We start from the raw sequence: 72,089 nt of genomic DNA, 5'->3' as shown, positions 1-72,089 counted from the left end.
AGCCATTGTTAAACAACAGACAAAGAAGATGGATTGAATTGCTGGCTGAGTATGACTTTGATTTGAAGTATTTGTGTGAAAAAGAAAATAAAGTTGCACATGCATTGAGTCGTAGGCCCATGTGTAATTTGTTGACTGTTGTGCGATCCAATTTGATTGATGAGATACATACTGAAGTTGAAAATGATTCCTTTTATATGCCTATTTTGAAATTCTTGTGTGAGATGTATGAAAATAGATATCACTTGTATAAGGGAAATCTGTATTGTTATGACCGCTTGTGTATTCCTACAAATTCTTCTTTTAAGAGTCAAATTCTACATGAGTGTCATAATTCACCTTTTTTCTGGTCATCCTGGATTAAATAAGACATATGAAAATATTAAAACCTTATTCTTTTGGCCGCGTATGAAATTGGATGTTAAGAATTATGTGTGTGAGTGCTTTCAATGTCAACAAGTTAAGATTGAGCATAAGAGGATGCCTGGTGACCTTCAACCCTTAGACATTCCTTTACAGAAGTGGGAGTGTATATCCATGGACTTTATCATTAGACTTCCTACTACTCGTGGAGGGTATGATTCGATCTTTCTGGTGGTAGATAGACTCACAACACAAGCTCACTTCTTTCCTGTAAAAATAACTTATACTGCATTGACCATTGCATACTTGTTTATGAAAGAGATATTTCCTTTGCATGGCATGCCCAAGAGCATAGTGTCTGACAGAGATTCTAAGTTCACTTCTCATTTCTGGAGAGCGACTTTTGACTCTATAGGTACCCAGTTACGCATGTCTACTGCTTTTCATCCTCAAACAGATGGGGAAACGGAGAGAGTGAATCGTATTCTAGAAGATATGTTACAAATGTATGTCAATGAAAACCAATCTAATTGGAATGAATATCTGCCTTTGGTGGTTGAATTTGCATATAACAGTTCATATCATTCATCTATTAGGATGACTCCGTTTGAGGCAATGTATGGCTATAACTATCCTACACCTATTCATTTTCTTAGCTCAAGGAATAAGGTAGAACTGTCACGTGAGATGCTTGAAAAGATGGATAACGAGTTGGCCAAAATCAGGGGGAATATTAGAGAAGCCCAAAAGAGACATAAATTGTATTATGACAAGAAACATCGGGTTGTGGAGTATGAAACTGGGGATATGGTTTTCTTAAAGGTCATTCCTGAGAAGTCTCATTTGATTCTTGGAAAGGATAGAAGATTGTCTCCATGATTTGCTGGGCCATTTAAAATTTTGAAGCGCATTGGTTCATTACCTTATAAATTAGAATTGCCTTCTCATGTTAAAGTGCATCCTGTATTTCATGTGAGTATGTTCCTAATGTGCATCATGTTTTACAAAACAACTCTAAGTTGAAAGATGACAGACCATTGACTGTAGAACCAGACTTAGTACTAGATAGGCGTTTTAAACATCTAAGAAATAGAGACATTGTGGAAGTTTTGGTTAAGTGGCAGAACTATCCAGTAGAGGATGCATCATGGGTTGATCTTAGTGTTTTGCAAAGAGAATTTTCCTCTCTTTAGACCAACTCTGAGGACAGAGTTAATTTTGATAAGGGGAGAATGTAATAGAACTAGTCTTTGAAGTTCTTAAAGTCAAAAAGAATGTAGTAGGACATATCTTTCGTTAGCACGATTTGAAAGATTGTTGAATAGTCTATTAAATAGAGCTCATACGAATGAGTTGAAATATTAAGAGAGAACATATATTCTTTTTTTTTAATAATACACTAAAGACGGATTTGATAAAGATTAATGAATAACAGATAGTCTGTCTATGAACAGTAAAATTGAGATTTTTATTAATATCAATGTTTTATATTTATGTGTTTTAGCTTAAAATGCATGGGTAGGCTTAAAATAAGTTATAAAAGTAGTGGAGACCCAGAAATAGAGGTTTTATGAGTCGCGACCTAAAAGATGCGTTTTTAGCCAAACAAAGACGTTTTTCGCAATTCTGTTCACGTTGTCTTGTAGACCAGACCTATTCCCGTCGTTTTGAGTACCTGGATCGCTCTGTTCTGAGTTCGTTTGTAAACGTTATGATGAAAACAAACAAAAAGCAGCAGCAGTGTAATGTACACAGGGACAGACAGACCTACAACATCATACAGTTCTCCCTGCTATCAACCAAGAAGTGGATTGTTTCTTCATGGTAGAGTATGGCAATTGAGATTATGAAGGTATATAATTATGTTTTTTTGACTTTGATTATCATGATTGAATTGGTTGCACGAGTATGTTCTTTTGGCTATTTTGTAGGTGATGCAGAAATCAATGTGTGAAACAGGATCTGTGCAAAGTGTCATGATAGAAATCTAACCTTTACGGATCGCTTAGCGATCACGTTCTTATATTATTCTCGCACGTATACTTTGTACGAAAATCGTACAGGCTTTTCGAGGAAAAGAAGGATAAAAGCACGACGGGTGGTGCGTTTAGGGATCATTCACCATTCTCTCTTCTGCGAGTGCGAGTGCGAGTGCGAGTGCGAGTGAGAGTGAGAGTGAGAGTGCGAGTGCGAGTGCGAGTGCGAGTGAGACGCTGCATGCAAGCGAATTGAAGCTCGGGGGTGGTCGGGAGGTTCGAGCTCCGTACAACGGAGTGCGCCCATATATATTCAATTGCTTCTCTGTTGTATCAAACACTATCAATACAAAGATTTCTTCCTCTGTTTTGCTGTCTATCTCTATTATTCGGTTCCTGTGACAGCAACATTGATAGTAGTTGGTTTATTTTGAAGATCCACCACGTGTCTAAGCTAACTCTATTGAAACATAGAGAGAAGCAAAGGTCCACCAACTATTCAAGCTAGGCTCCATTGAAACATGGACAGAAGCAAGCTCCACCATTTCTCCAAGATAGACTCCATTGAAACATGGAGAGAATCAAAGGTCCACCATTTCTCCAAGCCAAGATCTAGTTGTCCAACCTATAAGGTTATATCTTAAATGGTAATCTTTCTAATCACTTGGAATACCCATGATATGTTTTACATGGGGGTTTTGTTCCAAGATCACCACTTGTCCAAGCTAACTCTATTGAAACATAGAGAGAAGCAAAGGTCCACCACTTGTCCAAGCTAGTCTCCATTGAAACAAGGAGAGAAGCAAGCTCCATCATTTCTCCAAGATAGGCTAGCATGGATAAGTGCACCTTGAAACCAACCTTCCTATGAGGCAATAGAGCATATGCTACATATTTTATGTATGCCCCATGCCTCAAATTAAGAAGTTATAGATTAGAAGTGGACCTTGCTTAAATGTCACATGCAATAAATTAAGGGAAAATAGCCAAGTGGATTGTATTCCTCAATGGATCCTTGCTTTCACAAGTTGTGAACCTTGAGTCACTTTTACATTAACTTGGACAAGTGGTGGACCTAGAAACCAAGCTCTCCATGTTGAGATAAGTTGTAGGTAGGACAGTAGAACATAGACAACGATAATGGATGCAATATACTCCTCTCCTAATAATCCAATTGATTGAAACCATGATATTTTAGTTGTTTTCATTGTGTATTGTATGTGCATAAAGTGGAATGAGACCTTAAGAAAACTCAAATTTTTGACAAAATCTCTATATTTTATACATGATATATTGAAAGTTGTCCAACCTGGGAATTGGAATTTTCCCACTTTACCTAATATGGTTTTCTTTGATATGATTCCACGTAACAATTTGTGGAGAAGGATGGAAGAACTCCAAATGCCAAGTGAGTTTATGCTTGTGGTTTCTCGAATCTATGAGAAGGTGATTTGTCAATTGTGCATGGGAAGAGAAATTTCAAAAAAAAATGTAAGCACTATTGGGGTTAAACAAGGATGTTCGTTGTCAGCAACTCTCTTTGGTCTATGCATTGATCTATTGGAACAAATGGTACTTGACTTTATGCAAGAAGAAGGCATTGAAGAGGTCACTATTTGCAATGTGGTAATCATGCATTTGTTGTATGCGGATGATGTAGTGCTTCTAGCACACACTTTAGAAGATGCACAAAAGCTTATGGTTGTTCTTGATAACTTCTGCTTGCATAGTGGGCTGATTGTGAACGAATCCAAGACAAAGGTTATGCTTGTGAAAACCAACCATAAGGAGAACCCATGCATTGTGTACAACAATGAGACACTTAAGTGGTTGAGAGCTTTAAGTATCTTGGCCTTGAGGTTCCGTCCAATCACAAGTGGCATGAATGTGCTATGCATCATTTGGAAGCAATAAAGAGAGCATTTTATGCATTTGAGAACATGTATAATGCGGGAAACATCAAGTGTTGGGTTCTCAAGAAGTATCTTTTTGATGCATTGGTGACATCGGTTCTTCTTTATGGAGTTGAAGTGTGGGGCGGAGCATCTCAAAGTCTACTTGGAAAGAGTTTGAGAATGTCCAAAAGTGTTTTCTTAAAACTTTCTCCAAGTGAAGACACAAACACCATGTATGCTCCTACTTCTTGAGTCGGGATGTCTTCCAATTCAGGTTATGGGCATGGAAAGGGTTGTGGAGTACATGATAAAGATGCATCAAAACCCCTCACATCAACTTCCTACAATTGCATGGGAAGCAAGCAAAAAAGTTCAAAAAACGCATAAAAGCAAGATCTTGAGCACATGATGGATGCAAGACATAAAGAAGTGGTTTGGGAGATGGGGTGCATTACACTTGCTACATGATGCTTCAATTGACTCCCAAGTGAATGAAGCTTTTCTACAACGCCAATGTATTATGGCTTGGGAGAAATCCGGTGGGTCACGCTTTATACATTACACCACCCATATTGCCCCCACCTACAAAGCCATGTTCTTCGGTGAAAGAGGAAACCGTACTCACACTTACATGCTTGAGTCTATCCCCTTGTCGGCGATACGCACTATCGCAGCCATTTGGCTAATTAGCTCCCATTTCCTTCGATGCGAGATAGGGCATTGGGCCAATGGAGAAGAGTCAAATCAATTGTGCACATTATGCTCACTACAGGTTCAAGAGTCTGCGTACCACACACTGCTAGAGTGCTCAGATTTTGGTCACATTCAAACTTCTTTCTCTCACATTTTCAGCCATAACTTAGACCTACACATTTTCCTCTCCCAGCCAAAGTGTGGGCTCTCCATTGCGACTCTCATCACCACAATTTTGGAGCATCGAGAGTCACTCATCAGCCATACATATACTACATCACATGTAACTTTGGTCCCATAGGTAATTTTTGACCTCCAAGGAAATCGTCAATCCCCTTGTAGGCGATACGCACTATCGCAACCATTCGGCTTAGCTCCCATTTCCTTTGATGCAAGATAGGGTGTTGGGTCAATGGAGAAGAGTCATATTGATTGTACACATTGTGCTCACTGTAAGTTCGAGAGTGCTCAGCTTTTGGTCACATCCAAACTTGCTTCTCTCACCTTTTCAACCATAACTTAGACCTACACACTTTCCTCTCCCAGCCAAGGAGTGGGCTCTCCATTGCGTCTCTCATTACCACAATTTTGGAGCATCGAGAGTCACTCATCATCCATACACATACTATATCTTGTGTAACTTTGGTCCCATAGGTCATATTTTGACCTTTGAGGACGATAAAAAAATCTATCTATCTATTTATCTATCTCTCTCTCTCTTGTTCTGTGCCAGCAATCAGTGCAAAAATATATATCTCTCTCTCCCTTTCCATACACACACACACTACACAAACACTTACACAAACGCAAACACACTCACCCTCACACCTCTCTCTCCATCTCTTGCTCTCTCTCTCTCTCTCTCTCTCTCTCTCTCTCTCTCACCGCGGTCTCCATCTCGCTGAACTGAAGGATTTTGTAAATACCACCTTGAATATAGCTTGCCCTCACATTCCGAAGGGTTTTCATCTCCTCCGTCTATGCCTCTCTCTCTCTCTCTCTCATATGGTGTATGTTTTCATTACTAATGGTGCATGTAGATGATGATGTCGAAGATGTGGCTCATATGTGATCTCTCTTCTTGACCCTTTGTAGACATTCCATTTTCATTATTCTTTTGAAGCCTCACCACCTTTGAAGGATTTTGACTATTCTCGTTAGGAATCACAATGCTTTTGCAAGGTTTCTCATTTTTTCAAAATTGTGTGGACCTGCTAGATGCTTTCTTTAATGAAAATTTTGACAATGTTTTATAGAATGCAGAATGGGCTCTTTGAGAATGGTTTCACAATAAATGTTCATGATGAATGTAGAATAGAGTTTGTGGAGCATGTGTGATACTTTGAAAATGGTGCAACCATGCACATTACATCTTTTCATGATTTTTTACTTGTTTTGTGACAATTCGTAGAGGGACTAATGTCACATGTGCAAGCAAGTGATAGTTATTTCAGTGCTGCAAGTTGTCTATAAAAAGAGGCTCTCTTTAGCTATTGGTGATGGCTCTCTTTAGCTAGTTTGTTGCACTTTCCAATTCAATGTGATATGTCTTCATACTTGCTCTTTCAACTTGAGGAAACAATGACACATGCATGGAAAGGCTATAATTTAGGCAGCATGTAATGTCTTGAGTTTCTTAAGAATGGTTATGTGTGCTAGCTCTCCTCACTAATTATAGCGTGTCTAAAGTGATGTTTGTGGTCCAATGTGGGTATACATGATATTTTGGGAGCAATTTTTTTATATTTTGAAATGTAGTAATAATCTTTCAAGGTTTGTATGTGTGTATCTAGTGTTGAAGGAAAAGTCAAAAGTATTCATATGCTTTCAACAATTTTTGTTTATGGCGAAAAAAAGTATATGGTTGTGTTGTGAGCACGCTATATTCTGATTGAGGAGGGACCGAGTCTATGTTAATGGAGAAATTCATTTTGGTGAGGGATTTGAAAAAGAACCAATGAATAGCGCCACACACCCCTCAGAAAAATGACATTAATGAGGAGAAAAACATGTCATAGAGATCATAAAATGCATGGTCAAAAGCTAGACGTGTTTTGGCTTGAGGATATTAGATGTATATTGAATATGTATTAAACAGGTGTGCAATGAAGCAATATAGTATTCCATGAGGACATTCCATTTGGATCTTGGCATGCAAGCAAGAAGCCAACTATAGTGGTTGCTCGGACGCCTTTGGCTGTGTGGCTTATGGTTTAATGCATGAGAAATTCATAGCCAAAAAATTGGATGTTAAGCCAATGCAATATAGTTTTATTGATTATTGTTGAGAAAGAAAAGGATAGAGTTTGTATGATTTGGAAAGTAACAAAAAAGTGATTTGTCAATATTTGGTTGGAAGATGTAGTTCAAACTATATTAGCATAAACCATGGAAACAGATGTGAGCTCAAAGAATGTGTATAATACATCATTGTCTTTGTTTAATGGTGGGAGTAAAGATGTAAGTCTCAATGAGGCACACATACATGAGTGCCAATGCATGCTGAATGCATCACAACTTGAAATTAGTTACATGTGTGTGTGTGTGTGTGTGATGCAAGGAGACACTCAACAATTAAGTTGTAATAACCTAAGGTAGGGGTTCACGTGTAGCTCTCTCCAGGAAACTTTTTAACACTAGAATCATTCTTGCAATACAAAAGCCATATGACATGCCATTAGTACTATGGTGTCATAATAATCAATATCTAATTCTCCTAAATGACTCTATCATATTAAACTGATCATTTAATGTGGGGAAGGCCAGGGGAGAAAAAGCTAGAATATTGGTTAAGCTAGCAGACCGGCCACAGTAGGGATCCAAAGGGGGGGCCATCTGCAAAAGAGCCATGTGCAACAATGGGCTAAAAAGACCCTAAGGTTCAGCCCATTAAGACTTCCAAAATGCTAAGGTTCCAAAATTCAAAGGTTGTGCCCAAAGGTCAACCCTAGGGAAAATTGGATGCTTTGTGTGTGCCCTAAAAGTCTTTGCACATCCCTACATGGGAGGGGGCGAGCCCTAAAGGTAGGGGATGAGAGAGAAAGCCACACACACACACACACAGGCTCCCTTTACACAAAGGGAATGAGGGACACATGTCAGCTCCCTAGGCCAGATGCCCACAAGGTGTGCCCAATTTCTATTGGATGACCCTTGAAGTGGACCAATGAAAATTAAGCTAGAGTAAATCTAGTTTAATTAATTTAAAAACATTTAATAAAAGAAACCAATGAGAATTAAGTCTCCTAGAAGACTATTGGGCAGTCTCCCAAGGGATCCAATGAGCATTCTAGAGCCCCATGGCTTGCCTGATTCCTATTGGCCAGGAGGCAAAGGGGTCCAATGAGAGTTTAGTTTAATTATTTAATTACCTAAAGATCTCACAAAAGGGGAAAGGGGGACACATGTTAGAAGGCTATCACTTATGCTGCTTAATTGTAATTGGCTTGACTTGGGGAGGGCCAATGAGGCTTCAGGAAGAGCATTTAGCAAGAGGGCTCGCCCAAGAGAGAGAGGGGGCTGATGGAAATGGTGCCAGATTTAGGCTTTCAGACTCTGAAACAATAGATATACTGAGATTTTGAGTTTTTGAGATCCAAATTTGCTCAAACTTGATCAGTTGACTTGGGACATCATGTTCTTTGGTCCCATAAGATATGGGGTGATTTGGATCAAAAAATGTGACAGATAACACAAAATATGGATTGGAAAGACTTCTTTACGTTGTTTGACAATTTCCAAGTTTTTTCTTGATTATTTTGGCTCATACTTGAAATGTGGCATGTAAAAGATGTGTACAAGTGATAGGTGAAGTGAAGGGATCATTTTCAAGCCAAAAAAGTACAAAAGTAAATAATCACGATTATTTACAGCAGTCAATTTTTTGCAAGACTTGATAATTTTTTGACCTAGACATATTCAATACATCTAAAACAAGTCCTAAATTGAATTTGGTAAAGTTTTTTCATGTCAGCATCACTTCGTGCTCTTGTCGACTCTGAAATCACTTCGTGCTCTTGTTCACTCTGAAATCACTAATTTTTGTGATTAGATGGCTGTCGCTACATAGTCCTGATGCTATGCATCCAGTTTTGGTCCATTTGGAGTTAGTTTGACTTCATATGTCAAATTTGACGCTTTGTAGCCTTCAAGCTGTTTTCTACTTTTTGAGAGCTTGCCTTGACTTTTTTTCATGAAACCGTCCATGTACATTGTGTATAGACCCAGTCTATAAGATTTCTGTGGAGTCAAAATCCAATTCTTTCATCTGGCAAAAACCTAGTTCTTTTACTTGGGACCCCCGTCGACCCTGGCCAAATGGTCATTTGGTGATGTAGAAGTGTTCTATTATATGGGGGCATGCTATAGTTCAAGTCTTGTTGAATTTGGTTGAGCTGACAAGCCGCTATGGTCAATTTTTGTTCATAGGACTTCGTGCACTGCTAGGCTTCTAGGGTTTTTTCCTGAGCCTAGACTTGCTACCTGGGCATATAGAATTGATCATTGATAAGCTTAGAACTTACCCCTAATGTCTCGTGTGAGACGACGCTATAAAAGCGCGACTGTGGACCCCAGAAATCGCGCGCCAAGAAGGTCGAGAGCTCTCTTCTCCAAGCGTGACTAGTGGAAATGAGATGATTTCCTGAGCTGTCAGTATCAATAACAGTGGTTGTTGAGCTTTAACTCGCCATTGGTATCTTGGTTTACTTTGGTCAGAATGTTGTGGTTGAGTCTTTTGAGACTTAACTCTGCATTGCTTCATTGGTTTTACAGTTTGCGGAGAAGATAAGTGCTCCTTTTTCTTCCATATCCATTGTGTTTTAGGTTCCCTGATCGAAGATTCTCCTCTTTGTGTTTGGAACCTTGGAACCATCTTTGGTACAATAGATGATGTTTTGGGCACCCAAATTTGAATTGGCTTACCTTTAAGTTGTGCTTTTGGTACCCAAATTTACCTGATTCCTTGCATGCTACTTGTAGCATTTACTTGTCTATAGGATGTAGAAGATTGATTGCTTCGTGGTTTGCTCTGCTGGTAACCTCCTTTCCATTCCTCTTTGCTCGGTGCAATTGGAACAATGAGTTGTTTTCCTTTAGGTGATAGCTTAAGCTGATTGGTATCCCAATCTGGTACTGGCTTGTACTTCCGCATCCATGAGATTTCAAGAATCATTGTTTCATTCTTGTGTTCATCTGTTAAGCATACAAATTTATGAGGGCATGAACATCCATGTACTATCACATTTAAGTTGACTACTCCCAATGCTGGTGTTGGATTCTTGTTGCATCCTTTAATAGTCGATATTCCTGTTGTCGAAGACTGACTTGTTGCTTTCTTGTACATGGAATAACTGACTGCATTTACTCAAGATCCCGTATCAACCAATGCATTTGTGCTATGATTGTTCAACTGTACTTTGATGCAAAGGTCTATTCCATCTAACCATTCATCATCTGTGTGACACTACATCTTTCTGTAATTCCCATAGTCCTTCATCTACTTCCAGAGTGTTGATGGGAATAGGTAGTTGTTGATTTTTGAGAGCAGCTTTCCTTTTGAGTACCTGAAGTTGAGCTTCCTCTTGGGCTTCATCAATAACCTACTGCTTTGCTACATGCATCTTTTCTAGCAATTCATTGGTAAGCGGCAAATTGTACTTCTTTCAAATGACATTCACTAATCCAGTTAGTCATTGGTTCACCATCTAGGGTGGAAAACTTAACGGCTCTACTTGGACAAATGTCTTCAATGATAAATGGTTCATTCCCCCTTTTCTTAAACTTGGGAATGTGTTGCTTAACGGAATAGACTAAAATTAAGTCCCCTTTTTTGAAGATTTTTGTAACTAAATGGGAATCAAGAAACTTTTTTTGTTTTTGCTTTTGTGCATAAATGTTAGCTACAACTGTTAGCCTTTGCTCATCAAGTTTTTCTAAATCTTCAAGCCTCTCTGACAATTCAGGTCCAGTCCTTACAAGATTCTTAGCTACCCTTAGTGTCGGCAATAGAAATTCTATCGGAGTATGGCATCAAGACCATAAACAAGGTTAAAGGGTGTAGCATTTAAATATGTCTTGAATGAGACTCTATAAGCCCATAGAGCGGCATGGAGATTCATTTCCCAATCTGTCCATCCTGAACTAGCAAGTTTAGTTAATACTGAGCTAAGAATTTTATTCGTATGCTCAGCTGGTCCATTTTCTTGTGGGTGATAGGGATCCGATTTGTTATGGATGACCATAAATTCACTAAGCAGATAATTAATTACTTTATTGAGGAAATGAGTTCTCCTATCACTGACAATTTCTCCCAAGGGACTCACTCTATATACAAGATGGGATGCCACCTACGAGCGGACAACTTTGATAAAACCCCTATATATGACTCATACTAGGGAATATGACCCCCCTTTCTACTCTTATATGACAATCAATGCAAAAAACTATCATACCCTTATCTTAAATATAAAATTTAGGTCTCACATCAGTCTATGCTTTTGAACTCACTGGAGGTACAGTTTCATGGCGATCTCGTTTGCAAGATTGTGTTGCCTTGTCTACTACAGAGGCTGAGTATGTTGCAGCTACAGAAGCTTGCAAGGAGGCTATGTGGCTTGGTTGGCTAGTGGGAGACTTGGGAATCAATGTTGAGATGCCTGTGTTACATTGTGATAGCCAAAGTGCTATACAATTGGCAAAGAATTCAGTGTTTCATGCAAAGGCAAAGCATGTGGATGTGAAGTATCACTTCATTCACGAGGTGCTTGAGGACAAGAGATTGTAGCTTGCCAAGATTCACACCACTGAGAATCCTGTTGATTTGCTCACAAAGGTCTTACCTTCAGAGAGGTTTGCACATTGTTGCACACTCATGGGCATTGGGTAGGTGATCATGGTCATTGTCTACCTGTATTGTATGTATATATACATTGTCACCCCAACTTAACGGCACATTGTCCATTAAGTGGGAGGTTTTTGGTGTGGTAAAGCCCAACGTGCCGCGCCTGAGTGTTGGGTGACCGGAGACTACCGGGAAGTAACACTGACCATTCATTCTACATAAAAGAAGAAGGACTCATAACTCTTACACTATTGTGTTTGGAGTCCACCCAAGCCTGTGTCTCATCTCTTCTCCATTGATGCACACACACACACACGCTCTTGCATGCGCACTTCACTTTTCTGCTCTCTACGACTTGCAAATAGAATCAACTAGAAAGCAAACCAAGAGAGATTTTCCATGGGCCTCCCCAGAATGCATATCTACTAATCCACATCCGTGAAATAAATCCATGGACATCTTCTTAGTGTGTCATACTTTTAAATGACTTTTGAAGTACAACTTAGTGCCACAAGAGTGAAACTAAAGGGATTTTTAAAGCAATGTACATACTCACCTTGAGAGTGGCAAGCGAAACAATCCCTCAATCCAACCTAATTCTTTTGATCTTTCTCTCTATCTAAACGGTGCCCATAGAATGGGCTATGACATTCTAATGATTTCTAGTCTAAGACTAGCGGATGATTAAAGTGATGGTTTGATTATTGTCCTCTTTAGTTGCAAATGAAAATATATATTATTGATCAAGTTATCTTGTCTCTTTCCAACAACATGGTGATAGATATTCTGTCTCTTTCTTGTAGCATGATTAAGTTATCCTGTCTTTTTTTTTCAAGATTTAAAAGTGATGACTTGTTAACTTCATGATAAGTCTTTCTAATGATGACATATTTGCTTGATTGGAAGATATGGAAGAAGAACTTAACCACGTTGAAGCACATGCTGATGCATGGTTTTAAGGACCCCTTCTGAAGATGCAATAAAGGCACAGTCAGTTGTTGGGGAGATGAGGATACTCTAGTCCAAGGGATCTCGAAAGAGAAGAAAAATCTACTTCACAAGCACCAAAGAGTAAAAAGTGCCATGGACAGAAGATACGTGGGAACCAGCTCTTATGCATGCCTACAACCTATATCTTACAGAATAGCCCATTCTAGGTGTGAATTTCTAGTGAAATTTACACGAGGATGTTCGTGTGGACTCACAGCACAGCATACTCCATTTTCACTTTTTTACCGACAGTAAATATTTTTTACCACAGTAAATATTTTTTACCTACAGTAAATATTTTTCACCTACATGGTAAATACAAATCACTTTTTACCTACAGTAACTTTTTTTACCCATGGTAAATATTTTTTACTGCACCATAAGTATTTGGTAGGTAACAGTTCACTGTTACTAGAAGCAGTGATTGGGCATCAACAATGCAGTTACAGGAGGAGAAAAAGGGAAAATCTTATGGTAAAGGTGAGTCAACAGGGATAAAGACTTTTGAGTTGAAAAGAGACATGCTGATTTTTTCAAAGAACACATGTCAAAAGAAGCCATGGTTGAGGATTTTTTGAGAATTTGATATTCCGGAGGACCCAGCAGGTCCCCCCCTGACATGTGCAGAACCTCCAGTTTCAACAGCCACCTACCTGCTCTTAAATGCTGGTCAAGGCCTTATCCCCATTTGTCACAATCAGAAAAATCAGCATTTACCCTCCCCTCTCACATCACTCTAGAGAATATCTTGATGGTGACATATCAGGTGACCTCAATCTGTTGACCACCCTAAGAAAAAAGTAACCCCAATCAGCGGATTTAAGCATTTTTATCCCTAATCCTAAACCCTCTCAGAAACCTATATAAGGAGGCCTTCGCTCACTCAAAAAACAACGCTTCACCCACTTCACCAAGCAACGAAGCTATGACGACATTGCTCACAACGAGAAGCTATGGATGGAGCTCTACTCTCTCTCCCTCTCTCTCTCTCCCTCTAGTATGCTACATTACTAGCCCTAAAACCTAAATAAGGAGTCTTCTCTCATGCTCCATGGCCACCATCCTCGCCATCATTCTCTAAGGTATTGATGTGTTGCTAGTAGGATCATACCTACTTGCTGGGTTGATTGTTTTTTTGACAAGGGATTATGCCATCCTTGGCTTGCTTCTCTATATCCTTGTTATGTATGATCAGATGCCGTTGTATTGTTAAGCTGATGTCTTGTGTATATATATGCTACATAAGGTCCCTAAGCTTCGTTTCTATGTGTTTTGCCATATGTTTTGATGCCATCATAATGCCAGAAGTCTCACTTGCCTATGTGCATTATGTGTGAGGTCCCTAAACCTCTTAATTTAGGATGGTGTCCCCTTTGTTTTTGTTCTTTGCTTGTTTGCATGAGGCATGGTTTGTGGAGTGTGCACGAGTACAGAGGCCACCCGATTGCACTGCTCTTTTTTCCGCCATCATTTTGGTGCCCCCACTGAGGAGGGCTACACAGACCTTCAGTCCACAAGCAATGAAGATGTGCAATCTACAACATGGACGAATGGCGTGAGGAGTTTGCAAATTGGAGAACAGAAGAGGAGGAGTCTTTAGAGGCCTTAAAAGATTTCATCGAGGTCTTGTTACCAGGTTGCAGTGTCATTGAAATTCAAGAAGTAAGTTCTTCTACATGCCTTGTTCGTGATCGTCGCCAACGAAGAAGAATAAGAAGAAGAGCTTGATATACCTCTCCTCTCAACCTATGAGTGCTCCAGAAACCTCCAACGCACACGAGCTTGAAATATTCTACATCAACATACACGAAGGTACTGTGACACACATTAAGGGAAGAGAAAGCATCACCAGACCTCTCTTTCCTGAGGAGCCGACTAAGAGGAGGAAGATCACCTCTACACCTAAGTGGCCCAAGGCCGTAGCGCGTGCTCAAGCGTAAGGTAACATTTGGCTTAATCTCGTTAATAAGGGATTACATGACCACTACAGGCAAGAAAAAGGCTAGTGAGCAACTAACTTCAACCTCCAACTTTCAACCACGACTCTCACCCCTAAATCCTCCTGAAGCAAAGAGGCGAAGGCTTGCCTACAAGATTGCCGCCCGTCTGCGAGTGCTCCCAGTGCACTTTGTGAATCCAGACACCACCAATCCCAAGCCAACCTCCTGTCCGCGTGAAGATCACTTTGGATATTGTCTAAAGTGCTTTGGAGACCGGGTGAAAAGCCTCCCTGCCCTACCTTTGCTGCTAATTTTCAAGAAGTTATCTCAATCTAAGGAAATTATCTTAGTTGATGATATGCTGCACTTTAATGGTGTCACTTTCATTCGTCATGCTGATTATGGTAATAGCATCCAATTGTTGCTTGCTAAAAGGCTCAGCATTGTACAAAGTGTTGCCATCACGCCTTACGTCTTCACAGATGCATCAGGAAGAGTCGAAGTGATCCGAGGTGCTGACCTTCTGTGGCTAATCAGGCTCATTGGTCCCAAGGTGGTGCAACTAAGCTAGGCTCTTGTGTGTAAGTATGGATGCCAATAATGAGAATGATGATCCCCGCATATTTCCTTTCCATTTTGTGTGTCATATCCGTGTGAATATTTGTATTGATAGAAAAATCTTTTATCAGCAAAGAATAGCCCTGTTGTTTGGAGCCGAGAGACTTGGGGAAATCTTGCGCTCTCCTCATCCTGTCATTCTACCCTTACTAGACTATTACCATTCCTTTGATGTGTCTATCTTCATCCTATTTTGAGCTAAGTTGTGCTAAAGCTCCAAATTGTAATTACCATACTCTATTTTAAAATAAATTGGAGCTGTTTGTGTAATTGTTTACTCTCTCACTTATGGCATTCCCTAATTTTTATGGTAAGCCTGGGGAGGTTGCTCTAGACTTTTTGGATAATTTGGAAATGGCCTTTCTGGTATCGGGAAGGGATGACGAAGCTACTAAGTTAAGGGCCTTTCCTTTGGTCTTGAGGGAAGGTGCAAAATTATGGTATCAAACTTTGGCACCTGAAGAAAGAAGAGACTGGGAGTCCTAAAAAGATGGCCTTCATCGAAGAATTTCGCCGCCATGAGCCTCTAGAGGAGATATGGAGACAGCTCTTAGAGCTACTCCAAACATCACCCAATGACTATAGAAGCTATGAAGGAAAGTTTTCTAACCTGTGGGAGAAATGGTGTGCATCACTAGGTGAAGGAGAAAGGGCACCAAAATGCCTAAAGAAGGACTGTTTCCTGGCAGGGCTTTACCCCATCCTTCGAGAAAAGGTAAAAGGTAAATTCCCAGATACCTTTGATAAAGCTATGAATTATGCAAGGGAGAAGGATAGGAAGTTAAAATTCCAAGCTCAACTACAAGGGGGAATGGAGCCTCCACCGCTAGCTCAACCTACGGCAAGGGTAGTAGCAGGGACAGGAGCAACAGACCAAGAGTCCTCTCAGCAAGAATTACTTCAACAAATCACCAATCAACTAGAGAGCCTGTCCATCAATCTCGCTCAAGGTGTAAGGGCTCCCCAGCCAGGAAATGAACGAAATAGACAAGAAGGACAAAGGCAAGCACGTGAGTACATTTGCTACAACTGTGGAGAGGTAGGTCACGGCATGTATTATTGCCCCCATCCACGACGCTATCAAGGAAATGGTAATCAAAGACAGCCTCCTCGCCAGCAAGTCACTCCTCCTCGAGCTAGGCCACTAAATGGACAAAATGCACACGTGGCTCCACCAATCCAAATATTGAGACCCCCTCCTCCACCACCACAAGCACCAGCAGAGATCCCTCCACAACCATCGGGAAGGGAGGACAGGGCTGTCTCTGTCATAAGTCTTGACAATGGTAAGGATAAAGGGAAAGAAAAAATGGAGGAAGCTATTGCCATGCCAATAAAGAGAGTTAGGAGACAAAGAACTGATGAAATGGAAGCTTCAGAGCTGGACAGAGGGAATGAGGGTTCCTCCCAAGTGATAGGAGACAAGAAAAGGAAGAGTAGGTCAAGGAGGCACATAGGAGTAGAAGAATTTCCACTTGGGGTAGGATCCATACCTTACGACCTGGTAGCAGATGTGAGGAAGCAAGGACCAAAGATTTCATGGCAGCAACTCCTCCACCTTTCCCCAAAGATGCGTAGAACCTGGTCTAAGATGGTCAGAACCAGGAGGGCTAAGGCAAAGTCAGTTGGGTCTATTAGTGCAAGAGGCATGAAGGATATCGTGCCAGTCATTGATGCAGAGATTAAGAGTCAGCGAGTCTCCAATGTGTACGTAGATGGTGGAGCCGAGATTTGTGTTATGACAGAGAAATTAATGCACAGGTTGGGTTTGGAAGTAAACGAGCAAACTTCCTTACAAGCTAAGATGGCAAATAATGTAAGGGTGGATTGTGTGGGAAAGGTTAATGGAGTGAAGGTTTCAGCTTTTGGTGTGGCAATCTCAATTGATGCTTATGTGATCCCAACTAAGGGGGAGGGCTATCCGCTAATCCTTGGAAGACCTTGGCTTATGGCTATGAAAGCTAGGCAAGATTGGGAGACAGGTTCCCTTGAGTTGCGACCAAATCATAAGGTAGGTGGCAAGCAACAAAAAATTGTGTATGACATGAAGTAGGGTAGACAACAAGACCTAGAGATGGAGACTTCTATGGATGAATGGAGCACAAGTAGCTGCTCTTCATCTGAGGATGAGTCATCTGAGGAGGATGCTAGCTCTTTGGAAGTCATGGGTATAATACTGCGAAACCCAGAAGGAGAAGGTGGTCAAGAATCTCTAAACAAGGAAGAAGCCACAGGCTTAGAGGAGATGCTAGCTAAGGACCTACTAGAAGAAGAGAGAGAACCCTATTTGCAGGTACTAAAGAAGCATGCTGGCCTCTTTATAACTGATTACAAGCACATTAAAGGAGTGACGGTAACCCAACACCATATCCAATTAAAGGAAGGTGCCGTCAACCTTGTTGGTGATGAGGTATTTGCACAGGTTGAAGCTCTAGTAGGTCATGTTTCTGAGTATAAAGAGATGGTTGTGGAGACGTTTACAGAGGGTTTGGATACAGGTTTGAAAAGTGATCAGGTTTGCTTGGCTATGCAGCAAGTGGAGGCAAATGGCAGGGTCTTGCTATGTTATGTGATGCTATGGATACATGTGTTTTTGAAGGTTTCTTTACATATATTTTTGTATCAATGGCGAGGTTTTTTTGAAGTGGACTATACCATGGAGGGTTCTGTAGCAGATGGTAGGATAGCTGCTTATGATTCAGGTTTCTCAAGTGATGGCAAGTATGCTTATAGTGGACACGAAGGATTATGGATGCAGGGTGACGAAGCTCCGTGCTATAAAGAGCTGGAAGGGTGGCCTGTCTATTGGCCTACAAGTGCAAAGGAAGGCTTGGATATACATGTTTTACAGGTTGATGGAAATGAGCAATGCTTTACTTTTGATCCAGGTGGATTCTACACCATGCGTGGGGGAGCTTTGAGCTTTCCATTTGACCCTGGAGGGTGATGCAGTAGCAGATGCTTTTTTCTCTATCTCTATCCTATCTATATAGCCACTATACTATCATTTTTCTTATGCAATCTATAGCTCTATGTTATATAATTCTCTCTAGAAAAAGGAAAAAAAGAGAAGAAAAAAAAGAAAAAAAGAGAATGCTACCAGTGAAAGCGGATATTGACAATGGATGGGGTATGGCTTTCAAGGGTCTAGGAGACCAGTTGTTAGTCATGGATGGATACAATTATTCATCAGAAAGGACTAAACAGGGTGCATCAGCCAAGAAAGCAGTAACATGGCAAATTCAATTGGTACCAGGTGGATAAGTATTCAAGAGAACCCTATTGTAGCACAACCTACAGCTAGAGGCATCAAATACCTCTACCTTAAAGGGAAGGGCTATATGATGCATGGTTTTTAGGACCCCTTCTGAAGATGCAATAAAGGCACACTCAGTTGTTGGGGAGATGACGATACTCTAGTCCAAGGGATCTCGAAAGAGAAGAAAAATCTACTTCACAAGCACCAAAGAGTAAAAAGTGCCATGGACAGAAGATACGTGGGAACCAGCTCTTATGCATGCCTACAACCTATATCTTACAGAATAGCCCATTCTAGGTGTGAATTTCTAGTGAAATTTACACGAGGATGTTCGTGTGGACTCACAGCACAGCATACTCCATTTTCACTTTTTTACCGACAGTAAATATTTTTTACCACAGTAAATATTTTTTACCTACAGTAAATATTTTTCACCTACATGGTAAATACAAATCACTTTTTACCTACAGTAACTTTTTTTACCCATGGTAAATATTTTTTACTCCACCATAAGTATTTGGTAGGTAACAGTTCACTGTTACTAGAAGTAGTGATTGGGCATCAACAATGCAGTTACAGGAGGAGAAAAAGGGAAAATCTTATGGTAAAGGTGAGTCAACAGGGATAAAGACTTTTGAGTTGAAAAGAGACATGCTGATTTTTTCAAAGAACACATGTCAAAAGAAGCCATGGTTGAGGATTTTTTGAGAATTTGATATTCCGGAGGACCCAGTAGGTCCCCCCCTGACATGTGCAGAACCTCCAGTTTCAACAGCCACCTACCTGCTCTTAAATGCTAGTCAAGGCCTTATCCCCATGTGTCACAATCAGAAAAATCAGCATTTACCCTCCCCTCTCACATCACTCTAGAGAATATCTTGATGGTGACATATCAGGTGACCTCAATCTGTTGACCACCCTAAGAAAAAAGTAACCCCAATCAGCGGATTTAAGCATTTTTATCCCTAATCCTAAACCCTCTCAGAACCCTATATAAGGAGGACTTCGCTCACTCAAAAAACAACACTTCACCCACTTCACCAAGCAACGAAGCTATGACGACATTGCTCACAACGAGAAGCTATGGATGGAGCTCTACTCTCTCTCCCTCTCTCTCTCTCCCTCTAGTATGCTACATTACTAGCCCTAAAACCTAAATAAGGAGTCTTCTCTCATGCTCCATGGCCACCATCCTCGCCATCATTCTCTAAGGTATTGATGTGTTGCTAGTAGGATCATACCTACTTTCTGGGTTGATTGTTTTTTTGACAAGGGATTATGCCATCCTTGGCTTGCTTCTCTATATCCTTGTTATGTATGATCAGATGCCGTTGTATTGTTAAGCTGATGTCTTGTGTATATATATGCTACATAAGGTCCCTAAGCTTCGTTTCTATGTGTTTTGCCATATGTTTTGATGCCATCATAATGCCAGAAGTCTCACTTGCCTATGTGCATTATGTGTGAGGTCCATAAACCTCTTAATTTAGGGTGGTGCCCCCTTTGTTTTTGTTCTTTTCTTGTTTTCATGAGGCGTGGTTTGTGGAGTGTGCACGAGTACAGAGGCCACCCGATTGCACTGCTCTTTTTCCTGCCAACACATGGCATCTACAAAGGAGAGAGAGAGCGCTATGGCCAAAAGAAAGCTATTGCTAGAATCGAAGAGGACGAATCTGGGTTGTAAGGTGAGCCTCTCAGCCTTAAGGAGTGCAGGAAGCTATGTCCAAACCACTTTGTGCGCGAGCACTATTTCCAATCAGAGGCAATGCAAAGGAATCAGTCCTCGTAAAGCTATCATATTTGCAGCACAAAGGACTTGCACGAGTATTGCTACAAAGATTCATACGATGAGAGAGAGTTATGCCAAACAATAACCAAATGGAACTATACTTTACACACAGTGTTATGTTTACAAAATCCTTGGGAGGCGTGTAGATTGGTCAGACCGCCCCAAGAATTCTGACATTGGGCATGGTTGAATTGCAGAGAAAGTGGCAGCAAGTAACACCAATAATCCAATGCTTGCATGCAAACATCCCATAGTTGTGCTTCCCAAACATTCAGAGACGCTCATTGCATTATCAAGCAAAGGAAAAGATCTTGCAAGCGAAGGAGAGACACATGACATTTTACACGGCAGAATCCCTGAGCTTGAGATAGAGCTATCAGAGGCCCAAGACAAGATCCAACAATATGCATCACTATACGGACCATTTCCAAAAAAGAATGGGCCTTTGCAACAAGGATATAAAAACCCATCTCCCACGCCTGAAAGTACTGAGTTCAACATAGATGAACTACTCAACAAGCTGACTCAATCTTTTCTAGCCTTAAGCACGTGCTTTTCTGCTTCATTACGCACTCATTACGGGAGCTATATAAATGTAAAGAAATGGGGTTTATCTCCACAAGGCTGAACCACGTATATCGTGTGTACTCTCTCTCTCTCTCTCTCTCTCTCTCTCTCTCTCTCTCTACTCTATAATGTCTTGTGTGTGAAATCTATCTCTCTCCTTAAGTAATCTACTCAAATATCTATTCAGCTACGTCATATTTCCTAACAAATTAAAGCATTGTTGCAGTCGTTGCGGCCATCTTCTCTTCAGATTCTGTGCAAAACTACATGATGCAAGGCATCTTGTTAGGCTTTGTATTAGAATTTTGCACATAACTCCATGACCATGCGAAGCACGTCCTTATGCTTTGCCTTGAATTCCACTACTTGACCCTTATTGAGCTTCGGCATTTGCCTCTCAGAGTCCATATTTGTTAAAAGTTTCTCAATAAACTTATTATGCCATGTAGGGTCAGAAGCTGGAATATCAACAATCTCAATGGACTTGAAACATGAAGATCCCCCATCTTCATAATACTTCACGTAATTTTACGATCATTTTTTGATAATATACAAACGTGTGTGATGGTTTTCATGTGAGTAATCGATGTAGAGTTGACAAGATTTACCAAGTATTATCTACTGACTAATTATTGTCTTTGACGTTTTGTAGATTTTGAATTTCCTCACACATGGTACGTAAAGCCATGATGATATTACTATTTTAAGATTTTTATTTGATTTGAAGAAAGTGTCTCTGATGCCATGGTATTGCATTTCCTTACAAAAATAGTGTTTATGATGCCATGGTACGTAAAGCCATGATAGTTTCTATTTCAAAGTTTTTTCTAAGCATCTCTAATGCCATGGTACATAAAGCCATGATGGTTGCTATTTCAAAGTTTTTCTAAGCATCTCTGATGCCATGGTGAACATTCTGATGCCATGGTACGTAAAGCCATGATGATGACACAACTGCCAGTTGAGATCTTGGGGGCCCAATGTGTTTATTACATGCCAGCTTTATATATATGTGTGCACATGTGATTACGTTGATATTACGTTTGTTTCTTATATGTCATCTGCACATGTAATTGCATCGGCATTACGTTTGTTTCTATGTCGTCTCTAGAGCGGCGCAAGCCGTCTCTAAGAACAATGTGATTTGGTTATTTATAACCTTCACGTCTTGATATGTTTCTTGAGTTGATGTTGTTTACAGGATAAAAGTCACATCAAGCAGTTTGTATCAGGGCTCAAAGATATTGAATTTTTATCAATTCAATTGTATATATAGGGTTATTAAACTTCCAAAGATGCTTGAAAGCACAGATTGTATATTATGGAGTGATGTGGCTCTTCGAAAATGAATTTTGAAAACTTTGATAATTGTTAATATAACAGTGCATGTTTATGGTGCTGTGGGTTTTTCCCTTGTATCCCCAAGGGTTTTTTCATCCACAGGTAGGGACTCGTATTTAAGTGAGGTGTTGGAGCTATATATACCAACCCCTATGCTATATATAGATAAGAGTCCCCATTGCATATGTTTACTTAGTGTGTTCTCTCTACACACTTTGAGGTTTTCATATAATTGTGTAACGTGTTCTCTCTATCTCTCTCTCTTCTCCATATACCTGCACTCTCTTCCTCCGGTTCAACACCTATAAGGCTAGCAAGGTAGCAATAGGGCTTGCTCATACAATGGAAGATTTGGGTAATTACTATTGTCGGCTCAGGTTTTCATAATGATATTTTAAGTGGTATGCATTTGGGAAAAAATCTAGTGTTTCATGGAAAGGCCAAGCACACTAATGCAAGCTAATACTTCATTTGTAAAGTTCTCAAGGATAACTACATCCAAGTTTTGAGATTTATATGATGACAACCCAGGGATCATTTCACAAGGAGTACTTTCTCCTTTGAGTATTTTTCATCCTCCATGCCTCCCTCTACGGTCATGGCATATTTGCCTAATATTGTCACGTACAGGAACTTTGGCCTTTAGGTAAGAGATTAGTAGGTAAAGTCCACTGTCATTGTGCTAGGCCAAGGAGGATCCCAAATGTTGTTTGAGACTACTACTACCCACTTTGCCTTAGGCCACTGTAGGGTCAATGTTTGTTAATAAGCATCCAAGCGACAAGGCATTACTAACTGATGCAAGCTAACACTTCATTTGTAAAGTTTGTGAGGATAACTACATCCAGGTTTCAAGATTTATACGAGGGACAACCCATGCATCTTTTCACAAGGGGTACTCTCTCCTTTGAGTATTTTTCATCCTCCATGCCTCCCTCTATGATCATGGAATATTTGCGTAATATTGTCACGTACAAGAACTTTGGCCTTTAGGTAAGATATTAGTAGGTAAAGTCCAATGCCATTGTGCTAGGCCAATGAACATCTCAATTATCACAAAAGGAAATTAATCCTATCAACCACTATCCACCAGCCATAGTAATAAAGGCATGACATATCATAGGAAATACTCTAAGAATAGTCCCTCAAAATTTTCCTCGAGAGAGTTACCCCCGAACCCCTACCTTAGCACTAGGTTGGTAACCTAACAGGACATAAAAGTGTCCTTTCAGGGTTTTGAAAAAAACCTCCAAAACCATAGTAGATCCACTCATTTTGTAAAATCCTTTCATGAGGTTATAGTTCAAGGCCTACTACACATGGAAAAAATAAGAAACTTGTAAAATTTCTCATCTTTTGGTCACACCAAGCCTCCAAAGTTGATGGACCAGTACATTTTCATCAAAACAGTCATTTCTTACGTTTTGTTGCATAAAAATAAGATTAGGGATTTTTGTAGGACTTGAGATAAATTCCCTAGTTAACTTCAATGGGTTGGTGATCAGAACATATGATTGCTTCTCACTCACTATTTTTTGTTTTGCCAAAAGAAATAGGTACAAAAAAGTTGAAGTTTTACCATTCTGCAAACCTATCATCAAAGTTTCTATAGCCACGCTCAATAAAAATAATATATGCATGTTTTCTTAGTTCCCTATTGTCCTTTAGGTTCATAAGGATCCATGGAGCATGTCAAAAGAATAATACATCTCTTACCAAGGGGAATCTTGGGGACAAAGATGAAGTGCTAAATACATGAAAAAACTGGGTTCAACAGTATGAGTTGTAGAATCCCATAGAAACTATTCAATATCTAGCCAAATTTGATCCTTATGACTAGATATGGTTACTACCTACAAAATGCATGTAGTTGTCACAAGAAACTAACAATATTGAAAAAGCTATACTTGATATACTAGAATGTTTTGTTTTCTTCTATAATTGAAAAAATCAACCATCGTTGTCTACTATGAAAAATAGGGTTTAGGTGCCCCAAAAATCAAGGAATATTAGCTTTATGTTACAATATGCGACATAGAAAATCAAAACTGCATTTGGATATCATGAAAGCCACCAAAAAAATCATAGAAGAGCTAAAATTGGCTAAAAAACAAGATTTGGCAATTTTTGTAATTTGGTCATAACTTACAACTTTAACATTTATTTCTCCCTAGAAGCATCAGGACATGTTGAGGACTACTAAAGATAGTTCTCTAGCATTATACATCTCACAACCATGAATTCTAGAGTGGTATAGTTGCAAAAAGCCAAAAACAGGACCCGTTTTTTCACACAGTTTAGGTTGTGAAATGTTGTGCAAGGACAAGGTTAAAGATGGAATTGATATTCCAAAAAAATGTCGAGTTTTTTTTAGCTCATGAGACAACTTTCTAGACAGATAGCACCTCAAAATCCATTTTGAAACTCTTGACATAATTCAAGGAAAATGGTCACTTAACAGGACATAAAAGTGTCCCATTACCAACCTAGTGTTAGGGATTGTTGTTGTCAAGCCTAGGGTAAGAGTGAGCAGGCCAAGGGCTAGGGACCTGCAATAAAGGGGGTCCTGTAAATAGCATGGCCAAGGGTCTATATAGGGTACATTTGGGTGGTTATTTGCATGTCCTACACTACAAGAGGCTATTCATATTAGCGACGCTCACACAGCGACGCTCAAAAAAAAAAAAATCCCGGCGTCGCTATGAGCGTCACTATGAGCGTCGCAAATTTACAAGTAAATTTGTGACGCTCATAGCGACGCCAGCTGGGCTAAAAAAAATAACAGAGAGCGCCCAAAAACTCAGATCTCAGATCTGGGTTTTTCGACGCCCTCAAGCAAGGAGCAGGTAACGCTCTCCCTCTCTCTCTCTCTCTCTCTCTCTTTCTTCTCCACACACACACACTCACACACACACACACACACACACACACAAGGCGAGGAAGGAGATCCACGTATGCTCCTTCCCTCTCCTGACTCTCATGTTCCCTTCCCCTCTTTCTCTCTCCCTCTCTCTCTCTCTCTCACACACACACACACACAAACACACATAGTGTTTTTGAGAGAGAGAGAGAGAGAGAAAGAGTACAAACATAAACAAAAATGCACACACACATACATAAACAAAGAATGCACACACACATTGAGAGAGGAAAAGAGAGAGAGAGCATGCATAAACAAAAAACGCACACATTGAGAGAGGAAAAGAGAGAGAGAACATGCATAAACAAAAAACGCACACATTGAGAGAGGAAAAGAGAGAGAAAACATGCATAAACAAAAAAACGCACACACATTGAGAGAGAAAGAGAGAGAAACTAATTTGACGTCGTAGGAAACTAATTAAAATTAAAAGACCTAAAGATCTAGCCGACGAGGAGTTGAACTCAAGACCTATTATTCAAGAGGGAAATGGCATAACCAATCTATCATACTTGGCATGGGTGATAGAAAGGTTATACCATTTATCTCTTTTTATTGGCACACACATCCACACACGCGCACACACACAAGAAGAAGAGAGTTATAACGTCGTAGGAAACTATCATAAAAGACATTAAAGATTAGGTTAGATGTAGATTTACGTTAAATTAGATTTAGGTTTATTTAAGTTAAATTAGATTAGATTTAGGTTTATTTTTAGTTAGATTTACGTTTATTTACGCTAGATTTAGATTTACGTTATATTAGATTAGATTTAGGTCTCCATAGACTGCGATGCCTGCATGAAGCGGGTGAAGAAAGCCCTGAATGGAATATAGGGTATTGTTGCCTTCACTCATGGTGGGCTCCGTCGATCCAAAAGTACTGGTGAAATGTCTTCAGAAGATAGGGAAGAAGGTGGATCTTCAGGGCGGCAAGAGTCACTACATCCCCGACAATGACCATCTAGACAACCTCTAGTCATTCAACAGCAACTTCAAAGTTAGTAACAAGAGCAAGAACGGTCCAAAGGGCCAATTGCTATCGTCAGATGTGGATGGAGATGAGGCAACGTCACCGCCGAAAGTTAACTCTCACATCTTTAGTGATGAGAATGCCAACTCTTGCCGAGTTATGTGAAAAATTATGTGTTAAATCAGTTTTAAGGTTCTTATAATCCCTGTTATTTTAGTTCTTTGTTTTTAATATAACATAATTTACGTTAGATTTAGATTTATGTTATATTAGATTAGACTTAGATTTATTTAGGTGTGCGCTCCTTGCCGCACTGTCGAAGCAAGGGACTTGCCGATACACCGTGTGCGAGCCACAAATGGCTCCAAGCACACAACAAGCCTAAACTAGCAAGCTCAAGAGAACAAAGGGTGTGTCACTCACCGCTCTACGCTCGCCTTCGTGGTGGATTCCTCGCTGCGATGAAGAAGAAGCTGCAGTCGTGCCACGCTCAACCGCTTTGCCGCCGTCGTGCCTTCGTAATGCTCGATCGCACACACACTCTCCCTCTCTCTCTCTCTCTCACACACACACACACGAGGAGGTGAAGAAGAAGAAGATGGAGATGGAGCAAGAGCACTCTTCTATTGCACAAATGAGAGAATGAGTAAAAATTAGGTTTAGTTGGCTTTTATAGGAGCTCACCCCATTCAGACTTGGGCGCCCATGCTTAGCCAACTAATCCCTTGAATGTCCAAGTTAAAGTGCGCCTCTCATCGGCGATCACTCTACCTTTCCCTATTGGTCCGACAAGCCCGGTACCTGACTCTAAATAATACATAATATGGTTACAGTGTCCGTCGTAGGCGATAGGGTGTCCGTGAGCCGCGAGGGTTAACATGCCCCCCTTCCTGATGTAGATTCCGTCCTTGGAAGCTATTGAGCTGAAGCTTGGTATGTCCATGTTGTAGAGCATCTAGATTTGAATCTGCAAGGCAAAGTCACTGTTTTAGCAAGCGGAATTATATTGCCATAAATCATGAGGGGAATGTAAAGTACATGTGGAAATGAGTAATTGCAAGACTTATGAAATGTTAGACTGCCATTAAGGACAAATAAATTGCACTTTGAGTAGATTAATTAATCAAGAGTTTTGAGCTTATGGGTGAGTCTATCAATTAGTTAGCTATGACTAAGGTTAAAACAACTACTCTAGTACTAGCTAAGCTAAGAAGATTATCTAAATGCAAGATTCCCTAATTATGCTTTTCAGCTTTGATTAGCCAACTCGCTCTCACAACTGCAAACAAAAGCTTGAAATGTTAACTGTAAGCTCAATGGAAGTCTTTTAATTTTTCTTTATCTTTTTTTAATACTTTTTCACTTTGGGTCACAATCATGTGACGTGTGTGCTTCTTTTGTATGTCCGGGGTTTTTTGCTTCTCAAGGAAAAGTGCCCACACTGGGAACCTCTAGGGCTCTAGTACCATAGACAATACATGTGAGTGAAGTACCAATTCAAGCCAGGATTTCTCTTCCAGCATAAGATTTTTCATTTGTGGCACTTATGTTTTTTTTTTTTTTTTTTTTGCTTCCATTTCCTTGGTATTCACACTAGTGTTTTTTGTTGTTTGAGTGAGCAAGCCTTTCTCTACCTAAAACATTCCTAAGGTCTCAAATACGCGGATAATTTTATTAGCTAGGCCTAGTGGTCAAGTAAATGAGTTAACCTAAAGTCACGGTCTCCTAATCTCCAGGCTCATCCATAAGATTAATCTGGAGTTCAATCAACTTAAGCAAAGACAAATTTATACATCTATAATGGCAGATAACAATCATAACTATTGCACTCAAACAAAGAATGAAAAATCATTATTAGCAATTACACATATCCACCAGCATGAATCATGGAAAGTAGTACACCTGGAGGTATGGAGTGGCTCATTTCGTTGAAGCAGATTTCCTCAGCCATGTGGATGGAGATCCATATAAGTCCTACCTAACACATCCAAAAACAGGCACTATACCTCTAGGAGGCATGTCAGTGTGAAAAATTAAAACTCCTAAAAAACAAACTCAAAACACAATCTAGACCCCTAACCTACCTATCTGTCACCCCTTTTAGAATCAAGGAAAGAGGATATTATATAAACCGGGTGGCCACCCTAAGGCTAGGCCTCTATCCTCATCATCTAGATAAATAAAATCGTTGTCCGTGAGGCCATAGTCTTCCTCGGTCTCTATTAGTTCCTCTTCATCATCCTCTTGTGCAAGCATGCTAATCAAGAACCTCGTGATGCGTGGATACTCATCTTGTGCAAAAGAATAAGCATGTGCCATTGGAGACACATTCGCTACTGGGTAGGGATCACTAGTTAGCCATAGACGTATCAGCCATTCTAACTCCTCAAAATTTCTCTCACATGCAAGGCTCTCTATCAAATCCCATTCGCAAGAAAGTATAGGGTAGCATACGTAGAACACTTGAGGAAAAGACAAAGGGTACCTTTCATCAAAAATAGAAGTGCATGCCTCTGGTGAAGTAGCCATTTCTGACAAGACAGATAGATTTGGTTAGGCCTTTAAAACATAAGAGTTGTTTTTGTGTGTTGCTTGAATTGACACGGTGAATTTGGACTTATATGTAAGATCTGATAGGGTGCTCTCTCATTGCTAGGCGCTCTTGCTCTTTACTATTTTTGTTTTTTTGTGAGTATAAGGCTATATATATACATTCCCTAAGATCAGAGATTGAGAGGTCAGGGAAAAAGGTTGAGAGGGAAACAAATGAATGATGACTGTCAGCAAACACTCCCCCCTTCCTTGGGTAGATCATACCGTTTGAAATGAGCTTGTCACCCTTTGAAACCAATTGTTCCAGTTGGTAATAGGTGACGATTTTAACCAATAGTTTTCGACTGCCCTATGCGTTTCATCTAGTTGCAAGGGTGGTAAGGTACTCTCCCATGATTTTATTTGCAACGTTGTTGTAGGTGGTGAACTTACCCCGGAAGGTGCAAACTCTTTCGTGCTTGTATGGATATGTACAGTGGTAGGTGGAGGTTGTGTCGAAGATTCTATTTGCGTATAGGAACTACATGAAGAGCAAGAAGCTTCATTTGATTTCCCTGTTCCTGAGCTAGGTGGAACAAATCGTTCTTTCTTTGGCACCCAAACTAGCTCTAGAACGGGTGTGTAACATTCCATGATTTTTTCCTTTCCGTGATTTTCAATTTGTTTTGGAGCCACAGGATTGGGTTTACATGGGCCAGGTGACAGGTAAGAGTACACTTTACGTTTGGGCACCCAGATTTGATCATTTCCTTCATAGTATCCTTGGGCTTCCAATAGTTGTTTAGGAATCCAAGGCAACGTTTCTTTACATTTCTTGGAGTGAGTGGTATGGTTCTTACTAGGTTTCCGTTTTTTTGCATCAACCATGCTCACTACAGAGGTTTTAGGGACCCACTTGTATGTTTTCTCTATTATATTAGGATGGTTCTTGTGTGTCTCAAGCTTTCTTTCAACTACATCAGTTGAAGCTCTAGAGAGTTGGGCTATGGGGACGTATGGTTCAACCTCCTGGACATGCAATGTCTTGGGTTTTATTTCCTTGGGCAATATCTCAGGGACTATGGCTTGAGTGGTAGGGTTAAGAGTTGGTTTTTGCGTTGTAACACCCCCAGTCCCCCAATCAATAGTGCATTTGGTGGCTATCATCCACGTGTGGCCTAGGTTTATATTACCCTCCATAGTTCCAGTAGGCATGACCAAAAAGTCTTGAGCTACAACCCCATTGTCATAACTGACAGAAGTGTGCCAGATTCCAAAAACCGTAGTTTTTTTCTTGTTGACACCCTTGACTTGGATAATACTCTCAGATAGAGGTGGCTTCCCTAACTGACACCACACCCCATAGGATAGCAGATTGTATTTAGCACCCGTGTCCAATAAGGCGTTATATAGCACATTTCCATAGGCACTATTTAACTCAATGGGGTATCGTTGAGGTGTGTCAGAGTCCAACCCATCCTCTTCGATTTCCACGTGGAATGCATTTGTGACCCCAAGGTTAGCCTCTCGTTTTTGTCTTATACGTTGTTGTCGCTCCTTAGCCTCAGCTTGAGCTTGTATCTTGTTTAACTCGGTTTGTGCTTTGGCGGCCTTCTTTTGATGAATGGCCCGTAGTTCTTCTTGGCTTAAAGGATCATAATATCTTTTGAATTTACTCCCATTGAGGAATCCAATGGTTTCAACTCCATCAAGAGTTTCCACACGAAGGGTACCTTGTGGGGTAATTTCACATACTCTATATGGTCCTTTACCAGCATATTTCAACTTTTTCTTCTCTTTACGTACTCCATACATAAGGACTTTATCACCAACTTTGATGTCCTTGTCCTTCACATGGCGATCAAACCACTTCTTTCTCCTATCCTTTTCCACAAGATCATTTTGCACAGCCAACTGTCTCTCTGCGTCTAGTTTTTCTAAGATAAACAAACGCTCGATTAAGGGGTTACCATTCCATCCTTCTTGCGAAGCTACCCTAAGACTAGGAATGACAAACTCCCAAGGCATAACCGCTTCTTGGCCGTATACCATTTTGAATGGCATACAATTAATAGCCACTTTATAAGCAGTACGATAAGCCCATAGAGCAGATGTCAACTTCAAATCCCAATCAGTGCGATGAGCTTCTACAGTCTTGGTTAAAATAGAGATTAGAGTCTTGTTGGTGCTCTCGGCTTGTCCATTAGCTTGCGGGTAATAAGGTGTAGACTTATGGTGGGATATCATAAAGGTCGTGGTAAGCTCTCTTATTACCTCATTTATAAAATGGGTACCATTATCACTAACAATTTCAAAAGGGCAACCAAATCTTGTGATAATGTTCTCAAAAAGAAACTTAGCTGTTGTCCTCGCGTCAGCTTTTTGTGAAGCCTTAGCTTCAGCCCACTTTGTTACATAGTCCGTAGCAACTAGAATATATCAAGATTGAGTGTTGCGAGCTGCGGGACTAATTGGACCTACAAAGTCTAAGCCCCATTTTTCAAATGGTTGGGTTACTTTAATAGGATGTAAGGGCATTCTGTCCTTGCGCTGTGTGGTCTTGTAACGTTGGCACTCATCACACCCTTTTGTAAAAAGTGATGCATCCTTAAATAAAGTTGGCCACCAATAGCCTGATTGCAGCACCTTTCTAGCAGTCAGGTCCCCTGAAAAATGTCCTCCTGCTATGCCCATATGTGCTTCTTGCAAGATATACAAATATTCATCCTCGCGGGCACAACGCCTAAGAATATCGTCCTTGCCTAATCTATACAGGGTTCCGGCAATCAAACAATAGGGTTCACATTCTGTTACTAGCCTTCGAGCGATATCCTTACGAAGTTCCTTGGGTGGAAAACCATTAACTAAAAAGTTAACAATGTTCTCACTCCATTCAGGCATAGTCTCAACTATGAATAGGGAAGTATCGGGTAATTCATCATCAACTCCTGTAGGGGCTTCACCATTGGGTATGCGAGACAAATGATCAGCCATGACGTGCCTTTTACCGGGTCTCACTACAATCGTGAAATCAAACTCCAGAAGAATTAACAACCATCGTGTGATTCTTCCTGTGGAGCATGGCTTGTTACCAGATACAGCAACGCTTGATGATCCACATAAAATACAAACTTGTTTGCCAGAAGGTAGTAGCAAAATTTCTTTACTGCATAAACCATTGCCAAACCTTCTCGCTCTGTAGTGGTGTAGTTCCTTTCAGCATCGTTCAATTGACGGCTTGCAAAGATAATGGGATAGTCCAATTTATGTTCTCCTGGTTGAGTGAGAACACACCCAATAGCAAAGTTTGATGCATCAATATGCACATGGAAAATGACATCCCAGTTAGGTGTCCTTAAAATCGGAGCACTTGCTAGTGTTTTCTTCAATTGTTCATAGGCCTGGTCACACTCTTCAGTCCATTTAAATTCAATGAGAAGCTTGTACAAAGGATGTGCTATCTCAGCGAAAAATAAAATAAACCGTCGATAATAACCCACGTGTCCCATGAACCTTTGAACTCCCTTGTAATTGGTTGGTGGTGGTAACTCTAGAATCACTTTAATTTTGCTCTCATCGGTTGAGATACCATTCTTGGATACTATATGCCCTAAAATAACTCCATGCTTGACCCAAAATTGGCATTTGAACGGGTTCAATGAGATACGATATAACCTACATTTTTCAAACACCTTCCGCAAACATGATAGATGTTCTTTCCAAGAAGAGTAAACACAAAGGTCGTCTAAGAAATCTTCACAAAACTCTCTCAAATATTCTTTAAAAGCAGTGTTTATTAATCGTTGGAATGTAGCAGGGGCATTTGTTAAGCCAAAGGCCATCACACGAAATGCAAACACGCCAAATTCTGTGATGAAGGCAGTTTTAGCTTGGTCCTCTAGCGCTATCGTGATTTGGTTGTAGCCTGAGTACCCATCTAGAAAGCTATAAGCTTCCTTGCCTGCAACTCTTTCGAGTACATGTTCGGAATATGGTAGGGGGTAATGGTCTCTTCTAGTAGCTGCATTAACTTTTTTGAGGTCCACGCACACCCTGAGTTTCCCATTCTTTTTTGGCACGATAACTATTGGCGACACCCATTCAGAGTGTTCAATAGGATATATGAACCCACATTTGATAAGCTTTTCTAGTTCTTCTTGAATGATCTTTGCGTACTTAGGATTCATCGGGTAGGGTCTTTGTTGTACGGGCTTCGTAGTGCTAATCATAGGGATTGTATGTTGGACCACAGAAGGCGGAACACCTTTCATATCATGGTATGTCCAAGCGAATACGTCTTTGAATTCCTTGAGAAGCTCTTTGAGGACTGCCTCTTCAACTTCTGTGAGGTCTTGGGCAATAAAAACAGGTTTTGATTCTTCACCGGGGTCAGCTAATTCTATTTCTTTAACTATTTCCGGACCATCATAGATTCCATTATTCCCATCGATAGGTATTCTTTGGGCTTTTGTGTACACAACCTTTGCTTCCCCTGTGGTGTAAGATTTGAAATGTTCTGGTGCAGGATGCAAGTCTGTGGATTCTGGTTGTGCGTTGGTTTGTGCTTCCATTTCTGCTTTCTTGTGTTGTCGAGCTAACTCTTGGTTTTGACGCCTCCTTGCAGTGCGGCTCAACTTTGGCTTGTCTATGATCTCTAATTGGGCTATGTCATGGGGTCGTGGTCTACACCACATAACATTTTGGAGATATTCACCCCAATTGTCTACCAATTTTCGATGAGCATCACATGCTCCTATATAACTGAGCCATTCTGCTGAGGATCTCTTCTTGTTTATCCTAGCACGTACATTGGCTCGATATCGACGCCTCTTAAGGTTTTTCTTTTTCTTATTTGAGACCTGCTTTTGATTTGCATTTAGATCTGGCTCACTAAAGGGGTCCTCGTTGGTGTCCTCTTCACTCTCGGAGGAGCTATCATCGGTTGATGTGCTCGGTCCTTCCGAATGTTTTGACTCTGAACTTGCTCCACTCTCTAATTCATGAGATTCAGAATCCGTTTCACTCTGGGAGTCAGTGTCCAAGTCGTGTTGGTCAAAGTCTTCTATTGAGCTATCGGTGTCACTGTCAGATTGGTCCACAATTGCCTTGCCCTTAGAAGATGCATGTATGGCACTTATCATGTTCAGAGGTGCAATTTGTGGTACCTCTTCCCCCTCTGGTGTGACCCAAGTGGTTCCTCTATTTCCCCAGGTATCTATGGTTGTAGCTAGGTGTACCCAATCCACATTGTCCGACTCAGTCATCCCAGGTAGGATATCCATATAAGGAGAATCTTGGCCAATGTCTGTATCCTTCTTACAAGTGTAACAATATTGTAGTGGGGCCGAGTGAACTGTGGTGTCAGAGCGATGATCAATAATGGTTTTACTCCTTAAGGGGTGTACCTTACCAGTCACCAAATCCACTCTAAGGACAGAGTCTTGGAATTGCAAATAGACATGATTTTTAGACCAATCATGAACCATTTGTGCTTCCCTCATGAATGGTCGTCCTAAAATCATTTCATATGACATAAGGTGTTTAGAGAAATCCATTACAATGAACGTATGTCGTACCTTGTGTCCTAGAACTTTGATCTTAAGATCCTTGAGCATCCCCATAGGTTTGGCTATGGTACCATTTGCCATCTTTACCACAATGTTAGTAACACTGAGGCGGGGTTTTCCCATGGATTCCCAACAATCTTTTGTAACGATGCTAACTCCCGCACCACCATCAAGAATTCCCTTTATAGTTAAACCCCTGTTAGTGATGGGTAGGGTCTCATTAGACTCGTCGCCTTCAAAATACTGCCCTAATTCGTTAATGGGTACCTCGATCACAGACTCGTGTCCATCTAAGTCAAGTGATTGCACATGATTTTCCTCATCAATCATAATCGAGTCAGGCCTATTTGGTTGCGCAAACTGCGGTAATCCCGTTCGTAGCTCTCCCTTAAGGAATGCTCGAAGTGCAAGGAATAACTCAGGATCTCCATACAGCTTTGCTATGATCGTGGTTCGGACCTCAGAAGACATGAAGTCCACTAGTTTGGCAATATTCATTGGCTTCTTGCAGGGTGTAGGTCCTTGACTAGGAACTGGTGAGGATGGAATCTCATATTCCTCAATGGGATCAGGTATTCCTTCGTTAAACATCCTTTCCAACAAGAAAGGTGTATGCTCACTTTCTGATGTCCCGTCCTCACTCCCTTCTTGGATGATACTAGATATGGCTAACGGTCTATGGTTCATGTGGGGTGGATGAACTTGCGTGGGAAACACTGTGTCATGAATTTTGACATGCATGGGTTCTGGTTCTAGTTTCCTTTGAGTCTCCTCCACTAAACCTCTTAGATGTTTCACCTGCTCAATCTCGTCTACTGGGTTTGGGTACGTCCCAATCTTCTTTTTACGATTCTTCCCTTTTTGCCCCTGCGGTTTATCTTGGGGGTCTTGGATTGGATTTGGAAACACTTGTGGTGTTTTCAGAGGCTCTTTATGGTTTTCATTTGGTTCCATGTTACGGTTTTCTTTGTCGGTCTTTCTCTTTGTGGTATTGGTTCTAGTCTCCATTGTCTCGATTGAATCTGAATCATCCTCGAGGTCATTCATATACACGGGGTCATCTCCTGTTCCTATATTTGTTTTGGAACTTGGCTTTGAATTTTCCGTATTTTGCGACTTCTTCCTTCGTGTCTTCTTTTTCTTTGCTTGGATAACTGACGCGGTATCTCTCTCTTCGAGGATATGGCCTAGCCCTTGAAGCATGGACCGTGTAATCGCATAAGCGGGTGCGAAGGGTGGTATTGGCGATGTCACACTAGCAATTTCGACCAAATTCAGGGGTGTGATTTTAGGCGCATTTGGGTTATAGGGGCATTGGGCAATCAAGTGATCTATGCCACAACGATTACATGTGAGTATTGGCATTGCAGACGTGCTCCCTTGATTCATTTGCATCTGTGCAGCATTCTTTTGCAGCCTAATAGGACACTCCGCTGCTCGATGTGGTCCACCACACTCGTAGCATTGAAGAGGTGGCCTCCTAGCCTGGGTGTTGATATTTTGACCTCTGGATGCGAGAGCAGCAGTTTGATAAACCGGCTTGACTTGCCCCCAACAATCTTCCATGTAGTATATAGGACACTCTTCCAATGTATCAAGTCCGTAGGCAATACTAGTGTCTATTTCCTCCTCACAGCCATCTGGATAAGCATTTGATGGCTCGCAACCCACTTGGTTCATAGGGGCGACTCTTGGATGCGGGGGCTGCGGTCCTAGCACAGGAGGTGGTAGCGGTGTAGCTTGTACAACATTTTGAGATCTAGGGACCATGTGTTGCGGTAGTTGCTCAACAGGTGGAGTAGGCATCAATACAGGAGCTCGAGGCGCATCTGTCCAGGCTACAGGTGGTCTATTTGCCATCATACGTTTGATCATTAAAAAATCCTTAGCTTGGTGACCATACCTACCACATGCGTTGCAAGTTCCATTAAATTTTACTCTAAACGCACTCACTAGTGCTATGTGGACCTAAGCAAATGGAACACCATTGTTGCTCCCTTCTTGGATACATGTGACTATTTTGAGGGGGTCGATTATCCTTAAGAGACTCTTGGATTGCCTTGGTGAGGTCTGTCAAGAATGTCTCAAATACCTTTGGCTCATTGGCAATGGGCTTTGTAGTCATGGGTTCATACTCAATGGCTTGTGAGCTAGTGGATCTCGTGTCAGTAGACACCCTCATGCCTGCTATCATCAAGTTGTCCTCTAATTGGATTGCATTGGCAGTGACATCTTCCCAGGTTGTGATACCTCTAATCACTAGTCCATTATAGATTCCTTCATTCCTCAACCCTCGAATGAATCGATCAAGCAGTTGGTTATTGTTGAAGCGCTCATTTACAGGGCAGCGAGAGTTTAAGTGCTTTAGACGACTAATGAAGTCCCTTACTGACTCTCCTTCCTTACGTTCGGCCTTCTGTAGCTGAGATGCTACACCCCAAAGCACACCTTCTCGTATGTACTCCTTTAGAAACAACCTTCGAAGGGTAGGGTAGATTGTTTTCTCGTCCACCCTTAGGGTCCTATACCAATCTCCAGCCTTCCCACTTAATGTCAAGCTTAAGGCATTGCACTTATGTAGTTCGTTGCGTTCCCCTAAGGAATCACATACTTGTTCAAACACTTCAATGTGTTTCCTAGCATCTTCGTCCCCATTGAATTTTTGCGTGAGTTTGGCAATTTGTACTGCCTTACTTCTAGGCTCTCTATCAGATGCATGACGCATATTTTCCGCGATAGATCGACCTATGGTTTGAGCAAACGCTGCCAAGTCACCTAAGTGAGGAGGCAGGGCCGGTGGAGGTACTCTTGGAATCATATGTGGGAGAGGGACGGGTGCCGGTCTTGGCATATGTGTGGATGATGCAGGATATGGAACATAACCGGGGATAGGTCCACTCGGATAAGGGCTAGGGAGCGGCAGTCGAGGAGCATGAACAAGTGGTACAATTGGAGGTGTGGGGGCCATGTGTGCATAAGGGACTAGAGGCACATATGGTCGAGGCCCCATATTAGGTACTACGACACTAGGTAGTGGCACTGCGCTAACCGTAGATGTCATCGGTACATTCTCTGTCAGGCTTATCCCTAGAGTGAGCACTGGGTTTTCCTTAATAGAGGGTTGAGCCAAGTTAGGGAAGCTAAAGTTTTTGCTCGGAGGCTCAGATTGCATAGAGACCCCAGGTGAAATGACGTAAGATGGGTCCATGGGGCTCATTAGAGGATTCTCCATTTGTGATAGAGTAGGCTGTTGAGCCTTGCTCGTATCCAGAAATCTCATGGGGCCAGTTGAGAGTATATTTACCCCTCGGTTTTGCCTTTCTGATTGAATAATGCCATGGATAACATTACAGATCATTTTCTGTTGATCTTCGATGCTCGTGGCACTAGAGGTGGATTGTACAATCTCTATCCATCCTACATGGTAGGCGTGGCCAGAGTGGAGGTCGTATGTCCAATGATCATTAATGAACAATCCTTCTAGAGTCGACGTGTTAACGGTTTCTTGTGAGGTAGAAGCAATGTTGCTCCCCGTGGTTTTACTTGTCACCAACGGTACTCTAGAGGGAACTTCTGAAGGAGGCAGCTCAACAGGGCCTTCTTGGTAAGAAGTTGGTAGGATATCCACATGGACACTCTTTGGGGGTGTGGGGTCCACGTGCGATGTGAAAGGATAGTCCACTTCCCCACCCCCTTCGTGTGCTTCATTTGCATCAGGTTCCGAGCGAGTAGCTCTACCTAATGTTTCCATGAAACGGCTAAACACACTAGTACTAGGCTGTGGAGCTTCGGGAGGTGCATGGCCTTCTCTCTCAGTGTTTTGGGTAGGGTATGCTTCCATGATTTCTGAGTCGGAGGAGGAATCACTAGCGGCTATTTTAGGGTCTTGTGTGGTGCTACCTTGTGTCCCCGCTGAGGGTCTAGAGCTTATCGTGGATGGGTAATGGGTGTCCGTATGAACAGAGGCACCCTCAATATGCTCGTGTTCTAGCACCCGCCCAGAGCGTAAGTGCATGTGCTTTTGATACCCTAAGGTGTCAAAAAGCTGCTCTAGGAGGCCTTGTGACTAGTTTTTAGCGTGTTTTTTGTTTGTTTTTTTGCTAGATTTGTTAGAGCGTGTCGTGGAATGGACCGTGTGATAGCTCAAAACGAGCGTATCGGTCAGAGGGTCGTGCCGTGATTTACAGCCCTTCGTTTGGTCACTCTATGCCCTCGGAATCCCTAAAACTGTCAATTTCCAGTAGGGAACTAGGCCCAAACTAGAAAGTCTAAGGGTGCAAGTGGGAAGAGAAAGGAGGAGAGTGGAGGACTTGTCCCACATGCTCTCATTCTCTCTTGAGGGAGTAGGGTATATATATAAGAGTGAGTCTAGTATATATCAAAAGACTGAGCAGTGAGGCCTGGGCCTGCGCTTGGGCTTGGGCTTGGGCTTGGGCTTGGGCTTGGGCTTGGGGAAATGATCCCGATCCCGATCTATCTTTTATACAAACCAACCCGTCCGTTTTAAGAGTCACGTTTTTTATTTTTGAAAAATTTAACCGCTCGCTCGCGTTTTTATTTTCTGTTTTTTTTTTTTGGAAATTTTTTTTCCCGAAATTATTATTTTATTTTTTTTTATAAAATCACTTTTTTTTAATTGATTTTTTTTTTTTTTTTGATGCAGAAAATACAGAAATTGAAAACGCAGAAATTGAAAACGCAGAAATTGAAAACGCAGAAATTGAAAATGCAGAAATGCAGAAAATTGAAAAAACGCAGAAATGCAGAAAATTGCCGAAATTGAAAACGCCGAAATTGAAAATGCAGAAATTGCAGAAATTGAAAAAACGCAAGAAATGCAGAAAATTGAAAAAGCACAGACAATAGCAGAAATTGAAACTTGACAGAAAATGCAGAAAACGCAAAAAACAGAAATCTCCACACACTCTTTCCCTGCCTTTCCTATGATAGAAATTGCACCACAAGGAAGCGTAAAGTGCTAACCGAGCTTAGTGTAGGGCATATCCCCGGCAACGGTGCCAAAAATGTGCGCTCCTTGCCGCACTGTCGAAGCAAGGGACTTGCCGATACACCGTGTGCGAGCCACAAACGGCTCCAAGCACACAACAAGCCTAAACTAGCAAGCTCAAGAGAACAAAGGGTGTGTCACTCACCGCTCTACTCTCGCCTTCGTGGTGGATTCCTCGCCGCGATGAAGAAGAAGCTGCAGTCGTGCCGCGCTCAACCGCTTCGCCGCCGTCGTGCCTTCGTAATGCTAGATCGCACACACACTCTCCCTCTCTCTCTCTCTCTCTCTCTCACACACACACACACGAGGAGGTGAAGAAGAAGAAGATGGAGATGGAGCAAGAGCACTCTTCTATTGCACAAATGAGAGAATGAGTAAAAATTAGGTTTAGTTGGCTTTTATAGGAGCTCACCCCATTCAGACTTGGGCGCCCATGCTTAGCCAACTAATCCCTTGAATGTCCAAGTTAAAGTGCGCCTCTCATCGGCGATCACTCTACCTTTCCCTATTGGTCCGACAAGCCCGGTACCTGACTCTAAATAATACATAATATGGTTACAGTGTCCGTCGTAGGCGATAGGGTGTCCGTGAGCCACGAGGGTTAACATTAGGTTTACCCACACACACACACACACACAAGAAGAAGAGAGTTTTAACGTCGTAGGAAACTATCCCAAAAGACGTTAAAGATTAGGTTAGATGTAGACTTACGTTAAATTAGATTTAGGTTTATTTTTAGTTAGATTTACGCTTATTTACGTTAGATCGAGTCCACGCAAGAATTACTTACGGTTTAGGGTTTAGAGTTAGACGAACAGTGAAAAGATCTACTGTGAAAAGATGTTAAGATGCTGTGAAGTGCTACAGCTAGAGAAGAGGCAAAGGGGTTTTGTCCACTACATGCAGTATCATGTAGACGTGGGTCTGTAGATTTCTTGTACCCACAAATATAGGTATTGACCAATAAAGACGAGATTATAACCCGGTGGTTCTGATCTCCGTGCACCTCTAGACCGAGGTGTGCGGGGATTGGACATGACTAGAGAATGTGAGGTAGAGAGAGAGAGAGAGAGAGAGAGAGAGAGAGAGAGAGAGAGAGATAAGACGAAGAATGCCAATAGAATATTAAATTTGTTGTCCAAGTTATAAGATTTTTATCCTCATTATGAGTAGTGACAAGGATGTGGGACCGTCCAACCGAAACACCTATCTCTCAACGAGGGTCTTATGTCCTTGTAATCAATGCAAGCATGCTGTGCGACGGACAAGACGTGTTTCTTTGCAGCATGTTCGCAAATTTGGCGAGTTCGATCCATCTATTATAGATCGAGTTGTTGCCAATTATAACTCGTCGGACTCTGACGCTGGCCAACAAGCAGCAATCTTGCAACCCAATAGACGTGTTCGCAGGCGCTTTGGTCAAGCAGCATATGTGAGGCCACAAGATGTAGCCTCTGACAGCTCGGGGGATGATCATGCAGAGCAAATTCCCAACGAGGCAATGTTTGAGCCCGAGATTGATGAAATGATCGAGACGATCATGGATTCAGAAAGGCTTATCTATGATGATATGAAAAGTGAAGCCGATACGCCATTGTATAATGGAGCACGTATGTCTAGATTGAAAGCACTCTTGGTTCTTCTCAACATGCAGGCAAAGTTTGGATGGAGTGACACTAGCGTCACAGCGCTTTTCAGGTGATCTATTACAAGTAGTTTACTTTAATAAAACTCTAAATGTATAATGATCTGATAGATTTTTACACGACTGTATCGTATTTTTATGTTGTGTAGATTGCTCAAAGAGCACATACTACCAGCTGACAATGTGATGCCAGATTCCCGAGATGAAGCAAGAAAGATTTTGCGAAACTTGTGGATGGATTACAATTCTATCCACGCTTGTCCTAATGACTGCATTCTTTTCAGAGGGGAATACATAGACATGGAGAAGTGTCCGAAATGTGATTCCGAAAGATATCGAGTAGATCTCCACGGGACAAAAATTCCACAACAGGTTTTGTGACATTTTTCTCTGCTTCCTCGCATCAAGCATTTCTTCGAATGTAAGTCCATGGCCGCCCTAGCATCATGGCATGAGGAGAATAAATCTTCGGATTGTGTGCTACGAATTCCTGCAGATTGCGCAGCCTGGAAACGTATAGATGGAACATGGTCGGATTTTGCCAGGGAAGCTCGAAATTTGCGCTTAGGCCTGGCTATGGATGGCGTAAATCCATTTGGTCAAAGATCAACATCTTACAGTGTATGGCCCGTTGTCATCGTCAACTACAACATTCCCCCGTGGTTGACTACGAAGAAGGGGCACCTATGGCTAAACTTGATTGTGCCAGGGCGATATAAAGTGGAGAATATGGATGTGTATCTTCCTCCACTATTGGAAGAGCTACAACAATTGTGGATTGGCATAGAGGTGGTGGATATGAGCCGACACACAGGACGACGGAATGCTTTGAGGAGAGTCTGGTTTTCTTGAGGTGGATTCTACTAAGAAATGGGCTGACCTAAGAGACACTTTCGTACTACCCGAGCATTGTGAAGAAGTAAGTATGTAAATAGTTAACATCCCCCTTTTACAAGTTATGTGCTTGAAAGCTCTCATGTAAGTTATGTGGCTCTGGCAGGTAATATTTCATCCTACAAAGTCTACATCAAACTGGTGGTATGTCATGGAGGTAGCCCCTCGTAGTGCAAGGACGTATGAAGGCTACCATGTGCCAATCACAATGGCATCAATGGAGGAGATCAGAGAAGATGCTCAATCAGAAGCCGCTGCAGTGGTGCCAGACGAGCATCAAGATGCTACTACTCTATATGGGGTGCATGCAGAGGAGCTACAAAATGAAACAGAGGTTATGTGTTAAACGGAGAGCTCTATATAGATATAGGAAGTTATGCTGAGTTATGCGAGGATGAGAGAGAGATCTCTTAAAGCCACAAATATTGTATTTGAACAATTTTTCTCCAGGTTGTAAAAGCTCTGGTTTTCTAAGTACCTTCCATGGTGTATAACGCTCTTTTCTACTCGCGCTTACATCTTTTGATTGAAAATTCTGAGTTTTCGACTTGCCTCTTCTATCACTCAATTCATTGCATCATTGTATTTATATGCGTCATTACGTCATTGTCTACTCTATTCATTCAATATTAAGTTTAAATATTCGTGTGTTTAATGCAGGTATGGATGATGAGGAGTTTCTTTCTTCTTTGTCACCGCAGCAAAGACAGTGGTACGTGGAGCGTCATCGCTCTGGCGCATCATCGCGCGTTCCTACTCCATCCGCATCTCCCTCTCTTTCGGAGCATTCGGCGCGCTCCGAAGCTTCGGTGTCGACGAGACGATCTTCACACTCGCCTAGACACCGGCGCTCTAGTGGTGGCGGTGGCGGTTGTTGTGGGGATTCCGCCGCCGATGCCTCCACACCGCCTCGTGTTCGACGAGGCTCTTTACCCTCCCCTTCTTTGCCTGCCCCCACACCAGCCACAGCATTGCCATCTATGCAAGGTTTTGCGCGGCTGACTGTTCCTAGCAGCTACATATCTCTACCTACTCCGCCAGGAGCCACCCCACTCGACACTCCTCGCTTCGGGGCCCAGACGCCGGTGGAGACACCTGACGTCCGTACCCCCATCGACACGCCACTAGAGACCCCTGCCGGGACACCCAGGTTCACGCGTCACCGGCCAGAGGGCTTGCCTTACTCTGTCGACTTCAGCGGCGGCATCATCATGGATGATGACGGCAAGAAGGTGATCTCGCGCATGCGTGGTCTTTGCTCTCAGCTGTTTAGACACTACATACTAAACAAATGGAGTGAAGTACCAAGTGATTTAAAAGCCAGAGTCATCAGCATACTTCATGATGAGTTTTCCGTTCCAACACGGGATCAGCGCTTCAATGAAGACCTGATGAAGATTTGAATGCGCGAATACTGCAAACACAAGCGTTCCGAAGTGCAAAAAGCAATCAAGCATGGGTGGAACAGGCCAGATAGGCTGGGCAAAGAAGATTGGAAGAATGCGAAGAAAGCAACGCGCGAGAATCCCGACAAGTGGAAGCAACAAAAGGATGCAGCCAGAGCGCGAGTAGAGGCAGGGAGCTCGCACCACTTGGGGAGCGGTGGATGGGCATCATTTGAGGCCGATTTTGTAAGTGTTTTCGCATTGCTCTTTATGTCGATAGTTTAGGGTTTATGAGTTTTTTAATTCCAACATAATGAAATCTTTGTATGTTTTGACAGTGGTCGATGACAGGACATGATCCCACACCGTACGAGCGCGAGTACGCAGGCAGGAAGGGCTTAAACGCCCTGATGGACATTCTCAGTTCTCGCGGCGGCATGGTTAGTATTAGGGTTTACTCTTTTCTATTTTTTGTATTGTTTTATAAATGTCGTTATATGTTTATACTTACTGAAAGCTGTCTTATTGTCTTTTTTTGCAGAATCCGACAGATACGCCGCTTGGACGCGATGAGACGTCTGACTAGACAACGTCAGTTTAGCCGTAGCTAGATAGCATTAGTTTATGTATCATGAGACAGATTTTATACGTCTTTTTGAACCATGTATATTATTACATTTGTCACCGCAGTTCATTTTGCCAATCAATTCTTTATGCCTATGATGTTGTACAATTGTCATTATTACATTTGCCAATCAATTCATTTTGCCTATGATGTGTACAATTGTCAATTTTACGCTTGTCAATTTTGCAAACAATGCGTCTTGTGGGTGACTATTTTGGGTCTATTATCTACCCTTGCACTTTTTTTAAAAAGTGAATCAAGTACAATATGGTTGATGGGTGGCAGGGCATTCAATGCCCTGTCACCAAAAAAAAATTCTCTCGGGCGTCGCTATAACCGTCGCTATTTATGGCTCTGGAGCGTCGCTATAAGCATCGCTATAGACTTCTGTGTAAACGTCGCTATGAGCGTCTCTATATAGCGACGCCTATGGCGACGCTATTAGCGACGGTTTTAGCGACGCTGGGGGTTATAAAAACCCAGTGTATTTCCGTCGCTAACAACGTCACAAGATCACACAACCTCTTGTAGTGCTAGTCCTCTCTTTCTCAGATTGGTATTAGAGCTTGAGGGATAAGGAAGCTATGGACGAGGGGAAGGACGTAGGGCATGGACTCACACTGTTCTCTTCTCTCTCTCTTGATCTCAACATGGAGGCATGGTATCTCTCTCTCTCTCTCTCTCTCTCTCTCTCTCTCTCTCTCACACACACACACACACACACACACACACTATAAGAGGAAAACTATAGAACTACCACTATTGTCGTGGCTTAACAAAGAAAAATGGAGAGAGAATTTTATGCGCGGTAATAGTGGCGAGAATAGGTGAGATAACGGATTATTGAAAATACGCACGATAATAGCTGCGATAGTATATCTGTGTCTTACAGTGGAAGCCACTTTTTGGATATTATCGTCGCTCAAGTGGAATCCTAGCATGAGTTAATGAACTGGGAGTAGACTATTTGGAAAAAATGTCATGATTATTCATGCTTTGATTGATATGTATGGCTTAGATTATGACTGACATTGCTTTAGTAGATATCTTTTCTAAAAGCGGTGTTTTGTAGTGCTAGTGATTGCGGGCATGCTCATACAGTGGAGGATTTGGGTAACCACTATTGTGGCCTCTGGTTTTGCATAATGATAGTCTAAAGTGGTATGCATTTGGGAAAAAATCTAGTGTTGCATGAAAGGCCAAGCACACTGATGCAAGCTAACACTTCATTTGTAAAGTGCTTGAGGATAACTACCTCCAGGTTTCAAGATTTATATGATGACAACCCATGGATCTTTTCACAAGGGGTACTCTCTCCTTTGAGTATTTTTCATCCTGTATGCCTCCATCTATGATCATGGAAGACGGGAAGGACATAGGGCATGTATTCACACTGTTCTCTTCTCTCTCTCAATCGCTCTCTTGATCTCAGCATGGACGCATGGTCTCCCCTCCCCCTCTCTCTTTCTCTCTCTCTCTCTCTCTCTCTCTCTCTCTCTCTCACACACACACACACACACTATAAGAGGAAAACTATAGAACTACCACTATTGTCGTGGCTTAGCAAAGAAAAATGGAGAGAATTTTATGTCTGGGAGTAGTGGCGGGAATAGGTGAGATAATGATTTATTGAATATACGCACGATAATAGCTACGATAATATATCTCTGCAATTATCACCATGCCTATTATCAAAATTGGGTGGCCCAAATGAAAAAATTTATTTTTGACCTGCATAAAACATATAAAATATCAATTGTTTTTTCAAGATTATAAAAAATATATTTAAGTTACAACTTATACTTTACCTTTATAAATTAAAGTGGAATAGAAAAATACTTTGAAAAAATAAACAAAGTCAAATTCTCAAACGAGTTTTATTTACAAAATATGAGGGACAACCCATGGATCTTTCCACAAGGGGTACTCTCTCCTTTGAGTATTTTTCATCCTCCATGCCTCCCTCTATGATCATGGCAATATTGTCACGCACAAGGAACTTTGGCCTTTAGGTAAGAGATTAGTAGGTAAAGTTCACTGCCATTGTGCTAGGCCAAGGAGGATCCCATATGCTGTTGTGAGAGTGAGAACCAATTTGATGTGTATTAAAACTAGAAAGGTGTATTAAAACTAGAAAGGTACAACGCCCTTGAAGAATCCAAGCCTCAAGGCGTTCCAACCAAATACATCAACTCAAGACAAACATATCCGGGGAAAATGATAAATGCAACGTTGAGTTTGAAGGTGAAAAACTCTACCAAAATTCTTGCCTTTAAAAACCAGCTACGCCACTAGATGATTCCCGATGGCCTTAATAACGTGCCAGGTACGTTTCAGGACTGCGTGTGCTTTTCTAGCCCTAAGCGCGTGCTTTTCTGCTTGATTACGCGCTGATTACGGGAGCTATATAAATGCAAAGAAATGGGGTTTAGCTCCACAAGGACGACGTCGACAAGGCCCTGCGTAAGCTGTGAACAGATCACTGTCGTTCTGATTTAGCGCAACTTGCTGCTGCTGCTGAAGCTGAAGGCCACCATCGCCACATCATGGACCGTCTCCAAGTCATCGTGCTGCATGGGCTCCTCATGTGGTTGGGCATGGGACTATGCATGCCTCTTGGCGTCATTCTCATCCGATTCCTGAGGACTGCTCGCCAAGAAGGTAATGCGTTGTTGAGCGGACGCATAGCTAAAGGCCACATCGTTGTGCAAAGTTTGGGGTTGCTTCTGGCGGTCGGGGGCGGAGGGCTGGCCTTGGCCGAGTTTGGGGCGGTGTGGCTTGCTCACACACATGGGAGGTTGGGCTTGGCTCTGCTGTTGGCGCCTTTGGTGGTGGCGTTTCTGGGGGTGGTGCGGCCGGATGTGGGAGCTGGGTGGAAGAGGGGTGTGTGGTACGCCGCCCATTGGATCCTTGGCACCGGGACCATCCTGTTGGCACTTGTAAATATCTTCATTGTCTTGCATGTGCTGGAGCTCATCAGCAGCCGCACCCTATTTCGTGTGAACGTGGCCTTTAGCGTACAGGTGGCGTTGATGGCACTAGTATACCTGGCCCAGGACCGGTGGGCCTACCTTCGCCAGGTGCAGTGGGCTCTCCCTCAGGCTGCTGCTTCTACAGCGGCACCATTGACGGCCCATGATGAAGAAACAGGTATAAGCAAAGGAGATCAGCTGGCCGTGCAGGAAGTGAGCATATCATGCGGCTCAGGATCTGCGCCAGCTGCTGCATGATCAAGAACTGTGCATGCTGCCTCCAACAGCAGCCAGCTTAAATTTTGCGTACAAACATCATCGTTGGTGGCTCGTAGCTTGTAAAAACTTATGATGAAGCAATATATAGTGCTGATTTTTGTGGCAGCAATTTTGTCATCCCCTAATTATTGATATTATACTGAGAATTGAGTTTTGAACACAATCCATGTATTGCAACTTTAATTGTAGATTGTCTCCGTGGGTCAGAGAGAGAGAGAGAGAGAGAGAGAGAGAGAGAGGGAGGTAACTAATGTCAAGTTGTCGATTGTTACCCTTGTAATGTCAAAAGTGCCATCACCATTAGCTAAAGAGAGCCTCTTTATTAGACAAACAAGTTGTAGCACCAAGATTGCCTTCTTCCTACATGGGATAGGCGAGAGGCACAAGAGGGACAATGGATGTAGGATAGACAGAGATTCTGTGGCCGATGAGTAGATAAGCGATGAAAGTAAGTTGTTGAAATTTTCAAATTAATGCACGATTATAAGTTAATGTCTCAAAATTCATCCTGAATTACCACAAAAGGAAACTAATCTCATGGACTAGTAGCCACCAACCATTATAACATTTAATGGCCTAATAACTTATGTGTAGCGGAAATTAGCATGAACATAGTGGGCTTTTGATTAGAGTAGATTCCTAATGAGAATTACAAGAGTGCTTGGGTGGAGAGAGCAACAAAAAGCATAACACCTAGTTAGATAGCATCGACAATACTTTCAAAAGAGAGAGCAATTAAGCTATTGAAAACAGTTGAGGACCGGATTTTCATGGAGCCGGTCCCCCCTCCAAAAGGCTTTGTATTATGGTTTCTCCCATCAAGAGAGACATTGTACAATACAATTCTTTGTGTTCCTTCAAGACTAGCTAGTGCAATGAAGATGGAAACTTCATGCACTAAGCAAAAAACTTAACAAACACAACTTGAATTATCCCCGTTCTCAGACCCAAGACCTCACACACCTTCGAAGATGGTGAGAGCTAGCAGGGTATGAGAGTAGATTGAGAGGAAGAAGGAGTATCTTACGAGAAAGATGTACATCTCCTCACATAATCACTCATATGTAGCATAGATTAGCTTAGTAATTAGCTTGGTAGAGGAGATGAGCATGCATTGAAGCTTGGCTCTTGGTTGGATTTGCATCCACATGCCAAGAGAGTGTTGATGTAGGCTTCTATCTCACAAGCTTGGAGTAGGTGATGAGTTCTCCATTAAAGCTTGCGAAGAGATAGTCTTCTCCTTCTTCAAACATGCGCTTGTGTGAGTGTGTGTGTGATAATGCCTTGCAAAAATCAGCCCCCTCTCTCTCTTGGGCGAGCCCTCTTGCTAAATGCTCTTCCTGAAGCCTCATTGGCCCTCCCCAAGTCAAGCCAATTACAATTAAGCAACATAAGTGATAGCCTTCTGACATGTGTCCCCCTTTCCCCTTTTGTGAGAGCTTTAGGTAATTAAATAATTAAACTAAACTCTCATTGGACCCCTTTGCCTCCTGGCCAATAGGAATCAGGCAAGCCATGGGGCTCCTGAATGCTCATTGGACCCCTTGGGAGACTGCCCAATAGTCTTCTAGGAGATTTAATTCTCATTGGTTTCTTTTATTAAATGTTTTTAAATTAATTAAACTAGATTTACTCTAGCTTAATTTTCATTGGTCCACTTCAAGGGTCATCCAATAGAAATTGGGCACACCTTGTGGGCATCTGGCCTAGGGAGCTGACATGTGTCCCTCATTCCCTTTGTGTAAAGGGAGCCTGTGTGTGTGTGTGTGGCTTTCTCTCTCATCCCCTACCTTTAGGGCTCGCCCCCTCCATGTAGGGATGTGCAAAGACTTTTAGGGCACACACAAAGCATCCAATTTTCCCTAGGGTTGACCTTTGGGCACAACCTTTGAATTTTGGAACCTTAGCATTTTGGAAGTCTTAATGGGCTGAACCTTAGGGTCTTTTTAGCCCATTGTTGCACATGGCTCTTTTGCAGATGGCCCCCCCTGTGGATCCCTGTTTTCCCTCCTTTGGATCCCTACTGTGGCCGGTCTGCTAGCTTAACCAATATTCTAGCTTTTTCTCCCCTAGCCTTCCCCACATTAAATGATCAGTTTAATATGAGAAAATCATTTAGGAGATCAATTAGATATTGATTATTATGACATTACCTCTCTTGAAATCATAGTCGTCCTCGACTATGGTGTAGAGAAGATAAAGCATGTTCATGAGTCCTTTTCTTAGCGGGTAGAGGATCCCAATGTTACCCTACGACATCATTCCACAATGGATGACTAGTCCATTTGGCGCTTGAGAGCCTGAGGCTGCCGCAAGCATGTCTGCACATCAATCCTATCAGTCTTCCATAGTAGAGTGACAAGCTCTACTTGGTGTTTGGGAGACGTCGTCTCCGCAAACTTGATCTAAGCATGCATACTACTTCATTTTTGTGCACAAATTAAAAAAAAAAAAGATTCTTATAAGACAAAAATTTTGTTCATTTTGTAAATTTTGTAAATTTGCTTACTCTTGGGAAACATTGTAAGCATTGACAAGGTTTAGGTTATCCTTTAATTGTATGCCTTGCATCCATCTAGCATCTTCAAAAGGATAATTCTTAAACTTAATAAGATATCGTCGGATAGTCTTACCGCCTCTTAATACCTTGTCTTCATGTCTGAGAATGGACTCAGGCTGCAGCACCTCCTCTTGGTCCTGGATCTCCGGTGGGTCTTCAATAGTTGGTTCTTGAGGTGGCTCTCCTTTGTAAGGCTTTAATAGGCTCACATGAAAAGCATTGTGTAGGAGCCAATGATTGGGCAACTTAAGTCGATAGGCCATGTCATTGATTGGCCTAAGAATCTGGAAGAGACCATAGTACCTTTTTGCTAGTTTAGCATAGTACTTTTGGTGGCCCGTAGGATTCTTGCCCGTCGTGTGCCTTAATCGAGCCTTGGGAAACTTTAACAAGACCCAATCATTTTCTTTAAAGGCTTGGGCTCTTCTGTGCTTGTCAGCAGCAGCCTTTTGCCTTTGTTGTGAGATAGAGATAGCATCCTTAATCTTTTGGAAAGATTCTTGTAGGTCTCGGCTATACTCATCTGCAGCGAAGATCTTCCCATGTACCTTAAGTAGCAAGGGACTTTTTGATCTTCCCTCAACTACCTCGAAAGGTGCTTTTCCTGTGGAAGTATGTACAGTGTTATTGTAAGCATACTCCACTAAGGGTAAGTACTTCTCCCATTGGGATCTTTGATCTACTTCCATTACATAGGCTTTTAGTAGATCGAGAATGGTTAGGTTAGCTATTTCACTTTGGCCATCAGTTTGTGGATGATAGGCCGAAGAGAAGTTTAGCCTTGTTCCTAAATTCTCAAAGAGACCCTTCCAGAAATTACTGGTCATTCTAGGATCTCTATCCGACACTATGGACATGGGCAAGCCATGGTACTTGAAAATTTGTGAAATAAAGAGGGTTGCCATTTGATGGGCTTTGATAGTCTTTTTGACAGGTATAAAATGAGCTTGTTTACTAAACCTGTCTACTATCGTCCATATTCCCGTATTCCCATGGATAGACTTAGGCAATCCAAAGATAAAATCCATGGATATGCTCTCCCATGGTGAATTAGGGATTGGCAAGGGTTAAAGCAATCCAAGTTGCTTCCCTCTATCAAATTTTGTCTTTTGGCATACCACACATTTGGAAACATACTCTTGTATGCTCACTTTCATGGTAGGCCAATAAAAATATGTTTCAAATCCCTTTAAGGTAGACTGAATCCCTCTATGCCCCGCATAAGGTGGAGCATGAGATTCATACATTACTTTCTCACGTAGTGAGTTAGTAACGCATAGTCTATTGCCATAGAGAAGATAACCATCTTGTAAAGTAAGTAGTTCTTCTTTCTTCCCTAATGCAAGGGCTAAAATCACATCTCTAAAATCGGGATCAATAGCATACTCATCTATCATTCAAGATAGATCATTGTGAGTTGCTATGGAAACCGCATTCACTCTCGGCCGTCTTGAGAGTGCATCAGCTACTTGATTATGCTTGCCAGCAATGTGAGCAATATGAAAATGAAATTGCGAAAGGAAATTTGCCCACCTCATTTGTTTTTCGGAGAGCTTGGTCTGTGCCATGAAGTACCTAAGACTTTGGTGATCCGTTCGCAGAATGAAAGGAGTCCCCAATAAAAAGTGCTTCCATGAGTCTATGGCATGTAGAACTGCAAGGAGTTCTTTTTCGTATATGCCTAGATCTTGCTCAACAGGGTCGAGCCTTCGACTCTCATAGCCTATGGCGTGCCCTTCTTGGAGCAAAACAGCTCCAAGGCAATCACCACAAGCATCGCATTGGACCTCAAATGGTTTTGAGAGATCCGGTAGTGTAAGCACAGGTTGAGAGATAAGCTTTTCTTTAAGCTTTTCTAAAGCATTGTTCTCCTTAGCAGACCATGTATACCTAACACTTTTCTTTGTTAGGTCATGTAATGGTCCCGCAATTTGTGATAACTTTTCTATGAAGCGTCTATAGTATGCACACATACCTATGAAGCTTCTTAGTTCATGCAGATTCCTTGGTTTAGTCCATCCTTTTATTACCTCTAACTTGGATGGACCCATTTGGATGCCATCTTGAGAGATAATGTGACCTAAATACTGAATCTCTTGCAAGAAAAATTCACTTTTCTTTCGATTAACATAAAGTTTATTCTCTCTTAAAACTTGAAATATTACCTGGAGGTGCTGCTTGTGTTCCTCCAATGAATTAGAGTAGATGATAATATAATCAAAGAACACTCCAGTGAAGGTTCGATGAGGCCTGAACAGCTTCTCCATCAAGTGGTTGAATGTGGTGGTGCATTGGTCAAGTTAAAAGGCATGACAATGTATTCATAAAGACCAAATGTAGTACGAAATGCGGTCTTTACAATGTCTTGATCAACTATCCTTATTTGATGATAGCCACTTTTTAGGTCAACCCTACTGAAGTAGGTCGATCCTTGTAGCTCATCAAATAGGTCTTCTACTCGTGGAACGGGAAACCTATTCTTGATAGTGATCCTATTTAGTGCTCTATAGTCGACACACATACGATATGTGCCGTCTTTCTTTTGCACTAATAGCACAGGTGAGCAAAATGGAGATGAGCTTGGCCTAACCATACCCTTCTCAACTAACTCATGCACTTTCCACATAATCTCCTCTTGTTGAGCTTGAGAAACTCTATAAGGAGGTTTATTAGGCGGTCAACTTCGTGGAAGAAGTTCAATTGCATGGTCATCATTACCTCGTTTAGGAGGTAGCTCACAAGGGATGTCGTCAATAAAAACATCTTGAAACCCCTTGAGAAAATTGGATAACTCTAATTCCTTTTGGTTGCTTTTATTTTCTTTTGCTAAAGCATTAGGTTCATTTTGAGAGTCTTTAACAAAAATCATGTACACGGAAATAGAGCTCTTTATTGACTTGTTGAAAGCTGGTGTATGTACAATGGGGATGGTGTTACCCATTTCCTTAGCATCTATATACATGTCTTTTTCCCTGAACTTAAAGGAGATTCTCCTTTTAGAAAATTTAACATCGCCAGCCAGGTGGTCAAACCATGGTGCCCCTAGGATTACATCCTCATGCTTGAGAGGAGAGATAAAGAAGTCCTCTTTGTCCACATAGCCTTGGACATGAAGCCTCAATTTCCCAATTAAGGGAGTGACTGAAGCTTCTTGCCCCTTGAAGGCATTGTCTGCGGGTAGGACATCTCCCATCTCGTAGGATTGTATTCCTAGCTTGGTTGCCAACTCTATAGATATAAAATTGTGAGTAGAACCAGGGTCAAAGAGAATAAAAGCATCATGTTCTCTTACCTTTCCCCAAGCATGGCATAGAGGAGATCCTTTGTGGTGAGTTTCGTGAGTCTCCTCCTCTTGGATTTCAACCAAGGAAGCTCTAGGAGGATCTTGGTGGTTGTTCTTTTGGGGACAAGCGCGGTACGCATGCCCTTGTTTGCCGCACTTGAAACACCGTTTATCCTTATGATAACGCTCAAGCTCTTCAGGAGAGAGTTTATTCTTACCTTTGTAAACTCCCTTCTCTTTAGCTTTGTTGGAGTTGCCCTTAGGAGACTTTTGGACATTGTCCTTCCCCTTAGGCTCATTGGAACCCTTATTTTTCGGGGGCTTATTATTTCTTTTTGCCCCCGTTTGGAAATTGATTCGAGAGGTGACCATAGTGTGGTGTATTACCGCCGATATGGTACGTGGTCTTTGGGAGTTGACATACTCCGCCATTTCTTCGGTTAAGCCCGCACAAAATTGTTGCTTTTGCTCTCCAAAATCCAACTTTTTGAAGACAGTGGCTTTGAGTTGTAGGTCCCAAAACTTGTCTACATATTTGTGGATAGATTCATTGGGAGAGAGCTTTAAGCTTCACCATTCGGTGAGTACTTTGTCTTTGGCATCGGTGGCCAAAAACTGCTTCATAATGGAAGCTCTTAAAGCTTTCCATGTTCGTGGAGCTTCACCGTTGGCTCATAGGCTAGACCACCATTGTCTGGCAGACTTTTGAAAGTGCATAGCTACATGGCGTAGCTTAGAGGACTCCGTGAAGCCCTCATCTCCAAATGCCGCATCGAATTGTTGGATAAACGCCAAGACTTTGTCCGTAGCACCAAAGGTACCATCATAGGTAAGGAAAGAGATGCTCTTCCCTCCCTCTTTGAATTTCTTCAACTTGGACGACCTCTTCCATGTGGCATAGGATTTCCTATGGCCTCTTCTTTTTGATGGTTCAAAGGTTGCACCATCACTTTCTTCAAAGGGTGAAGAATTTGAAGAAGGTGGAGAAGAGGGTGACCTCTTTCTCGCCTTTTTCTTGTCTTGATCTTTGTCATCTTCACCATAATTTTCATAAGAGGAAGAGGATGAAGAAGATGGAGAAGAGGGTGTCCTCGTTCTCGCCTTTTTCTTCTCTTGCTTTTTATCATCCCTCTTTGAATTGTGGTGGGAAGAAGAATATGATGGTCTTCTCCGCTTTGGTGGTGATGGAGAGCGTTTAGCTCGCCGTCTTCGTGGAGCCATCTCCGCCGAGGTGGCGGGAGACTCGCTTCTTTCTCGTTCCTTCGGTGGAGGCTCTTGAGTTCTCCTTTGGGAAGGAGATGCATCATCAAGAAGGAAATTCTTGATCCCTTCATATGGATTCTCTTCTTCTTCCCGAATCGGAGAGAGACCTCTTTTGGTAGTCTAACAAGGAGGCTTCCTAGGTGTTCTCTCTTCATGGTGATGAGCTTGGAGAATCCCGTGAGCACGGAGCTGCCGTTGCACTTCACTTTAGAGATATGGATTGTCCATGGTTGTTGAAGCCGAGAAACAAGATAGTTAACAAGCATTGAAGCATCATTAGTAGCTTGCTCATGAGCAAAATCAAAGTTATGAACATTAATTTCACTCTCTTTACTATTGTCAGCCATTCTAACAACTTTTAGGTGTAAACTTTTTAGGTGTACTTTGGCACTTCAAGCCCTAGTTGCAACTCCTCTTTACCCCTTTAGAAAAAGCACTTCCTCTTTCACCGAAGAACATGGCTTTGTAGGTGGGGGAAATATGGGTGGTGTAATGTATAAAGCGTGACCCACCGGATTTCTCCCAAGCCATAATACATTGGTGTTGTAGAAAAGCTTCATTCACTTGGGAGTCAATTGAAGCATCATGTAGCAAGTGTAATGCACCGCATCTCCCAAACCACTTCTTTATGTCTTGCATCCATCCTGTGCTCAAGATCTTGCTTTTATGCGTCTTTTGAACTTTTTTGCTTGCTTCCCATGCAATTGTAGGAAGTTGATGTGAGGGGTTTTGATGCATCTTTATCATGTACTCCACAACCCTTTCCATGCCCATAACCTGAATTGGAAGACATCCCGACTCAAGAAGTAGGAGCATACATGGTGTTTGTGTCTTCACTTGGAGAAATTTTTAAGAAAACACTTTTGGACATTCTCAAACTCTTTCCAAGTAGACTTTGAGATGCTCCGCCCCACACTTCAACTCCATAAAGAAGAACCGATGTCACCAATGCATCAAAAAGATACTTCTTGAGAACCCAACACTTGATGTTTCCCGCATTATACATGTTCTCAAATGCATAAAATGCTCTCTTTATTGCTTCCAAATGATGCATAGCACATTCATGCCACTTGTGTCTCATTGTTGTACACAATGCATGGCTTCTCCTTATGGTTGGTTTTCACAAGCATAACCTTTGTCTTGGATTCGTTCACAATCAGCCCACTATGCAAGCAAAAGTTATCAAGAACAACCATAAGCTTTTGTGCATCTTCTAAAGTGTGTGCTAGAAGCACTACATCATCCGCATACAACAAATGCATGATTACCACATTGCAAATAGTGACCTCTTCAATGCCTTCTTCTTGCATAAAGTCAAGTACCATTTGTTCCAAAAGATCGATGCATAGACCAAAGAGAGTTGCTGACAACGAACATCCTTGTTTAACCCCAATAGTGATTACATTTTTTTTTGAAATTTCTCTTCCCATGCACAATTGACAAATCACCTTCTCATAGATTCGAGAAACCACAAGCATAAACTCACTTGGCATTTGGAGTTCTTCCATCCTTCTCCACAAATTGTTACGTGGAATCATATCAAAGACTTTCTTAAAGTCCACAAAACAACAATATAATCGCTTGCCTTTCAACCAGCTTTCCTCCATGAGAACACGAAGAGTGACAAAATGATCAATGGTGCTATGGTATCGATGAAAACCCGCTTTTCCCTTTGCACGCTTGTCCTTATCTTCAGTCCAATCACTCAATTTCATCTCCATTATGCACCCAAACTGTAACATTTAATGGCCTAATAACTTATGTGTAGCGGAAAATTAGCATGAACATAGTGGGCATTTCATTAGAATAGATTCCTAATGAGAATTACAAGAGTGCTTGGGTGGAGATAGCAACAAAAAGCATAACACCTTGTTAGATAGCATCAACAATACTTTCAAAAGAGAGAGAAATTAATCTATTGACAACAGTTAAGGACCGGATTTTCATGGAGCCGGTCCCCCCTCCAAAAGGCTTTGTATTATGGTTTCTCCCATCAAGAGAGACATTGTACAATACAATTCTTTGTATTCCTTCAAGACTAGCTAGTGCAATGAAGATGGAAGCTTCATGCAGTAAGCAAAACACTTAATCAAACACAACTTGAATTATCCCCGTTCTCAGACCCAAGACCTCACACACCTTCAAAGATGGTGAGAGCTAGCAGGGTATGAGAGTAGATTGAGAGGAAGAAGGAGTATCTTACGAGAAAGATGTACCTCTCCTCACATAATCACTCATATTAGCATAGCTTAGCTTAGTAATTAGCTTGGTATAGAAGATGAGCATGCATTGTAGCTTGGCTCTTGGTTGGATTTGCATCCACATGCCAAGAGAGTGTTGATGTAAGCTTTGATGAGCTCTCCATTAAAGCTTGGGAAGAGATAGAGTATTCTTTCTTCACACATGAGCTTGTGTGTGTGTGTGTGTGTGTTAATGCCTTGCAAAAATCAGCCCCCTCTCTCTCTTGGGCGAGCCCTCTTGCTAATTCCTCTTGCTGAAGCCTCATTGGCCCTCCCCAAGTCAAGCCAATTACAATTAAACAGCATAAGTGATAGCCTTCTGACATGTGTCCCCCTTTCCCCTTTTGTGAGAGCTTTAGGTAATTAAATAATTAAACTAAACTCTCATTGGACCCCTTTGCCTCCTGGCCAATAGGAATCAGGCAAGCCATGGGGCTCCTGAATGCTCATTGGACCCCTTGGGAGACTGCCCAATAGTCTTCTAGGAGACTTAATTCTCATTGGTTTCTTTTATTAAATGTTTTTAAATTAATTAAACTATATTTACTCTAGCTTAATTCTTATTGGTCCACTTCAAGGGTCATCCAATAGAAATTGGGCACACCTTGTGGGCATCTGGCCTAGGGAGCTGATATGTGTCCCTCATTCCCTTTGTGTAAAGGGAGCCTGTGTGTGTGTGTGTGTGTGTGTGTGTGTGTCTTTCTCTCTCATCCCCTACCTTTAGGGCTCGCCCCCTCCCATGTAGGGATGTGCAAAGACTTTTAGGGCACACACAAAGCATCCAATTTTCCCTAGGGTTGACCTTTGGACACAACCTTTGAATTTTGGAACCTTAGCATTTTGGAACTCTTAATGGGCTGAACCTTAGGGTCTTTTTAGCCCATTGTTGCACATGGCTCTTTTGCAGATGGCCCCCCCTTTGGATCCCTATTTTCCCTCCTTTGGATCCCTACTGTGGCCGGTCTGCTAGCTTAACCAATATTCTAGCGTTTTCTCCCCTGGCCTTCCTCACATTAAATGATCAGTTTAATATGAGAAAATCATTTAGGAGATCAATTAGATATTGATTATTATGACATTACCTCTCTTGAAATCATAGTCGTCCTCGACTATGGTGTAGAGAAGATAAAGCATGTTTATGAGTGCTTTTCTTAGCGGGTAGAGGATCCCTATGTTACCCTACGACATCATTCCACAATGGATGACTAGTCCATTTGGCGCTTGAGAGCCTGAGGCTGGCGCAAGCATGTCTGCACATCAGTCCTATCAGTTTTCCATAGTAGAGTGACAAGCTCTACTTGGTGTTTGGGAGACGTCGTCTCCGCAAACTTGATCTAAGCATGCATACTACTTCATTTTTGTGCACAAATTAAAAAAAAAAATTGAGTCTTATAAGACAAAAATTTTGTTCATTTTGTACATTTTGTAAATTTGCTTACTCTTGGGAAACATTGTAAGCATTGACAAGGTTTAGGTTATCCTTTAATTGTATGCCTTGCATCCATCTAGCATCTTCAAAAGGATAATTCTTAAACTTAATAAGATATCGTCGGATAGTCTTACCGCCTCTTAATACCTTGTCTTCATGTTGGAGAATGGACTCGGGCTGCAGCACCTCCTCTTGGTCCTGGATCTCCGGTGGGTCTTCAATAGTTGGTTCTTGAGGTGGCTCTCCTTTGTAAGGCTATAATAGGCTCACATGAAAAGCATTGTGTATGAGCCAATGATTGGGCAGCTTAAGTCCATAGGCCATGTCATTGATTGGCCTAAGAATCTGGAAGGGACCATAGTACCTTTTTGCTAGTTTAGCATAGTACTTTTGGTGGCCCGTAGGATTCTTGCCCGTCGTGTGCCTTAATCGAGCCTTGGGAAACTTTAACAAGACCCAATCGTTTTCTTTAAAGGCTTGGGCTCTTCTGTGCTTGTCAGCAGCAGCCTTTTGCTGTGAGATAGAGATAGCATCCTTAATCTTTTGGAAAGATTCTTGTAGGTCTCGGCTATACTCATCTGCAACGAAGATCTTCCCATGTACCTTAAGTAGCAAGGGACTTTTTGATCTTCCCTCAATTACCTCAAAAGGTGCTTTTCTCGTGGAAGTATGTACAGTGTTATTGTAAGCATACTCCACTAAGGGTAAGTACTTCTCCCATTGGGATCTTTGATCTACTGTCGTTACATAGGCTTTTAGTAGATAGAGAATGGTTAGGTTAGCTATTTCACTTTGGCCATCAGTTTGTGGATGATAGGCCGAAGAGAAGTTTAGCCTTGTTCCTAAATTCTTAAAGAGACCCTTCCAGAAATTACTGGTCATTCTAGGATCTCTATCCGACACTATGGACATTGGCAAGCCATGGTATTTGAAAATTTGTGAAATGAAGAGGGTTGCCATTTGATGGGCTTTGATAGTCTTTTTGACAGGTATCAAATGAGCTTGTTTACTGAACCTTTCTACTATCGTCCATATTCCCGTATTCCCATGGATAGACTTAGGCAATCCAAAGATAAAATCCATGGATATGCTCTCCCATGGTGAATTAGGGATTGGCAAGGGTTGAAGCAGTCCAGGTTGCTTCCCTCTATCAAATTTTGTCTTTTGGCATACCACACATTTGGAAACATACTCTTGTATGCTCACTTTCATGGTAGGCCAATAGACATATGTTTCAATTCCCTTTAAGGTAGACCGAATCCCTCTATGCCCCGCATAAGGTGGAGCATGAGATTCATACATTACTTTCTCACGTAGTGAGTTAGTAACACATAGTCTATTGCCATAAAGAAGATAATCATCTTGTAAAGTAAATGGTTCTTCTTTCTTCCCTAATGCAAGGGCTGAAATCACATCTCTAAAATCGGGATCAATAGCATACTCATCTATCATTGAAGATAGATCATTGTGAGTTGCTATGGAAACCGCATTCACTCTCGGCCGTCTTGAGAGTGCATCAGCTACTTGATTATGCTTGCCAGCAATGTGAGCAATATGAAAATGAAATTGCGAAAGGAAATTTGCCCACCTCATTTGTTTGTCGGAGAGCTTGGTCTGTGTCATGAAGTACTTAAGACATTGGTGATCCGTTCGCAGAATAAAAGGAGTCCCCAATAAATAGTGCTTCCATGAGTCTAAGGCATGTAGAACTGCAAGGAGTTCCTTTTCGTATATGCTTAGAGCTTGCTCCACAGGGTCGAGCCTTCGACTCTCATAGCCTATGGCGTGCCCTTCTTGGAGCAAAACAGCTCCAAGGCAATCACCACAAGCATCGCATTGGACCTCAAATGGTTTTGAGAGATCCGGTAGTGTAAGCACAGGTTGAGAGATAAGCTTTTCTTTAAGATTTTCGAAAGCATTGTTCTCCTTATCAGACCATGTATACTTAACGCTTTTTTTTGTTAGGTCACGTAATGGTCCCGCAATTTGTGAGAACTTTTCTATGAAGCGTCTATAGTATGCACACATACCTATGAAGCTTCTTAGTTCATGAAGATTCCTTGGTTTAGGCCATCCTTTTATTACCTCTAACTTGGATGGATCCATTTGGATGCCATCTTGAGAGATAATGTGACCTAAATACTGAATCTCTTGCAAGAAAAAATCACTTTTCTTTCGATTAACATAAAGTTTATTCTCTCTTAAAACTTGAAATATTACTTGGAGGTGTTGCTTGTGTTCCTCCAATGAATTAGAGTAGATGATAATATCATCAAAGAACACTCTAGTGAAGGTTCGATGAGGCCTGAACAGCTTCTCCATCAAGCGGTTGAATGTGGCTGGTGCATTGGTCAAGCCAAAAGGCATGACAATGTATTCGTAAAGACCAAATGTAGTACGAAATGCGGTCTTTACAATGTCTTGATCAACTATCCTTATTTGATGATAGCCACTTTTTACGTCAACCCTACTGAAGTAGGTCGATCCTTGTAGCTTATCAAATAGGTCTTCTACCCGTGGAACGGGAAACCTATTCTTGATAGTGATCCTATTTAGTGCTCTATAGTCGACACACATACGATATGTGCCGTTTTTCTTTTGCACTAATAGCACAGGTGAGCAAAATGGAGATGAGCTTGGCCTAACCATACCCTTCTCAACTAACTCATGCACTTGCTGCATAATCTCCTCTTGTTGAGCTTGAGAAACTCTATAAGGAGGTTTATTGGGCGGTGAAATTCCTGGAAGAAGTTCAATTGCATGGTCATCATTACCTCGTTTAGGAGGTAGCTCACGAGGGATGTCGTCAATAAAAACATCTTGAAACCCCTTGAGAAAATTGGATAACTCTAATTCCTTTTGGTTGCTTTTATTTTCTTTTGGTAAAGCATTAGGTTCATTTTGAGAGTCTTTAACAAAAATCATGTACACGGAAATAGAGCTCTTTATTGACTTGTTGAAAGCTGGTGTATGTACAATGGGGATGGTGTTACCCATTTCCTTAGCATCTAGATAGATGTCTTTTTCCCTGAACTTAAAGGAGATTCTCCTTTCAGGAAATTTAACATCGACAGCTATGGTGCCCCTAGGATTACATCCTCATGCTTGAGAGGAGAGATAAAGAAGTCCTCTTTGTCCACATAGCCTTGGACATGAAGCCTCAATTTCCCAATTAAGGGAGTGACTGAAGCTTCTTGCCCCTTGAAGGCCCTGTCTGCGGGTAGGACATCTCCCATCTCGTAGGATTGTATGCCTATCTTGGTGGCTAACTCCAAAGATATAAAAGTGTGAGTAGAACCAGGGTCAAAGAGAATAAAAGCATCATGTTCTCTTACCTTTCCCCAAGCATGGCATAGAGGAGATCCTTTGTGGTGAGTATGGTGAGTCTCCTCCTCTTCGATTTCAACCAAGGAAGCTCTAGGAGCATCTTGGCGGTTGTTCTTTTGGGGACAAGCGCGGTACGCATGCCCTTGTTCGCCGCAATTGAAACACCGGTTATCCTTACGATAACGCTCAAGCTCTTCAGGAGAGAGTTTATTCTTACCTTTGTAAACTCCCTTCTCTTTGAGCTTTGTTGGAGTTGCCCTTAGGAGACTTTTGGACATTGTCCTTCCCCTTAGGCTCATTGGAACCCTTGTTTTCTGGGGGCTTATTATTTCTTTTTGCCCCCGTTTGGAAATTGATTCGAGAGGCGACCATAGTGTGGTGTCTTACCACTGATATGGTACGTGGTCTTTGGGAGTTGACATACTCCGCCATTTCTTCGGTTAAGCCCGCACAAAATTGTTGCTTTTGCTCTCCAAAATCCAACTTTTTGAAGACAGTGGCTTTGAGTTGTAGGTCCCAAAACTTGTCTACATATTTGTGGATGGATTCATTGGGAGAGAGCTTTAAGCTTCGCCATTCGGTGAGTACTTTGTCTTTGGCATCGGTGGCCAAAAACTGCTTCATAATGGAAGCTCTTAAAGCTTTCCATGTTCGTGGAGCTTCACCGTTGGCTCGTAGGCTAGACCGCCATTGTCTGGCGGACTTTTGAAAGTGCATAGCTACATGGCGTAGCTTAGAGGACTCCGTGAAGCCCTCATCTCCAAACACCGCATCGAATTGTTGGATAAAGGCCAAGACTTTGTCCGTAGCACCAAAGGTACCATCATAGGTAAGGAAAGAGATGCTCTTCCCTCCCTCTTTGAATTTCTTCAACTTGGACGACCTCTTCCATGCGGCATAGGATTTCCTATGGCCTCTTCTTTTTGATGGTTCAAAGGTTGCACCATCACTTTCTTCAGAGGGTGAAGAATTTGAAGAAGGTGGAGAAGAGGGTGACCTCTTTCTCGCCTTTTTCTTGTCTTGATCTTTGTCATCTTCACCATAATTTTCATAAGAGGAAGAGGATGAAGAAGATGGAGAAGAGGGTGTCCTTGTTCTCGCCTTTTTCTTCTCTTGCTTTTTATCATCCCTCTTTGAATTGTGGTGGGAAGAAGAATATGACGGTCTTCTCCGCTTTGGTGGTGATGGAGAGCGTTTAGCTCGCCGTCTTCGTGGAGCCATCTCCGCCGAGGTGGCGGGAGACTCGCTTCTTTCTCGTTCCTTCGGTGGAGGCTCTTGAGTTCTCCTTTGGGAAGGAGATGCATCATCAAGAAGTAAATTCTTGATCCCTTCATATGGATTCTCTTCTTCTTCCCGAATCGGAGAGAGACCTCTTTTGGTAGTCTCACAAGGAGGCTTCCTAGGTGTTCTCTCGTCATGGTGATGAGCTTGGAGAATCCCATGACCACGAAGCTACCGTTGCACTTCACTTTGGAGAGATTGATTGCCTATGGCTTGTTGAAGCCTAGAAACAAGATAGTTAACAAGCATTGAAGCATCATTAGTAGTTTGCTCATGAGCAAAATCAAAGTTATCAACATTAATTTTACTCTCTTTACTATTGTCAGCCATTCTAACAACTTTTAGGTGTAAACTTTTAAGGTGTACTTTGGCACTTCAAGCCCTAGTTGCTACTCCTCTTTACCCCTTTAGAAAAAGCACTCAAGCTACTGTACCCGCGGCTCGAATACCATTAAATGCAAGGAATAGAAGAGAGGGTCTTTCGACACCAAAATAGCACCGGCTCCTGTCAAGCTTCTAATAGCTCAATAGTGGTTAAGACGTATGCAAGCCTCGTAGGACTCCACTATTAAGACCATAGCTCTCGACGGTGATGCCCCGTTAACTGCACGAAGGCAGGCGTACTGCAAGGCTAAAAAATCCCTATTCTACTTACTCACAGGCAATTAATAATAGCAACCATTTGTAGCTAGCTTGAGGACCTCCCTTCTCGAGCAACAAAAGAGAAACCTTGAGTTCTGATACCAATGTAACATTTAATGGCCTAATAACTTATGTGTAGCGGAAAATTAGCATGAACATAGTGGGCATTTCATTAGAATAGATTCCTAATGAGAATTACAAGAGTGCTTGGGTGGAGATAGCAACAAAAAGCATAACACCTTGTTAGATAGCATCAACAATACTTTCAAAAGAGAGAGAAATTAATCTATTGACAACAGTTAAGGACCGGATTTTCATGGAGCCGGTCCCCCCTCCAAAAGGCTTTGTATTATGGTTTCTCCCATCAAGAGAGACATTGTACAATACAATTCTTTGTATTCCTTCAAGACTAGCTAGTGCAATGAAGATGGAAGCTTCATGCACTAAGCAAAACACTTAATCAAACACAACTTGAATTATCCCCATTCTCAGACCCAAGACCTCACACACCTTCGAAGATGGTGAGAGCTAGCAGGTTATGAAAGTAGATTGAGAGGAAGGAGTATCTTACGAGAAAGATGTACATATCCTCACATAATCACTCATATTAGCATAGCTTAGCTTAGTAATTAGCTTGGTAGAGAAGATGAGCATGCATTGAAGCTTGGCTCTTGGTTGGATTTGCATCCACATGCCAAGAGAGTGTTGATGTAGGCTTCTATCTCACAAGCTTGGAGTTGGTGATGAGCTCTCCATTAAAGCTTGGGAGGAGATAGAGTATTCTTTCTTCACACATGAGCTTGTGTGTGTGTGTGTGTGTGTTAATGCCTTGCAAAAATCAACCCCCTCTCTCTATTGGGCGAGCCCTCTTGCTAATTGCTCTTGCTGAAGCCTCATTGGCCCTCCCCAAGTCAAGCCAATTACAATTAAACAGCATAAGTGATAGCCTTCTGACATGTGTCCCCCTTTCCCCTTTTGTGAGAGATTTAGGTAATGAAATAATTAAACTAAATTCTCATTGGACCCCTTTGCCTCCTGACCAATAGGAATCAGGCAAGCCATGGGGCTCCTGAATGCTCATTGGACCCCTTGGGAGACTGCCCAATAGTCTTCTAGGAGACTTAATTCTCATTGGTTTCTTTTATTAAATGTTTTTAAATTAATTAAACTAGATTTACTCTAGCTTAATTCTCATTGGTCCACTTCAAGGGTCATCCAATAGAAATTGGGCACACCTTGTGGGCATCTGGCCTAGGGAGCTGACATGTGTCCCTCATTCCCTTTGTGTAAAGGGAGCCTGTGTGTGTGTGTGTGTGGATTTCTTTCTCATACCCTACCTTTAGGGCTCACCCCCTCCCATGTAGGGATGTGCAAAGACTTTTAGGGCACACACAAAGCATCCAATTTTCCCTAGGGTTGACCTTTGGACACAACCTTTGAATTTTGGAACCATAGCATTTTGGAAGTCTTAATGGGATGAACCTTAGGGTCTTTTTAGCCCATTGTTTCACATGGCTCTTTTGCAGATGGCCCCCCCTTTAAATCCCTATTTTCCCTCCGTTGGATTCCTACTGTGGCCGGTGTCGTGCTGTGACACGTACATAGTGGGAACGCATGCTACAAGATCTATCTTGTATTTTTTTAGATACATAATTATATTTCCTATAGTGTACATATGCATATTTAAGTATAATAATAAGCCTTCTATCTCATCCTATTATTTTTCTCAAGGGTAACATATCCTTACTTTACCATCAGAAAATACTATGGGAAAAGCATCAATAGCTCCGCCTCTTTAACTTGGGGCAAAAAGCATTGATTCTTTATTTCTACTATTTCATTATCATCTCACACCCTAGCTAGATCCTATATCTAGGGTAAACTCCAATATATATATATTCTATGTATTTTTTATACTTTTCTTATATTTCTTTTTAAATAGCTACTAGGAGAGAATCAAATCCTAGTGGGACACTAGGTGGCATGATTTCAAAGATACACTTATTTTAATGCATTATTGCAAGCATGATTACAAAAATTTGTCAAGGAGCAATGTCATGCTTTCATATGGCATGAGGTGTCCTTTGGAATTAAATGAAAGTCTAGGCTAAGGAGACCACATGAAGACTTTTGCTGCCATAAATGGACCCTATTTTGATGAATTTTTTATCCGAATTGGAAAACGATTTTAAAATAAAAATTGTAGCTAATGAGCTGAAGTTTTTGCCCATATTTTTACTTTTTTATTTGGAGCCACGGTTGAGGAGATATGATCAAAATACTAGAACCCAGTCTGCCCACATCATGCAGGGACAGCTCATTTTCAACTTTTCCAATTCCTGTTCACACTGGCTTCTCTCTTCTAGCTTGTGTAAACCCTTGTGGGTTCCCTTCACCTATAAAAGGGGACCTCTTATTCCTTGAAAAGTAACTCAAGCATTCAAGCCATTGATGAGAGGAATTCTTGAGGGAGTGAGTAGTAATGCCTAATTGTACTTAGCCATTAACATAAGCCCAAGCCTACACTTTCTCCTAGAGGGAGACTAGCCATTCTTGCAACAAGCTAACCTTGGAAGATCAACTCTAATCAAAGAAGGTCTTGCACTTGGTGTATCAATCAAAGTGGAATTATCCACTCTTCTTCTCTCTCCATCAACAATGGTGCCAAAGGGTTTGTCAAGTAAGATGTGTTCTGCATTGATGTTTTCTTGATTTGTTGTTGTTTTCTTTTTCATCTCTAATCCAACATATATATATATATATATATCTAATATTATCTCCTTAACCAAATCTATCTCTCTCACTCTTAGTAATTCATCCTCTCTACAAATTTTAGGTTCTCTTCGCTACAGGTATATCTCTCCCCGCAGTATCCTTATTGTCTACGGGCAAGAATAGGGCTTGGGAGGGAAAATTCTCATCTCTTCACTTCTCTCATATCTACATTTCTCACATACTATGGTAGATGAATAACCCACATGATGATCATTTCTATCGCTTTCACTCTGTACAATCTATTAGAATTAACGTATGGATTAGCCGTAAAATACACTTTCAACAACGTATAGTGTTTCTCTTTGGCCCTGAAAGGCCTAATGAAATACTTCTATCACCGGATCCCATCATACTACCTCTCATAGACTATAATTTTTCTTTTGATGTAAGCATAGTTATCTTGCTATGAACCAGGAGGATTTGTACACACAATTAATCCCAATCACTAAACAAAATATATATATTATGGTAAGCACAAAACTACAATTCCAAAGAACAATTCGTAGCCTATTTGGTCAGCCAAGATTGAATGCCATTAACTCATCCATTAACCCTTTCATATTACCCATGATACAATATGACCATAGCCTTGATGTTTTCATCTTCGTATTGTTTTGACATTCTCTTTTGCGTTCTTTCTTTGTGTGTGTGAATGCAAGAGAGAAAGAGTGAGTCTTCTTTGATTGCACTTCTTTCCAAACCCTAGTCTTCATGGCATCTATGGTTTAACTCCTTCATATAGTTTTTGTTGAGTTCTCTCACAAACTCTCACAGTCATAAGCCCGGTGCTTTCCTGGCTGGACCGCAAATTTCTCGACATATTTTTGGTGAAACCGACGTAAAACTGCGAGGGTGAGAGTTTGTGGGTAACCATGGGTGATCATGTTGAGCAACAGGGTATGCATTTTGACCCAGCAACAATGCAAATGTTTCAAGCATTTGCAATGTTCATGCAACAACAACATGCTACTGAAAGAAGGGAGATTTCAGCAACGAAGGCCATACAAGCGATCGTCAACAAAATGCATCAGTTCAATGGCAAAGATGTAACCAAGTACTTACGCGAGTATGTGAAGGAGATGGAGCTGCATCGCGTGTCAGAAGGTGAGATGATTCAAAGCTTTGAGCCAGTTGTTGCTCCAGAAATTAGGGAGCATGTTAGGGCAGTTAAAGATGGGCATGGGAGAAATTGGGAAGAACTCAAAGTAGCTTTAAAAGAGGAATATTTCATGGAGGACTCGGAGAGAGTGACCAAAAGGACATTCTTAGAATGGGTAGTTAAGCCAAAGCAAGGACTATCAATAACAGAGCTACTTAGGGAATTTGAGCGGCGCTATGCACAACTCACTAGGACAGAAAGGGCCACACTAGATGCAGAGAAGACAGATCTTTTCTTACAAGCTGCAGGTAAAGAGTTTCAAGAAAATTTGGAGCTTCTTCTTGAAGATAAAGATGCTGAGCAAGGACTAAAGACCGACTGGAATGAGGTTGAAGGTGCTGTCTCACTGCTTGCCAAACGACAAAGAAGAAGGGACAAGATGGTAGTAAACACTACAAGTCCTTCCACCTCAACTTCTGACAAAATGGTAAAGCCTAATTTTATCGCTCCTAAGTTTGATGAGTCCATGCTAGATGAGCTTGTGAAGGGAATGCGTGACTTGAAGGTGAAGTTTGCAAAGCTTGAAGAAAAAGGCCAACCATCAGGGCCACTTCCTAGGCAAAGACAACAACCCAAAGAAGGGTTTGTTAATAGATGTATTTGGTGTGATAGTACAGACCATGTAAGAAGGGATTGTGATGATTTTAGTGATGCTTTGTCAAAAGATGTTGTCTTTTTTAAGGATGGTAAAATCCACTTAAGAGAGACAGGTCTACCCTTGAGAACTAACTTTGGGAAGGGGGGAATGCAAAACTTAGTTGAAGATATGGCAACTAAGCATGCCACCTCTTCAGTTGAGGCAGCTACTTATGGAGTAAAAATTGAGCATTTTTGTGATGAAGAGGTGAGTGACCATCATGGTCAAATTTGGCCAAATGTCATGCAATTAGCTAAAAACGGAAAGCTTACAAATGAGATTCTACATGAAGCAATTGATTGCATACGTCTAGAAACAGGATGGAATGATCCAGTGGACTCATTGTCAGTGCATGCCTACATTACAAAATGCCAACAAAATGAGGCAATTGTAGAAGAGAAGCGCAGACGTGAGAATGCTGGTGAAGGACCATCAAAAAGAGCTTCTAGAACTGGGGGAAGAAGTGACTCAATTCCTTCTCAAACACCCTCAACAAAAGGAGCATCTCCACCTGAAGTACTCATGGAGGAGTCTACAACAGGAAAGAAGAAAGAGCCAACAAAAGGTAAGACAAAAGGCCCAACTTATAAACTACAATCTGATATTGAGGTTGCTACAGATTTACAGAAAGTCTTGGAGGAAAGGATCTTGAATAGCAAGATTGAGTTCACTCTGGGAGAAGTTCTTGGCATTGCAAATCATGAATTCCATGAGGAGATCATTGACATCATCAAGAGGAGGAGGCAAACCCTTGTTGAAGTTTCTCGTCCACAGGTTGAAGGGGAAACCTCGAAGACACAAGGGATGCAACTGCAAAATAAGGAGAATGATGGAGCTATGGTAGGATGCTACCAATCTAGTGGGAGAGTGAAGCAAGTGCATTTCTCAAATGATGATGAAGAAGTTGAAGATATTCCTAGGAGTTACTATTCACGAAGTCATTGGGCAAGGGCTACTACAGAAACTTTGGTCAAGGTAGGTGATCTTGAAGAGCCATTTGTTGCCTTGATTAACCATGGTTCAGAAATAAACATAATGTCAAAGAGTCTCTACAACAAGTGCAAATGGCCGATGGACACAGATCATGGCTGGATGGTAAAAGTGGCAAACAATTCCTCCGGTGAATTGTATGCAGCATGTCCAGGTGTGAAGGTAACAATAGGTGATGTAAAGATTGACCAAAACTTCTTTGTACATGATACATCTTCATATCATCTCATCCTTGGACAACCCTACATTGTGGGAGTTCGAATGGAAACAAAGGTAACGGACGATGGTTCAGCATATGCTAGAATACGTAGCAAAGATGGTAAACGAGCTGTCCAATTTCTCACAGTCTGTGTAAACCATGAAAGAAATCGTGACAACCTTAGAGAACATCTTCTACCAAAAGTAAGCAAAGAGTTTCATGATCATAGAGAAATGATGGGTTTTTGCCAAGTACCATTGTAAAGCGGGATTGCAGTGGTACAGAAAGAAAAAGGGTCTCACCTGATCCAAAAATAGGTGAAACTTTCTCGATGAGCTCCTTGGTAACACGGAATGGATCAGTATGTTTTACAAAACTTGAATATTTGAAGAGATATGAGAAGCAATATGTGCATAATGTACAAATAGGCATGAAAAAGAGTGGGTTGCTAAAGCCTACTGAAAATGTTTTGGGTTTGTGTGAACAAGTTTCTTTTGTAGATACTATGGGTGAGCTTGATGCTATAATGAGGTCTAGTTTGCATCTTGAAAATGAAGTTGTGGAAGTTTGCTCTATGGAAATGTATCAAGTAATAGAAGCCTTTAAAGAAAGCCAAACAGTTGGCCCAGAAGTCCATGTTGAAACTAAATACAAGAGTGTAGCAAAGAAGGTGAAACCAGTAGCTTCACCCTTACCACCCAACAACAGGGAAAAGATTGAACAGGCTTTTTTACAACCAAGTTTGCGGAATCCTAAAAAGATCAGGCATACCTTCACAAAGGAGTCCTTTCAAGAGTTGCAGATTGGTTACGAGGAGTTTCTAACACAAGAGGAGACAAAGTGCTTCAAAGAAATGCTTTCAAAGCATGGTAAGACTTTTGCATTTGAGCCACATGAGATAGGATGTGTTGATCCTTATATTGTAGCTCCTATGGTAATTTTCACAATACCTCATGTGCCTTGGAATCTGCGGCCTATTCCAGTTCCAAAGGCTCATTTGCCAAAGTTAGTAGAGCTACTGAATGAGAAAATCAAAATGGGAATCTTGGAGCCTTCTTGTGCTCCATACTCAAACAGGTGGTTCACAGTTCCAAAGAAGAATGGTTCTATACGCTTCATCCAAGATATGCAACCAGTGAACAAGGTGACAATTAGAAATGTAGGTACAGGTCCAATTGTGGATGAATTTGCAGAGGCGTTTGCAGGGAGGACAATCTACTCAATGGGGGATCTCTACTCAGGGTATGATCAATTTCAGCTTGCAATCGAAAGCAGAGACTTGACAACCATGAGGACACCTTTGGGTTTGGTAAGGATGTGTACCTTGCCACAGGGAGCAACCAACTCGGTTGCACATATGATGAATGGGATGAATACGGTCTTACGTGACTTTATTCCTCAAATCACAATGCCTTTCATTGATGATTTGCCTATCAAAGGATGTGAAGAAAGTGACAAAGATGAAGCTTTGGATCTCAAGGGATGTCGCAGGTTTGTGGTAAATCACATAAATGATTGTGATAAAATTTTGTCTAGGTTGGAAGAAGTGAATCTTACATTGTCAGGGAAAAAGTCTATGTTTGGTGTCAAAGAAGTGCTCATTGTAGGGCACATGTGTGGGCCATATGGTAGGAAACCTTGTCCATCAAAGGTAGATGCCATCCAAAGAATGAAAGAAACATGCACTAGCATCACTGAGGTTAGAAGATTTCTGGGAGCATGTGTCTTCTATGTTATTTGGATTCCACATTATGCACATGTAGCTGATCCTCTTTATCAGCTGCTTAGAAAGAATCAAAAGTTTAAATGGACAAAAGCACATGTAAAATCCATGAAAAAGCTAAAGGAGTTACTCCAGTCAGCAACGACTTTGAGAAAGGTAGACTATGAGTGTCAAAGGCCAGTGATTGTGACAGTAGATACCAGTCCTACAGGGATTGGATGGGCAATAGGGCAAGATGACAAAGAAGGACACAGGTATGTGGTAAGATTTGGAGCAAAGGTACTAAGTGCTCGCCAAAGAAACTATCCACAGATAAAGAGAGAGTTATGGGGTATGGTTACAGCCTTGAAAAGTGGGAAAGAGTACCTAATTGGTGCATGTGTGGTTGTAGAAACAGATTGTCTACCACTTCTTGGGATGATTACAAGCTGCTCAACACCAGACATTGCTATGTTGCGGTGGATTGCCTACATTAAGTCCTTAAATCCGGAGTTTAAGCACATTGCAGGTAAAGACAATACAGTGGCAGATATGCTATCAAGGGCAAGGTATGAAGATGAGTCGCAAATGATTGACGAGGGAGATGATGTAGGCACAAAATTCTATTCTATCTCTCATGTCAAAGGTAACAATGTCTGCATGACTAATTCACTTGAATTGTTCTTGAAAGATCTTTATGAAGGTGATTGGATTTCTATTGGAAGGTACTTGAGTACTATAACAAAACAGGATGATTGGTCTGAACAAGAATTCAAGAGGATACGCAGGAAAGAATATTGGTACTTTTTAAGGGATGGTTACTTGTGGAAGCATCCTAAACAAAAGGGTGCTACACCACAACGGGTTATATGTAAAAAAGAGACTCAAGTAAAGCTCATGCAAGAGTTTCATAAGAGTCTATGGGCTGGACACAGGGGTGTGTGGGCAACCTTCTCAAAGTTGAAAGAAAAATACTGGTGGAAGGGTATATATAAAGATGTATCTCAGTTTGTAGAGTCATGTGTAACTTGTCAAATGTATTCAAATGTTCGACATCGTGATGGATTGCACCCTACATATCCACTAGCCATGCACTATAAATGGGTTGTGGATCTAGTCACGATGCCTTTAGGACTCTGGCAGATGAGATACTTGGTTCTTGCACGAGAGGACCTAACTAACCAGGTTGAAGGAAGAGCATTAAGAGCTAATACCACAGAAGCTGTGTGCAAATTCCTTCTTGATGAGGTGATTTGCCGTTATGGTTGTGTGGGAAAAATCACTGCAGATCGAGGTGAACTGGATGCCGAAGAATCAAGGGAGTTCTTTTCTAGATTAGGGATCAAGCTTTCTCTTACTACAGCTTACAACCCTGAAGGCAATGGAAAGAGTAAAAGAGGGCATCCTCCTATCATCAAAGCTTTGGCCAAGGCTTGCGAAGGAAGAGTTGGTGAGTGGCCAAAATTGTTACCATATGCTTTATGGGCTGATCGTACAACACATAGCTCAGTAACTGGCTACATGCCTG

The 72,089-nt window shown here is 41.6% G+C and overlaps 1 protein-coding gene across 1 annotated transcript; it reads left to right on the top strand.

The window, feature by feature from the left end:
* The first annotated feature begins 46,118 nt into the window (after nucleotides 1–46,118).
* On the top strand, nucleotides 46,119–47,168 carry LOC147427682 (cytochrome b561 domain-containing protein At2g30890-like). Its single transcript, XM_086496760.1, has 2 exons — nucleotides 46,119–46,149; nucleotides 46,323–47,168. The coding sequence occupies exons 1-2, from the start codon at nucleotides 46,119–46,121 to the stop codon at nucleotides 47,051–47,053; spliced, it is 762 nt and encodes a 253-aa protein (XP_086352886.1). The 3' UTR covers nucleotides 47,054–47,168.
* The last annotated feature ends 24,921 nt before the right edge of the window (nucleotides 47,169–72,089 follow it).

Source organism: Adiantum capillus-veneris, chromosome 23 (assembly GCF_014529385.1).
Source record: "Adiantum capillus-veneris isolate H3 chromosome 23, ASM1452938v2, whole genome shotgun sequence".
Taxonomy (NCBI): Eukaryota; Viridiplantae; Streptophyta; class Polypodiopsida; order Polypodiales; family Pteridaceae; genus Adiantum; species Adiantum capillus-veneris.
This window is presented reverse-complemented; position numbering and strand designations above follow the sequence as displayed.

Excerpts from the sequence above, each read along its gene's own strand:
- LOC147427682 (XM_086496760.1), top strand. The coding sequence starts at position 46,119 with ATGATTCCCGATGGCCTTAATAACGTGCCAG. Across the intron at positions 46,150-46,322 it reads TGGCCTTAATAACGTGCCAG|CGCAACTTGCTGCTGCTGCT; the intron begins GTACGTTTCAGG and ends GTTCTGATTTAG.